The 71,552-nt window shown below is 36.3% G+C and overlaps 3 protein-coding genes across 3 annotated transcripts; all 3 read left to right on the top strand.

Annotated features, from left to right (window-relative positions):
- The first annotated feature begins 21,702 nt into the window (after positions 1-21,702).
- On the top strand, positions 21,703-38,239 carry LOC126708333 (uncharacterized). Its single transcript, XM_050408128.1, has 8 exons — positions 21,703-21,828; positions 33,934-34,059; positions 35,885-36,036; positions 36,310-36,337; positions 36,460-36,561; positions 36,641-36,739; positions 36,846-36,988; positions 38,149-38,239. The coding sequence occupies exons 1-8, from the start codon at positions 21,703-21,705 to the stop codon at positions 38,237-38,239; spliced, it is 867 nt and encodes a 288-aa protein (XP_050264085.1).
- A 4,021-nt stretch (positions 38,240-42,260) lies between these two features.
- Positions 42,261-43,709, top strand: LOC126708332 (uncharacterized). The gene has a single exon (XM_050408127.1). It carries the CDS (start codon positions 42,261-42,263, stop codon positions 43,707-43,709), a length of 1,449 nt encoding a protein of 482 aa, XP_050264084.1.
- LOC126708331 (uncharacterized) lies at positions 43,706-47,812 on the top strand. The gene has a single exon (XM_050408126.1). The coding sequence runs from the start codon at positions 43,706-43,708 to the stop codon at positions 47,810-47,812; it is 4,107 nt and encodes a 1,368-aa protein (XP_050264083.1).
- The last annotated feature ends 23,740 nt before the right edge of the window (positions 47,813-71,552 follow it).

Below are 71,552 nucleotides of genomic sequence, written 5' to 3'. Positions count from 1 at the left end.
CTTTTCGTGCATGTGCTACACTTTCTCGAGCACAAAATCTTATGATATGCACTAAGGTGTTCATGATTGGCTAGTGAATAGTGGTGAGATGGTTATTTATGCCTTTCTCAAAAGGTTCAAGTTCGACAGTCAAAGACATGTGACTTCAAGATCAAGACAAAGTGATCAAAAACTATAAACATTTCCCACACAACATGCACTACAAAGTTTCAACTAGTAAAGTGCAATAAATAAGCTCATCAAAGCTAAATAAGGTACAAAAGACATGTTATGTGAAAATAAATTGACCAACCTTGTTCTCAAAAACCAAGAAGAATAGTACAAAACAAAATGTGCTTCCTTTTTCTTCCTTTTTTTTAAAATAAAAAAATAAAAAATAAAAAAAACACCTAGAATGAAATGCATGAATGTTATGCTATGCAAATCCTAGAAACAAAAAAAAAAAAAAAAAAAAAAAAAAAAAAAAAAAAAACAACAACAACAACAACAAAAAAACAAAACCAAAGAACAATGGTCACAAAGGGTAGAGCAATGAAGCACAAGGACCAAGAAGATCAAGACAGATTAGGGACATAGAATCACACCAATTACTTGATGAAGAGTCTCAAACTTACTTCTATCAAGAGATTTGGTGAAAATGTCGGCATTCTGACGTTTAGTAGGAATATACTCAAGACACACAATCTTTCTTTCAACAAAATCCCTAATGAAGTGATACCTAATCTCTATGTGCTTAGTCTTAGAATGTTGAACAGAGTTCTTAAATATGTCAATAGCACTAGAGTTATCACAGTAAACCACCATGGTATCTTGGGATATCCCATAATCAGTTAAAACCTTTTTCATCCAAAGAAGTTGTGAGCAACAACTTCCAGCAGCAATATATTCTGCCTCGATAGTACACAAGGATACAGAATTTTGCTTTTTACTCATCCAAGTATCAAGATTAGCATCAACATAAAAACATCCACCAGTGGTGCTTTTTCTATCATCAGCATTACCAGCCCAATCAGAATCAGAAAAACCAGCAAGAGACAGATTAGACTCTTTACTATAAAATAATCCATAATCACAAGTTCCAGCAACATATTTAATTATTCTTTTGACAGCATTTAAGTGTGAAATTTTAGGATTAGATTGAAATCTAAAACAAACACCAACACTAAATGCAATATCAGGCCGACTAGCAGTCAAATATAACAAACATCCAATCATACTTCTGTATAATGTAACATCAACAGACTCACCTGATAAATCATTTGTTAATTTTGCATTGGTGGCCACTGGTGTTCTAGCATGGGCAGCATTGTCCAGTCCAAATCTCTTGACTAGATTCTTTGCATATTTTGCTTGGTTGATGTAGATCCCTGAATCCGTTTGCTTCACCTGTAATCCCAAGAAATAAGTTAGTTCACCAACCATACTCATTTCAAATATCGCCTTCATTTCATCTGCAAAAGAATGAGCAAGAGAGTCATTAGTAGCACCAAAAACAATATCATCTACATAAATTTGAGTTACAACAAAACTGTTCTTATTCTTTCTTATGAAGAGAGTAGTGTCTGCAAATCCCCTTTTGAAGCCATGCTCAGTAAGATATGCAGTCAATCTATCATACCAAGCCCATGGAGCTTGTTTCAAACCATACAGAGCTCTCTTCAACTTATACACATCATCCAGTCTGTGAGGGTTAACAAATCATTTAGGTTGTTCAACATATACTTCTTCTTACAGCATTCCATTCAAGAAAGCATTTTTGACATCTATTTGATATAGCTTGAAGTTCAGATGATTAGCTATAGCCAACAATATCCTAATGGATTCCAATCTTGCTACCGGAGCAAAGGTTTCATCAAAGTCAATCCCTTCCACGTGTGTGTAGCCTTGAGCAACAAGTTTTGATTTATTTATGATAACAGTGCCATGTTCATCTGACTTGTACTTAAAGATCCATTTTGTTCTAATTACATTTACACCCTTTGGTCTAGGAACTAATTCCCACACATCATTCCAAACAAATTGATGAAGTTCTTCATGCATAGAGTTTACCCAATCAGCATCTTGAAGTGCCTCATCTACCTTCTTCGGTTCAAATTGGGACAGGTAGCATGAGTGTGTAATTACACTTAAGGCTTTTGACCTTAATCTCATGTTGTCATTCAGACTTCCCAATATATTTGAGGAGGGATGATTAAGCCTTACTCTAGAGGAATGACCTTTAACTAGAGATGTGGATGTACCTCTCTGTTCTGATGAAGGACTAAACTCATGTTGAACCTGTTGAGTCTCATGAACTGGAGTGGATGGTTCAGGACTTGATGGCACAGGAATTGCATTATTCAACACCATTAGCTCCTCATCACTATGTTTCCTAACATAATCAACAGGAAGAGAGTCATTAACCTCCATAGGCTTATCTTGAACCTGAGTAGTACTTTCTGAATGTGCTTCTGGACATACTTCATCATTGATCACAACATTTGAAAATTCCATGACAGTTTTGGTTCTCATATTATACATTCTATATGCTCTACTAGTAGAGGAGTACCCTAAAAAATATCCCTTGTCACTCTTTGCATCAAATTTCTCTAGGTGCTCTCTATCACGTAGAATGTAACAATCACTGCCAAATATCCTGAAATACTTAACGACCGGCTTCTTTCCTCTCCAGAGTTCATAAGGAGTCTTCTTGGAATCAGATCTGAAATACACCCGGTTGAGTGTATGGCAAGCAGTGTTAACTGCTTCTCCCCAGAAAGATTTTGACAATTTTTTATTTTGCAACATTACATGTGCCATCTCTTGAACGACCCTATTTTTCCGTTCAACTATTCCATTTTGTTGCAGTGTCTTGGGTGATGAAAACTCTTGATGTATGCCCTGTTCATTGCAGAAAGTAGCTAGCTTGGTATTCTCAAATTCTCTTCCATGGTCACTCCTGATTCTGGCTACCATAGTATCTTTTTTAACCTACAATTTCTTACACAGATGTATCATCTTCTCAGGAGCCTCAGCTTTATCTTTCAAAAGCACAACCCAAGTATATCTAGTAAAGTCATCCACAACCACTAGAATATACTTCTTTCCTCCTAAACTCTGAACTCGAGCAGGACCCATAAGATCAATGTGCATTAACTCCAGAGGTCTTGAAGTTTGAACACTAGCCACAGACGGATGTTTAGATTTTATCTGTTTACCTATCTGACATGGTCCACATATGCACTTATCTATCTTTTCAAACTTAGGTAAACCAACAACAGCATCACATTTGGAAATCTTTTCTAACTGCTTATGACTTGCATGCCCCAGCCGTTAATGCCGCAAATCAACTTGATCAATCTTTTCACTAAAACACTTGTTACTTATGCTTGGTGTCAATCCATAACAGTTGTCTGTTGTCCTTACACCAACACACATACAGTCACCTCCTCCATCAAGTATCTCACATTCATACTTAGTGAAGAGAACATTTAGTCCATTGTCGCAAATCTGACTGATGCAGAGTAAATTTGCCTTCAATCCATCAACATACCAAACATCTTCAAAGACCGATAATCCTGGGATGTCCACAGTTCCAATGCCTCTGATGACAGATTTGCTTCCATCTCCAAAAGTGACTGTCTCAATCTTTCCTTCAAAGAGGGTCTTGAATAATCCTTTGTTTCCTGTCATATGCCTAGAACAACCACTGTCCAAATACCAAAGACAAGAATCACGTGCCTTTAAGGCGGTTAAGGCAGTATAACACAAATAATTATTATCACATATGACAAGACCAAGACATTCAAGGAAAGATTTAACAAACTCAACAAGAGACAAATACACAAAGTAAGAAAGTTGATGAATAAGCAGAAAGAATTTCCAAGAGTCCATAACAAAGGGGTCAAGGATCAGCTCAGTGATCAAAAGATCAACAACAAAAAGAGCTACCCGCTCTGATACCACTTGATAGTTTTTAGACCCCTTAAACAATTGATTAAACCTAGGTAATTAGCCAAGTTGTTACTTAGTCCAATTAAACAAGTCTAGGTTATCACAATAATAAAGATCAAATCATACAAAGCAGCGGAAAATAAATAACACAAGATATGATCACCCAAGAAACCAAGCCGGTAAAAACCTGGGGAGGATTTGACCTAGCTATCCTCAAGGTAAACTTGAATCCACTATCTTGAAAGAATCAAAGTTCATACAATAAGACTTACAAGCCCCCATGCTCGACTTCTTATTGCTACCAACCAGTAGAACTTACTGACACGACCACGTGCAAGCTCCGAATCCACGGACTCTTTCTTTCTTTGATTCACTACCAGATACAAGCACACCTGCTTGTGTTTTCTTTAAGCTTCAATGGCAACAACTGAATTGATCATCAAGGCGTAGATAAATCTTCTCCTTGAAAACCCTAAGTTTGTGTAAAGGAAAACTCATCTAGATCTCACAAGAGATTTACACAAACCGCAATTATGAGCAACACTAAAACGTGGCTAGGGTTTGCCTTTTATACTTAGGACAAATAAGAAACCCTAAAAACGTTTTAAAACACTTAGGGCTGAGTTGGACGGATCTGCAGAAAAAAATTCTGCCCGAGCTTCGATCGATCGAGCCTGTCTTTTGATCGATCGAGCCAGGCCGAAAGACACAGTGCTTCCTGCTTTAACTCAATTCCAACTTTACATAAAATCACAACTTTGAGCTAGACTAAAAACACTTCTAAAACATTGTTTTGATCATGGTTTGCCAACAATACAAATTAGAGTTCTAAATACATAAAATCCTAAGACTTTAGAACCTAACAGATTGCTTAAATAAAAGCACAGCATTTAAAAAGAAAACCGAAATTCCAAAGAACTTATCAGTAAAAATCATTACTCTTAACCAAAATTATAACTCACAGTTCTAGTTGGGAGTTGCAATACAAATTCTCAACAATAGTACCTGTTGTAATTCAAAGATAACCCAAAAAAATCGAATTATAGCAACTAATAACCTGAAATACTAAACTTAAAAGCATAATAACATATAAAGAGAGCAATAAAAAATTCCATACTTTTTGAACCAATCCAAACATATCAAACTCATAGTTCAAACAATCTAAACATAACAACGGTGAACATTCTAAACATTAACAAAGCAAAACTCACATTTTACCAACATATCTAGAAAAACCCTTCATAATTGATTGTGCTTCCATTTACTTTTGCTTCTCGATTTTTTTCCTCAACACCCAAACAGATGCTCAATTAGAATTTTGAGAATATAATCCAACATGTCAAATCCAGAAAAGTTCATGAATTGGTGGGTAAACAATCTTTTCTCAGTAATAAGTTGCAACTCCATTTAGCCTTTACAACGGAACTTTAAACAAAGGAATAATGCAACATGTAGCGTTTTGAAAGGCCACACATTTATTAACAGCTATTACTTATCAATACAAAGGCAGGGAAAGAAACAATTTTATGGTATAAAAACACAAGTCCTCAAGCAAAGCCTAAAGCCTCTTGGCTGGTAATTTCTAACAAAATGGAACAACCTCAACATGCATAAAAAAAAAAAAAAAAAAAAAAAAAAAAAAAAAAAAAAAAAAAAAAAATTCAACACCTAAAATAATAGAGCAAACATTAGTCAACTCAACAAATCAACTAAGCCTTAATTGTAATTGCAAGTTGACTTCATAGATGTAAAGATTGCAAACAAAAAAATAAAACAATTTATGCTAGTACAATTTATGCAATATTAATGTATAATGAATTATGAAAAGACAACAAACAACAAAATGAAAACTTCCAATGTTCAAAACCTTACATGACATAGAAGCATTAACTCAATTTCTTTTCACTTTGCTACAAAATATGAATCATCTAATACCAAACCACATAACTATTTATACCAAAAGAATTACAAACTTGGTCATCCATAAAAATTAAAAATAAATCTGGGTATCCCAAATTCATCAACAACATGAAATTTAAACTTTAATTAACCACCAATCTATCCAAACCTACTGTATCTGAAATTTCAGCTGGTACATACAATCCAAAAGAAACCAATACCGAAAAAACCCATTCTTTGCTTCACTCTATGTAGGGTTGTAGGTATCTTCAATTGTGCAATTCTTTTCATTTTTCCTTATCATTCAACCTTAATCAAAACCAATAACCCAAATACCTAAATCAAAGACAATCAACCCAAACTAAAAACACTTAAATACTCTTGGTGATAGACTAAAATAAAATTCCATGTGTTAGTTTCAATTGGTGATGTAGAAACCCAAGGGTGAGAGAGAGCTCTTTGGGTTGTGGAATTAGTTTTCTTGAATATCCTGCATATTGCCCATTGTTAGGGGCGAAAAAGTTTCTCCTATAGCAAACACGTCAACATGATTAAAAAAGCATATTGTAAGAAAAATCCCAGCAGTAAAATGTTTCTATAGAAAATAGCCTAGCGCTAAAATGTTTCTGCAGAAAAATAGCCGGCGGTAAAATGTGCCAGCAGTAAAGTAAGCAGAATAGAATAAACCTCCAACTGTTAGCTATTTCACAGATTAAGGAAAGTATCCACATTTTCAAACTCATCATCCATTGGCTCTAGAGAAGAGTCTTCTAACATAACAATATGAGGAAAAAAATTCTATAGTGACAGTTACATCATAACCTTCAATAGTAAATGAGTAAATGAATATTATGGGCTCCATTATAACAAATAATGAGGAAAACTTAGTGTGAAATGAAGGGAGAGAGAGATCCCAGCTAGCGCAGCAAGATCATTATGGTGCTAAGACATGCTCGTGGATAAGTAGTGAGTAATGAGGGACACTTCAGGTAGTATGAGTAGTATGAGAGAGTGTTTAGTGAAGCTGTTGGAGCTTTCTACTGGGGACAGATAAGTGTTTATAAGTAGAGGTATGAGGAGTGTTTGTGAGCTAGGAGCTGAAGAACTTAGTTTCTAAGCTTGAAACTAAGAACTTAGAACTTTGCCAGAGCTTAGAGAAGGCTAGACAGAGAAGTTAAGGAAGAACTCTTTTCTATTAGTGTATCTCTTAGTGTGTATTGGGTCCCCCTAAAGGATTAGTGGAGAATTCCATTTATAGTTGAGTTTGAGGGGGTAATTAGCAAATAATCTCTGCTAAATCTTCCTCAATCTTTAGAAAATCCTTAGAGAATAGTTCCTAGGATTTTGGCCAAGAGTGATAAGCTCAGCTTTTTGAATGTTCTTGCTGTTTTGTGTAATAACAGTTGGGATTCTAGCCTAGCATTAAATGTTGATTGGCCTTAGTTGATGGGATTAAAGCATGTATTAGGCTAACGATCTTGGTTTTGCTGCTGCTAGAATCAGAGCTCCCTAGGTTAAATTGTATCACCCCAAGCTAGGTGTTAATCTTGGAGCCCTATGCTAGGATCCTTTTGGTGCCCTCCAAACCACATTTCCCTAAATTTCCCCATTTGGGTTCATGTGCTTGGTCCATGAACCAAAAAGTATACATTTTTGGCATGATAATGAACTGATTTTAAGTTGTTCCAGAAGCTTTCATGGACTGGTAATGGCTGTCCTTGTTCCTTGACCGAATGGGTTGGAGAAGGAAGGAGATACAACTGGTTGAAGCTTCCCAGTTTTTTGTCATGTCACCTCAGCTTTATATCATATGAGAAATAATGGCATTCAGCTTGGCAAGGAAGGGTTTAACCCTTACTAGACACATGTCCCTCTTCTAATCTGATTGGACAAGCTGGAACTGATGGTGATGGGCTCCAGCTGTCAGGTTGTGCTGAGACTTGACTGGTTAGCTCACGTGAGCTTTAGCTACTGGGATTTATATATGAGCTAGTTTGGCTTAGCTGGGCTTTGTAGTTGAGCTTCTTTGGGCTTGGTCATCCCTACAAAAATGAATGGTTTTGCCATGGGTAATATACATGGGTTTTTGTAGTTAGTTGATTATGGAAAAATAAGCATAGTTCCCATAAATTTTGTAAAAGAAATATTTTTGAGAGATGAGTAATTTATATTTCCCATGAGTTAGGGACTTTAGTATATATTTTGCCAAGAAATAGTTTTGGGCTTTAAGCATAATGTAATTGTTTTTGCCAAAATAGTATTTTGGGCTTTTATAAATAGTTGCCAAAATAGATTTGGGCTTTGTAAAGTAGTTCCAAAATAGTACTTGGGTTTTATAAAATAGGTGTCAAATTAGTATTTAGGCTTTGTAAAGTAGGCGCCAAATTAGTATTTGGGCTTTGTAAAATAGTGCCAAAATAGCATTTGGGCTTTGTAAAATAATGCCAAAATAATATTTGGGCTTTGTAAAATAGGTGCCAAATTATATTTGGGCTTTGTAAAATAGATGTCAAAATAGTATTTGGGCTTTGTAAAATAGGTGCCAAAATAGCTTTTGGGCTTTGTAAGATTTTGTAAAAACATTGCCATGTAGCAACGGGCTTTTAAGAGATGCCGTGTAGCAACAGGATTTTAGAGGTGCCGTGTAGTAACAAGCTTTGTAAGAGAGCCTTGTTGGGCTTTTTGGGTTTTGCCCACAAGTTAAATGATTTTGGGCTTTTTTTTGGAGATAGCATAATTTTGTGGCCCAATTTTGGTAGTAATATGATGAGTATTTTTGTGGAAGGCCCAAGTTGGATAATATGTAGGATATAATGGGTAGTATTTGTGAGAGGGCCCAAGGTAATTTATGGGGTTTATATAGGGATTATTTTGTGGGAGCCCAATATAGTGGAGAATATTTGAGTAATATGTGGGAAATGTTTATGTGGGCTCAAAATAGTTTATGGGCTTATGTGGGTATTTTTGTGAGTAGGCTAATGAAATTAGGGCCCAAAAATTTGCACCTCAACACCCATGTGTCCTGCAAGTTCTAAGCACAACTCATTTTGGCATAAAAGTAAACCACAATCAAGTGAACTAATCAAAAGTTCTCAAAGCTTTAAATCAAGGCAGTTAAAAACTAAAAACAGAATTCATAAAATTTCATGCCCCAAATCATTTCAATAAGCAAAACATTGAAACCAACCACACAAACATAAAATCCTAGTCACAAAATACAAAACTGACAAAACAATATGAAAAACATTGCATTAATTTCAGTGAGGCCTAAATACGTACATAGAATGTACACATATACACACAAACAGAACACAAATATACATACAGATCAAACAGACTTAAAAGCAAAATCAACTTAACAGATCAAATGAGTAGTGAAGACCAAACGGTTCATCGAAAAAGTTCAACAACAAAAAAAATGATCAAATCATAATCAAGCAGATCAGTAACCGAAAAGAATTTACAAAACCCTAGTTAAATTTCTAGTCCACTGAAAATCCACAGAGATTTTACTCAAATCAAAAAATAGTTTTACAGATCCAAACACACACACAAAAGTCAAAGTACTCAACATTGTTTTTGTTTAGAGAAAAATATCAGAGGAGAAAAGAGAAAGACTGTGAGAGAAGAGAAAATCTAATTATTTTAATCAATTTCTAATCAATCTAATCAAACCCTAGGTTTGATAATGAAAAAAAAAAGATCAACTTTATGCAATTTTGATTGAAAATCTCAAAAAATAAGAAATAGAAGAAGAAGAAGAAGAAAACAAACCCTAATTTTCTGAAACAAAGTTCTAATTCAACAATCTAATGCAATCTGTGTATTTTTTATTGAAAAAAAGCAAAAACTGAATTCAAATCAATCAAAAATTTCAGATCCGATGTGAAATCATATAGATTACCTGAAAATATGCCGAATTTTCTGTTGGTTTGTGGGTATGATGGGTTTTCATTGAGGAATCTGTGGGTCTTTAGATGTGATGCTTTGCTATTGGTTTACCATGGGTCTGATCGAGAAAGAGCTGGTAGAGGAAGGCAGGGAAGAGAAGGCATAGCATCGTGAAAGGGAAAGGAAGAGTCGGGTTTAAAAAAAGTTTTATAACCTTTTTTTTTTTTAATATTGTGTTCATGTGGAAAACTATGGGAGTTTCAGATATTTCGGTTATATATATATATATTGAAAGTTCAAAAACGTGTACAAAAACACTTTTGAACGTTTAGACCCCCAAAAACCAACTTAACCAACACAAGCAATATGTCAAACAACTAGTGTGCGGAAACTTAACATATGCTATAATCTGGAATAGGTTAAACAACTATCTAAGCCATAACAAAATAAACCACAGCAGATAATGTAAAGGCAGAGATAGAGAGGAAGGAAGATGCAAACACAGAGATAACACCAGATATGTTATCGAAGAGGAAACCGAAGACGTCGGCGAAAAACCTCTCCGCCGCCCTCCAAGCGGTAATCAATCCACTAGAAAATACAGTTGGGATACAAGGACAGCAATAGACCCTCCAAGCCTAATCTACCCAATGCACCTAAGCCCTCCAAGCTTCTTGCTCCAACGAGGTTGCGCCGAACCTTTTTCTTTTCTAGCTTTCCGGATTCCGCTACTACACCGTAGCATCAACCAATGAAGATTGGCTCCTTCCTAACTGCTTCCCAGAACTCCAAACGTCTGTCTCACAGAGATGATAATGGTGAGAACCAGGTTTGGTATAATGCCTCTCAAGGATTTGACAATGGAGAGGAAGAGAGTGAGGGATTTTGATGAGACTCTAAGGTAGAGATTATGGGTGAAACAATCTGGTTTTTCTTTAGGGTTTCTCTCTCAAAATTCTCTCTGGAAGCTCTCTTTCAATCGTGGGTTAAAAGGGTATTTATACTGGAGTGAAGAGGAATGTGAAACGTCAGGTTTTTCCAAAACAGGGGTGGCTCGCGGCTTGACCTCGCGGCTTGACCAAGTCGCGAGTTCCAGTCGCGAGTTAACCGTATGGCCAGTTGTCCTGTTTTGTCCTGTAGTGCTCCAGCTAGCATGACTGTTCATCTTCCAGCATGCTTGGCACGTGTGCAGTTTCTGGCGGGTTGAAGCCGCGAGTCCCAGCCGCGACACTCTGTTTTCTTGCACACTCTTGAGCAATCTTCACTCTATCTCACTCACTACCCTTACAACAATCCCACCTAAATACAGGGTTACTAAATGCTGAATTACAAGCAAATTTGGCACGGAATAAAGCCAATTAGATGGTTGAATAAATTCAACCTTACAATCTCCCCCTTTGGCTATTCCGTGACAAAACCCTAAAACAGACTCTAGACTTAACATGTGAGTTGAGAACAGTTGAACAAAACTCACTCACACCTAACTCTAGAAGCTGTGAAGCACTTGAATCATATGAACATAAACTCCTGAAACACAACAATACACCATGATCATTGTAAGCAGAAAATTATAAATGCATATGAAACAGGCAATATGAGATCAAGCAAAGATGGAGTTAATAATCAAACCATGGCTTGATCAACCAAGTGAACACCACAAGGTAGTGATCACAGTGCTCATTCACACTTGGAATGAACACAAGGACATACAAGTTAACAAGCACAAGGCAAGACACTTGTATGCTCAACACTCAACCAATGCATAGCACACAAGGCATATGCATCTAGGAACAATCCTACAAGGGCACAAGAGTGACAGTACATAAACCAAAATGCAGAACATTTAGATTAAAGTACTGATTTCAACATAGCATAAAGGCTGCACTTAAGCAAGGTACATACCATAAAGCCTACAAACTATGCATAAAACAATAACCCTAAAAGCTTACAAAAGCAAATGGGTACAAACACAGAATATCCTGAATAACAGTTTTACAAAACATAATATATCAACTTAAAGAGAAGAAAGAAACACAAAAAAAATTAAAGACACTCCCCCTTAGATAAAGACGCTCCCCCTTAGGGTAATATCCTCCCCCTTGATTATGCCTATCACTCCCCCTTTTTGTCATGTAATAGGCTAGTCATCCTCTTCGAGCTTTCTCTGAATTTGATCCAACTGAGTCTGAAGAGAAGTAAACTTCATATCCCATCGGTTGCTTTGATAGTGTAGAGAAGCAGTGAGTCCAGACATCTTTGTATTCAACTCGTGGACAGAGGAAACAATGCAATCAAGTTTCTCATCGAGGGAGAGATTGCTGAACTGAGAGTCACTGTGAGATGCAGAAGTTTCTGATTTGGCTCTCTTTCGACTATGTCCAACACTTGCATTGTATGTACGCATGTTGATCGGACTCGGTTTGGGGATAGGAGACTCATCAGCCGTTGGATAAATTCCCTTGAGCTTCAAGATCCATGAAATGAGACTGCAGAAAGGAATGCAGATCCGAGACTCACTTCGAAGAACCGTTTTGCGCAGAACATGAAAGATATGAGCACAAATGTCGATTTCTTCATCAGAGATTAGATCATGAAGAAACAAAGCACGTCTGAGATTCATATACCCAGTACTTGATAAAGGGTACAAATTGTGAAACATCACAATTGTAAGCACTCGCAGTTTCGGAGAAAGGGAGGAAACACTGATGGATTTGCCATTGGGTGAGAACTCCAAGTCTTGACCAAGACTTTGTTTGAGAAGCTCCTCGTCAGGACATAGATCATCATAGACCGGTGAATGACGAAAAATGGGTCTGTTGATGTGAAGAATTTCTACCAGGTATGCAGGAGAGACAGAAAAGCTCTTTTGCCGAACCCAGCACTTAAGTTCATCTCCTTCCACAATTGTGTTAGCATAAAATTCTTTAACCAACCCTTCATACACGATATCCGGATCAGAGAGAAGGTAATTCCAATCCTTGTGAGCAAAACATATCGGAATGTCAGTGTTGTGAAGTGAGGGCAGATCCACAGCTCTCTCTAGTAATGGTGTGGCATGAAGAAAAAAATTTTCATATGACTGATAGGCTGAATAGGATCTGAACTTATTGGGATCGAATCGCTGTGATGAAGAGCGAGTCACTTTCGGGAGAGGTGTGTCTTCATCAACATCAATTACGGGTTCCTTCCCTTTGGAAGAACCTCCTTTCACAGCAGCCTTTTTGAATGGAGACATGTCCAGTCTGTATTATAAACAAGGGAAATGACAGAACACAATCCAACAGACTATATCAGCAGTGGGTTAGTGAAAATTTAGGAACAATGAAGAAACCCTAACAGCTGGATGAGTATGGTCAGAAAGTAACAAAGAGGGACACCAAAGGCCCAAATTAGAACTACACAGTATAGAGAGATCAAATATAACCACATAATCAGCTGAGAAAGGACCAAAATCAACACCACATCAACAAAATACCACACAAGATCAAAGTGAAACATGATAGCAACAGCAGATCAGACAAAAATTAGCTCAAAACCAGAAGCACAGGTTACCATAAGCTAAGAAAGAACAACGATGACATCACAAAACCCATCACAAAACCACAATCAAAAGTGAATAAACCAGAGGGAAAACCAAGACATTAGGAAAATTATAGTGCAAGACAGAGAACCATACCTGTTAGTCGATGATTTTTAGCTGAGAAGAAGCAAACAATGGAGATCGACAATGGAGGCACGGTGAGAAAGGGAAAGTGCAGAAGTAAAAGACAATGAACAGTCACAAAAAGATCGAGGGAAAATAGAAAATTTTAAAAACTGCCCCTGTATGTCCAAAACACGCGATTTTCGCGACTGGAGTAAGTCGCCACATAGTCGCCAGCCCAAGCCGCCAAATCACTCAAGAACAAAATTTTGAAAAATTTTCTAAGTGTTTTTCGCGACTGGAAGGTCTACCCGCGAGTGAGTCGCGAGCTGAGCCGCGAAAATCTCTGAGTGATCCTCGCGACTGGACCTTCCACTCGCGAACAAGTCGCCAAACATGACCAGCGAAGATGCGACTGAGGCTCGCGACTTAGCATACCCGCGACTGAGCCGTCAAAACAGGGCAAAACTGTATTTTTGAAATTTTCAGATTTTTTCAACAAAACACTTTCCAAAAACACCTAAAACACTCAAAAATCTTTTTGTGCTTGAATTAACAAAGATTGAGCATGTGAAAACATATTTTATCAAGTATAATCACACAAATGAATATGGCATTTATTGAACATAAACTTGTGTGTTGTGTGTGGATGTCAACAATGAGATAGTCCTTTGTCTAAAGTGAAGCTTCAATGATCAATTCAACCAAGGCATACACAATTAGCACAAGATCATGTGACCAATCTCAATTATAGAAATATGAATATATGACCTCCCACACAACTTGATAACATAACTTGGAGCTTTTCATTTGACTCCATTTTCAGCCATAACATTTGATCTTTTGAGGCAATCATCTCTCATTGTGAGAGGGATATATAACATTTCTCTTTGAAGAACAGGCCTTTGGCCCTTTTTGAATGAAATTTCACTTTTAATAGAAGGTCGCTTACCCTTTTTCCTAGTCAAATACTAGAATGTGCGACAGGCTTTTGCAGCTCAATATCTCTTTTCATTTGGAGATTTACATTTGGTGAGCTCTTTTTAGCAAAAACAAAAATAAAAAGTGGGAAGATATATAGACACAAGTCTATGCATGTTTCAAGATCAACAAAACCATTCACTAATCATTCATGACAAGGTTGAAGATCTATTTACAACAATCACATAGATTTCAAGATTTTTCCCATAGTGATATGAGTGCATGAAAACAAGCAATGCTCGAAAATGCACAAAGCCATTAGCACAAAGGTACAAGGCAAAATAAGTTTTGAGACAAAACTCAACAAAATCAATCAAGCTTTTTGATTTTCTAATTTTTATGTGATTTTTGGATTTTTGACACAAGAAACAAAAATGATTGAACAAACACAAAAATAACCAGCAGTATACACAAAAGAACAAACAAACAAGAAACATGTTGCAAAAAAAATGTGTGCCCCAACACAGACAGATTTAACATATTATACCAATGTGAAGCACACACCACACAAGAGAGTCAAGGAATTGTACCGACACCAATGGTCTTACGGAGTGATTCAAACCGTGGACCATCGAGAGGCTTGGTGAAGATATCCGCCTTTTGATTGTCGGTGTGTATGAACTCAAGACACACAACTCTTTCCTCTACCAAATCCCGAATGAAATGGTAACGTATCTCTATGTGTTTGGTTTTTGAATGCTGAACAGGATTTTTGGAAAGATTGATGGCACTGGTGTTGTCACAGAAGACACACATTGTTTCTTGAGGAATTCCATAATCATGAAGTAATTTCTTCATCCAAAGAAGCTGAGTGCAGCAACTTCCAGCAGCGATGTATTCTGCTTCTGCAGTAGATAGAGACACTGAATTCTGCTTCTTGCTCATCCACGAAACAAGATTGTTACCAAGATAAAAACAGCCACCTGATACCAATTGAAAGTTCAAAAACGTGTACAAAAACACTTTTGAACGTTTAGACCCCCAAAAACCAACTTAACCAACACAAGCAATATGTCAAACAACTAGTGTGCGGAAACTTAACATATGCTATAATCTGGAATAGGTTAAACAACTATCTAAGCCATAACAAAATAAACCACAGCAGATAATGTAAAGGCAGAGATAGAGAGGAAGGAAGATGCAAACACAGAGATAACACCCGATGTGTTATCGAAGAGGAAACCGAAGACCTCGGCGAAAAACCTCTCCGCCGCCCTCCAAGCGGTAATCAATCCACTAGAAAATACAGTTGGGATACAAGGACAGCAATAGACCCTCCAAGCCTAATCTACCCAATGCACCTAAGCCCTCCAAGCTTCTTGCTCCAACGAGGTTGCGCCGAACCTTTTTCTTTTCTAGCTTTCCGGATTCCGCTACTACACCGTAGCATCAACCAATGAAGATTGGCTCCTTCCTAACTGCTTCCCAGAACTCCAAACGTCTGTCTCACAGAGATGATAATGGTGAGAACCAGGTTTGGTATAATGCCTCTCAAGGATTTGACAATGGAGAGGAAGAGAGTGAGGGATTTTGATGAGACTCTAAGGTAGAGATTGTGGGTGAAACAATCTGGTTTTTCTTTAGGGTTTCTCTCTCAAAATTCTCTCTGGAAGCTCTCTTTCAATCGTGGGTTAAAAGGGTATTTATACTGGAGTGAAGAGGAATGTGAAACGTCAGGTTTTTCCAAAACAGGGGTGGCTCGCGGCTTGACCTCGCGGCTTGACCAAGTCGCGAGTTCCAGTCGCGAGTTAACCGTATGGCCAGTTGTCCTGTTTTGTCCTGTAGTGCTCCAGCTAGCATGACTGTTCATCTTCCAGCATGCTTGGCACGTGTGCAGTTTCTGGCGGGTTGAAGCCGCGAGTCCACCCGCGAGTCCCAGCCGCGACACTCTGTTTTCTTGCACACTCTTGAGCAATCTTCACTCTATCTCACTCATTACCCTTACAACAATCCCACCTAAATACAGGGTTACTAAATGCTGAATTACAAGCAAATTTGGCACGGAATAAAGCCAATTAGATGGTTGAATAAATTCAACCTTACATATATATATATATATATATATGTATAGATAGATTACACACGGGTTACTATCTAGTTAAAAAGTCATCATCAAACTACTCCTTTTTGCTTATATCCTTAAAAACTTATTCTCATGAATTATATTTAAGACAACTCAAATTTTTTTTTTCTTTAGATTTCTGGTATATTATGCGTTGTATACAATTGATGGGATAAAAAAAAAAAAAAAAAAAAAAAAATCTATTATTAAGTTGATTTTAAGTGAATTCCTTGTTACTTGTGAAGGCTTAATTTCCTTCTCTCTCTCTCTATTATTATTTTTTTTAGGAATGAAGGTTTAAATTATTTGATGATCTATTGTTAAAATTTTTTGCTTGCAGTAATTATATATAATATATCTCCTTAAATCTAAAAATGTATCAAAACCTACCTTATTAGTTATTACCTTCTTTTCATTTTCTCTCTCTTTCCTCTCCATTCATTTCTCCAAGCATACTTTAGTTTGTTGCTTTGTTTTCTTTGTTTGCTTTTTTTAACTCCACAAAGTGAAGCTATTTTTTTCATAGAGTAGCATTATTTATAATTACAATATAGTAGTGTTTATGATTTTTTATTAAAGAGATGTTACATTTATAATATTTTTACAACACCTTTACAACAAATCATAGGTGATGAGTTGTTATTGATTATAATATGAATCCACAACTTAAATTATATTTTTGCTAATTCATAACAATCAATAGCATAATATCATTTAATATTTGTTGTAAAAATATCATTGACACAGTATTTCTCTTCTTATTAAGGATGTCCTATGCATAACATTACAAAATAGTTAAACATAAAGCTAGGAGTAAACTGCTGGTTTATTAAGAAACTAAAATTTGATATATGAAATGGAGTAAACAGCTAGTTTTTAGTGTTTGTTAGTTTTTAGGAAAAAATTTATCAAACATATGCGAAATATATTTAAATAGAGAGGTTGATAATTTTTAGGAAAAAAGTTTATTTGTTAGTTTTTTTTTTTTTTTGAATTTTGTTGAATTACAATTTTAACCCCATTTTTTTTTAAGAATAAAGATTACCTAATTAGATTAGGGGTATTTTGACATTTTTTGAAGCCATAACTAACTTTTTGAATTCTCTTAATATATAAAAATATAGAGATGATCAAACATCAGATCCAAAAAAAAAAATTAGCTTACATTAATCAAAGAAATTATGTAATCGGCAAATGCAAACTGCTAAAACGATAAAATCCAAAGAAATTTGAGCAAATAAAACTAGAGGATCGGAACTCATGCAAGGCTCTTTTTCAAAGTTAATAAAATCGGACAAGGGTTGAACATTTATGACTATTTACATTAATAGTCTGTTTGAGATCCGCTTATTTTATTGAAACTGAAAACTTTTTGCTGATAGTACAATAGATAAAGGTAAAAATTAGCTAAAATAATATAGTGGTACCCATGAATAGTACCAAAAAGTGTAGTAGGATCTATAAATAATAACAAAAATAAGTTGAATAATAAAATAAGCTAAATAATAAAAACTATAGAAACTTTCTTTCTTTTTCTTTTTCTTTTTTTTTTTCTAAGAAGAAGAAAAAAAATAGTGTTTTAAAAAATAAAATAAAAGTGATAGTGGAAGGGGGTATAATCATTTTTCAGAAAAAAGGAAAGGCATATGATAATTTATCATCCACGTATATATAAAAAATAAAAATAAAAAGGGTAAAAATGAAATGGTAGCTGCCAACTGGCAAATCAAATCTGAAATTGAAGATGAAGAGATGGGGGAGTGGGAGTATTAAGTCCGTACCACTACCAAGACCCACACCAACACGTGGGTGATCAATGATTGATGTGGTGTTTGGGTGATCGGTGTTGGGCTGTGGCGTTTGGGTGATTGGTGTTTGATGGTCTAGGTTTTTTTTTTTTTTTTTTTTTTTTTTTTTGTGGGTTTGTGTTGATGGTAGATTATGGATTGCTGGTGGTGGTGGTGGTGTCAGGTGTGTGTAGTGTAGTTGTGGTGGGCAGTGGCGATAGTGTTTTTTGTAAAATTTGTGGTTATTGAACAGAAAGAATGACAAAGAAAGAATAAATGATGGTGATTGGGGAATATATTATTTTATTGTGTAGATATATTATTTTAATGAGTAGAAAAGGAAAATAAAAGTTTGGGATGTTGGAAGTATTGTAAAATGGTATGGTATAATGATAAAGTGGCTTTTTGGAATAGTAAAATAGAGTAGAATTGGAATTGTGGGATTCTGATGCTCTAAGGCTTCGTTTGGGAGTTCATAAGGGAAGGGAATGGAATGGAATAATAATAAGGGAATGGAAAGGAATAGAATGGAATGAAATGTATTTAAGTAAGGAAAAGGAATGGAAAAGAATGGAATGGAATAGAATTAAGTAACCTTGATTGGATGTTTTAAAATAAAGGAATGGAAAGGAATGTAAGTAATCTTGTTTGGGAGCAACATGGAGGGAATGGAATGAAGTCATTTTATGATAATATTACTATTAGACCCCTATTTTAAAATAAAGAGTAGAATATACAAGAGTATTTTGAGAGTTTTAGTAAAAAAATATTAAATCAAATTCCATTCCCTCCGATTCCTCCCAATTTCGGGGGAATGAAAATTTGAGGTTTTAAGGTTCCGCTTGGGAGTTTATAAAGGAATGGAATTGAATTGAATGGAATGGAATAGATTTAAACAAGGTAAAGGAATAGAAAAGAATAGAATGGAATTAAGTAACCTTGACTGGATGTTTTAAAAAAAAGGAATGGAAATGAATGAAAATGAATGGAATGTAAGTAATCTTGTTTGGGAGCAAATGGAGGGAATGGAATGGAATCATTTTATAACAATATTACTATTAGACCCCTATTTTAAAATAAATAGTTGAATATATAGGGGTATTTTGGAAATTTTAATAAAATTTTCATTAAACTTAAATCCATTCCCTCCTATTCCTCCCAATTTCGAGGGAATAAAAATTTGAGATTTTGAGGGCTTAGGAGGGAATAAGTATTCCCTCTTAACTATTCCATTCCCTTCCACCTAAACTCGCAAATAAGGGAATAAACTTTCCATTCCCTCCATTAAAACTCCCAAACAAGAGGGAGGGAAGAATATTCTAAAAATATTTTTTTCATTCCATTCCATTCCCTCCTCCCAAGCAGAGCCTAACGGAATAGAGAGGAATAAGTGTTCCCTTCTACACATTCCATTCCCTCCTACTTAAACTCCCGAACAAGGGAATGAGTTTCCATTCCCTCAATTAAAACTCTCAAACAAGGGAAGGGAAGAATATTCTAAAATGATTCTTTTCATTCTTTTCCATTCCATTCTATTCCCTCCTCCCAAGCAGAACCTTAGACTTCGTTTGGGAGGAGTAAATGAAATGGAATGGAAAAGAATGAAAAGAATCATTTTAGAATATTCTTCTCTTCCCTTATTTGAGAATTTTAATGAAGGGAATTAAAAGTTCATTCCCTTATTTGGAAGTTTAAGTAGGAGGGAATGGAATGGGTAGGAGGGAACACTCATTCCTCTCTATTCTCTTAGACTCTGCTTGGGAGGAGGGAATGGAATGGAATGAAAAAAATATTTTTAGAATATTCTTCCCTCTCTCTTGTTTGGGAGTTTTAATGGAGGGAATGGAAAACGCATTCCCTTATTTGGGAGTTTAAGTAGGAGGGAATGGAATGGGTAGGAGTGAACACTTATTCCTCTCTATTCCCTTAGGCTCTGCTTGGGAGGAGATAATGAAATGGAATGAAAAAAATATTTTTAGAATATTCTTCCCTTCCTTTTGTTTGGGAGTTTTAATGGAGGGAATGGAAAGTTCATTTCCTTATTTGCGAGTTTAGGTGGAAGGAAATGGAATAGTTAAGAGGAAATACTCATTCCCTCCTAAGCCCTCAAAATCTCAAATTTTTGTTCCCCCGAAATTGGGAGGAATAGGAGGGAATGGATTTAGGTTTAATGAAATTTTTTTTAAAATTCCCTAAATACCCCTATATATTCAACTATTTATTTTAAAATAGAGGTCTAATAGTAATATTGTTATAAAATGATTTCATTTTATTCCCTCCATATTGCTCTCAAAGAAGATTACTTACATTCCATTCATTTTCATTCATTTTCATTCATTTATTTTAAAACATCCAATCAAGGTTTCTTAATTCCATTCCATCATTTTCCATTCATTTCCCATGCTTAAATCTATTCCATTCCATTCAATTTCATTCAATTTTTTTAATGATCATTCAATTCCATTTCATTCTTTTATAAACTCCCAAGTGGAGCCTAAGGGAATAGAAATGAATAAGTGTTCCCTTCTACCTATTCTATTCTCTCCTACTTAAATTCCTAAACAAGGGAATGAGTTTTCCATACCCTCCATTAAAACTCTCAAACAAAGGAAGAGAAGAATATTCTAAAATGATTATTTTCATTCTTTTTCATTCCATTCCATTTTCTCCTTCCAAACGAAGCCTAACGCACCTTTCAGTTTCTGTACTCCTACTTTACTCCGTACTGTACTTTTAAGTATTTCTTCTTCTTTGCCTTACCTTGGATTGCACCTCTCTCTTCTCCTCCTCCAATGGCGTTCCATGGTCTCTCTCTCACTTTTTATTATTCATTTATTTATTTATTTTATCTGTGTAATCCCTAATCTATGTATTTTACTGTTTTTATGTCACATGTTTAGTTTTGTATACATTTACTCACCGTTTGATTTCCTCTCTCTCTCTCTCTCTCTTAATTAATTAATGGATATATATTTATTTTTGACTGTATCTTTTATATAAATCTGGATTCTGCAGTTTATTCACCTTTTTTTTTTTTTTAGAAAGTTTCTTTTCATTTTATCTATTATTATTATTTATGGGTACTTTTTTTTTTGCTGAATAATTATTTATGGGTACTTGTGCTATGAAACAATGTAGTAGTTATCTTATATATGTTGGTGTGTTTATTATGCAGGTCCAGGCCATCCTGAACTTGATCCTGTGATTAACGCTGTTGTTTATGCCGCTAACTGGAAATCTCGGACCCTTCAAGAGAATAATAATAATCTCTCTCTCTCTCTCTCTCTCTCTCTCTGCAGTATTACTTTCCATGTTTCTTTTCTTTCAAATCTCACTCTAAACACACTTATTACTTCCTTTTTACAGTTTAACAATCTTTGTGTTGCTTTCCAAGCTTCATTTCTTAAAGACTTGTTATTTTACAGTTCCATTTAGTATTATGTTCTTGCAATCTTGCTTCATTTCCTTGGCATGTTCTAGTAGGATTGGATAAAGGGTTGCTGAAAATGGCAGCGTGTGTTCCGGATTTAGAGGGTCGAACCCTTTTCCATTATGCAGCTGCTACAGGAAAGACCCATGTGTCCAAGTATTTTATGGAGCAAGTGAAAGTTGATGATGTCAATATGAAAGATGTCACTGCCCTTATTCTGCAAATTTATTTGAATGCAATACAAACAAAGAGATCATTGAAGTTTTTAAAGCTATTAAAGTTTTTTCATGATGAAGAACACACGCACATATATAATGGGATCTTAATTACTTTGATATGAGGTGATTTAAGATGAAAAAAGAATACAAGTATGTGAACAAAAGGTTTCGTGTAGTCCTTACTTTAATTCAATTGGTATTTGGTGCAAGCCACTTAGTCTGCCTAGGGGTACATAAAGTTGGGGGAGTTCCTAAATGAGTGATCTATATGTATTTAGGGTTCCGCTACCTTTTGGTTTGGTTTAAGGTCATATTATCTACCCCAACATTCTGCTCTTGTACTGTGATTTTGTTCTTACTATATGCTTTCATTAATGGTCGAATCGTAGTATCTTGATACGTACGAGTCTGTTTATTACTTGCATACAGATGGTTTTTGTGAGTAAAACAAAAAAAGTTCCATATAAATAGTTTGATTTGTGTGATACATAGACTATAGGATTATGTCATAAGTTGTGAAATTTTGCAACATTTCATAAGGACCTCATTTTAGTTGCAGAACTAAACACATTTCTACATAGTGACTCAAATGTGTTAAGGTAGGTTTTGTCAAGGTGTGTAATTTCATCTTAGACAATGTACTTGCTTTAGGTGTATTATATTTACAATGTGATTCTTATTAACTCATTTGGTGGCAGAATGTATTAGATGGTGCATGTTAAGCTATATTCAGGAAATAGTAGGAATTTGTTTGAATGTGGTTTATAGTTTCTGAAGTTTCATAAATTTTAATATTAAAACTTTGTTTATTTTTGTTTTTCATATGAAAATGGGGTGTTTTGTTGCCCCCAAGGCCTGTAATTGATTAAGGTGATTTTGCTTTGTCAGTTTTAGTTTAAATGATATGTCATTAGCTGTTCGTTGTTTTATGTATAGGCATTTTAAAGCTTTTAAATGGTGTGTGTGGGAAACACAGCTGGATTGCTCAAATACACCTTAAATTATTAACAATGTTCACTTTTCTTGTGACGCGTCTGATTGCTGTGTTCATTGTTGGTTGCAATTATTGATAAAATTCCTGAGACCTCTCATTTAGCTCTGTTGATAAGTAATGTGGAGCTTGGCATTTTTTTTCACCTAAATATGCTGTGGATGTTACAGTGAAAGATGCATTATGGCAATGGGCTCTTTACAGGTCAAACTCCTTTACACCATGCAATTCTATGACACTATTATCACACTGCTGCTTATCTTCTTATGAACGGTGCGGCTCCTAATGTAGAAAATGAAAATGGGGAGACTTCTCTGCATTATGCTGCATGTACAGGTTAGCTATATCTCTTTGCAAAAGGGAAAAGTGGTCTCCTTCACCCCCTTCACCCTCAAAAAATTTTCCCTTATTTAGTTTTGGATCCAGGTGTCATTTGGTTAATGAGTATTAGAATTTATACATTTCTGTTTTGCATGGCTATAATTGAAAAATTAATTTGGATGCTTGTTGAATGTTGATCGGATGTAATGAGGTTTAGCTCAAATGACATTTAACCCGTAAGAATGGGTGGAGGTTGCAATCATGGATTCACAATCCACTAGGTGTGTATGTAATTTACCAATAAAAAAAAAAAAAAAAAATTATATCCACAACTCTTTAGTATATTTACTTGTTAATTTGCATGAGTATAAGAAAAATAACATGGCTGGAAGGATTATAGGTTTGGGACAAAAGTTTAACTAGAAACTGGATATGCTTTATTATCTTTCTATCTAATGCATTTGCATTTGCTTTGGTTATTGATTTCCCTAGGGACCTAGAAGTTCCATGTCAATATATATAAGCGATTGTAGTTATTGTGGCTCTGCCATTATAGTCGCCAAGTGCAATTTTTTTGCTCCATTAAATTGTCAATATAAGTGTTTTGATTTGTTAATTTGATTGGATCTCTAATGTAGAAATTGCTTATTGTTATTTAAATTTCTTTCTAATGGCCAAGAACCTAGTAGCTCAATTGGCACCTCGTGTTTCTAACAAAGACATCAGGGGTTCAAATTCCCCCTCTCCATTGTAAATATTGAATTATCAAAAAAAAAAAAAAAAATCTAATGCTACATGAATAATTAACATGTTAAGGGAATTTACAAAATTTCAACTGCCTAAAATAATTACAAGGTGCTGCCTAAAATTATGAAAAAAGAATAATACCTTTAACAAATCAAGTACTATGTTGCATAACAAGTATCTACAAATTTAATGAAATGGTTTCCTCAGGTGATGGAAACCAGACTGCAATATTAATGGTAGTGAGGACAAAAATTCAAAGTAATAAATAAATAATGGGAAGATAAACAGATTGAATATATTGATTAATAAAGATGCAGGATGGCCAGTAGAGAGTATTAAAAGTATGTGAGGGAGGAGGAAATTTATTTTTCAGATTAAGCTATAATCAGAGAGATGGTGCATAGGGTAATTCTTGTCACTATTTATCATTCGGCCTAATATGAAATCTCATTGATTGTATTCTGACTATTCTCCTTGTTTCTATATATAGCTTTTGGTTTATTTATGCTTTATTATTGATAGGCCACAAACTGAATGACCCCTTGTGATAGAAATTAATTAATTAATTAGTCAAGTTATTAATTAATCAATGTATAATGCAAACGCGTGATAGCACAAACAAATCACCAATAAACTAATTATGCAGCGGAAAATAAATAATATGGTGATTTGTTTACGAATAGGGAAAACCTAATGGCAAAAACCCCACCGGGTGATTTTCAGGTCACCACTCTCGAAACTCCACTATTATCACAACAAGCGGTTACAAGTAAAGGAATCCCAAGTACCTTACCAACCTACAGTTGAACCCTTACCCCAATACCCAATTGGACTTGTTCTGTAGTGACAGTTCCCATTTTTGATGCACGACTCCCAAGTACGTAACTAACCAATTGTGCGGATCCCAGTATGCGACTTCAATCACCAACTAAGAAGATTGTTGGTTGCAAAGTTTTTCAGTTCATCCACACGATGAAGATCAAGAAGATGCTCGGTCACAAAACCCTACGGTGCACATACACAGCAACTTCTTCAAGAGAAAGAGATGAACTAGGGCAAGAACTTCGTCTCCGGTCACAATTTGCTTGAACAGAGTTTGCTCAATACTTGTGCAACTTGTGAACTGTTTGACGGCCCTTAAAACAATCATTTTATATGTCTAGGGTTAGGAGAAAAGAAAACCCAAAGACATAATCACGGATCCCAAGAAAATCATATTAGAATTCTGAAATTTTTAAACCTCGACAGATAGGAGGTGTCGAGAAGCTGTCGAGCACATGGGGCTTTGAACAGCTTTCTTAAGCTCGATAGATGCAGCTGTCGAGCTTTAATGAATTTGCACTATCAGCTTGTTTTCTTGGACAGACTTGAAGGTTTCAACACTTAATCTTGAAACATGGTTTCTTGAAGTATTTAAACACATCCTAAATCTACCCAAATACAAGTAAAGTGCATTTTGTCAAAGGATAAGCCAATTACATAAAGTAGTGACATATATTCCTAACAAGTTAAACACATATGTCCTAACAATCTCCCCTTTTGGCAATCTGTGACAAAACCACAACAAACAAATGAACATATAAGAGAAGTCATAAATCACTCAACTCATTCACTCGTTGAATACAATAAAATTTATCCTAACACAAACTCTTGAAAAACTTTGCAAGAAGAAAGTTTATGGCAAGTAGACTTTGACAACCTGTATTTCTGAAACACTTTAAACAAAACTCATCAAAGCATTTTTGTGTGAAACAAAAATAATAGATTGCATACAAGTAATAAGAAGCATGTGTATAAAGGGAGAAAAGAAACAACACATGAAGGGGTAGGTGAAAGACAAACATACATCAATATAAAGAAGATAAGTACAATGTATGTCAATAAATGGTCACAAGACCTCATGTACAAGAATAATGTATCTAAAAAGAAAGAAAAGAAAAGATACATACTATCCTCACTACATCCCTCAAAACATATCAACACTCCCCCTAACAAAAATGGTCCTATACTAACTCTCTCCCTAAGAATGACTATTCTCATATCCAAAACTACTTCCCCTTTTTGTCACGAGTGACAAAGGGTAAAAGTGTCAAGTAGACATCTCATCAGTAAAGCTAGCATCTCCATCAGCATCATCCGAAGCATCATCGTCATCACCATCATCATCATCATCCTCATCCTCAAAATCAAAAGCCACGGGAGGAGGTGGTGGAGGAGAAGCCTCAGAAGCAAAACCACCCATGGACGCCTGTCGCTATGCAATACAACCGACACGAACTTTCACCTAATACAACTCCGTAGAGAGTGTATCTAGGCAAGCATCCATACGCTACAGCAACACCATGATGTCTCCTAACGTCACATTGCCCGAAGAAGAGGGAGGAGCGGATGTGGATGGAGCAGAACTAGATGGAGCTAAACAGGAGAGAGGACTTGCTGAATCCGACTGCCTCGATCGAAACTGGGCCTCGCTACGTTTAACGGTAGCATAATCTATGGCACACATGACGGTGAAATGATCAGAAGAGGGAAAAGGAACAGAAAAGTGGCGTGAGATCCTCATGATAGCTGAAGGAAAGATGAGCTTATCATGGAATGCCGAATCTAGATGAACATCTATAATAAAAAGAATGAAATGAGAATGGAAATCTATAGTAAGATGCTCAAGAAGAGATAACAAAAATCGAGCACGAAGCTTTGTAATGGAGTTATAGTGAGAGAGTGGATGCAAAACAAAGGTCATCACCATGTTCATGAATCTAGGACCTTTAGCAAAAGGTCTACATGGTGTAAACTGACGCTCACCCCAAACAGAAGGGCACTTACAGAAAGCAAACATGAGCTCATCCCTGGACACAATCTTCAAACGCTCATAACTAGGATAGTCAGGAAACTCTATCCTAGGGACCCAAAGCACATCCGCAACAAGTTGCGGTGTGATTGGAATGCACGTACCTCGAACGTGAGTGAAGAAAAGAGGTACTGAACGATCAATCCCATACATGTTGGAGTAAAACTCCTGGATAAGTACAAGAGGACAAGTGACCAGGACGTCACACAGTGACTCCCATCCCCTACTGTGAATGATAGTGGGAAGGTCGGTGTCGGCAAAGTCCGACAGAATGACTTGGTGTTTCGAATGAATGCCTCGTCTAGAAAAGTTCTCCGAGAATGCCTTGAAGGCATCATCATCACGGAACCGAATATGGGACAAAGTAGGATCAGAGGATGAAGAAGCTCCGGAACGAAGAGGGTTTCGAGCTAGAGTAGATTTATGCCTAGGTGCCATAGACACGACTAACGTAAACAGAAGGAGAGGGAGAAAAAGAAAGACAATCAGAAAAGTCCCAAGCAATTTCAATTATAACAATTATATTGAAAAGAGAGTACGTATGCATGGGAAATGCATGAACATGTGACATGCAAAAGAAATTTCATCATGGGATCAGCCCATTCCAAACCTATCAGCACACAAACAGATAGCACACATCTAAATGCATGAAAATACTATTATAATGCTAATGTGATGCAATGTATGAGGTTGTAAACTCATTTAAGTGAAAACCCATCCCAAAATTTCAATAACAACTCATCAATTTTGAAAAACCCCAAAATTTTTCAAAAACCCCAAAACCTAGGTTTCAAAACATAAAATGCATGAATGTGAAAGGATTAGAAGCTTAACAAGTAAAGAAAATCTTGAAAACGCTTGAAGAAACCTTGAGGAACAAATATTGGGGTGAGATGAGAGAGTTTGGGAGAGAAATCAGAGAAGTATCGAGAGAGGGATCGAGAGAAATGAGGGTCGGATTGCACGAGGAAGCTTATATAGACCAGCAGTAAATCTCAACAGATGAAGGTGTCGAGAGGTGTCGAAACATCTATCGAGGAAGGTGACGAGAAAAATGGTCGTCGACAGCAGAAGGTATCGATGAGGTGTCAAGGAATAGATCATCAGATACCATATCAGAATCTTGATCGATCCAACAGGTGTCGAGAAGCTATCGAGGAAGCAGAAGCATTCTCGATCGATCCACCAGGTGTCGAGATTCTATCGAGGATGCAGAAACATTCTCGATCAATCCACCAGGTGTCGAGGAGTTGTCGGGATTGCGATAAGAAAAAGCTGAAGAAGCTCGACAGACAGCAAGGTATCGAGGAGGTATCGAGGAGGTGTCGAGCTAGCTCTTAAAAGCAATTTTTTCGAGATGTGAAAAACATATACATGAATGCAATCCAACATGCAACTCAACCAATGATCCAATCAACATATTAAGCTCTCAAAATCATCTCTCAATAAAAATTTTAAGCACATGGATCTTCAAAAACACAAACACAAACATACTAAACAAGTCTAACCAATTTTATATTTCAAAAACAAGTCAAGACAGTTTAGTGAGCATACATTAACACATGTAAAATCTTGTGATGGCCAAATCACATTGTACTAGTACATGTATCAAGAATAGCAAAAAATATTGCGTGTTGTGTGTGAAAAACATCGTAAGATTGCACAAGTGTATACATGTTATGACAATTTGAGATATGAGAAAATCACTTTAACTCACACATAATCATAGTTGCTTGATGGGGACTATCACCTTCGAGGTACATCCTATAACCCCCACATCTCCTAGAATACACGCTTGCAATCATTTTTAAAGCATTTTTTTATCTTTTTGCTTTTTGATTTTTTTTTTTCATTTGCATATTTTTCTTTTAAGCATATCATGCATGGACATATTAGAGAAAAAAGAAATACCCAATGATATTTGATATTCCAATTTTGCTTTACCTAAGCACACAATATCATTGACACTACACTTTTGCTATGTCGAAGCATACAGGTGTCATATTATGATTGGCAGACAACAATGGTGAGATAGTTATTAATGCATTTCTCTTAGGATTTTTTACTCCTTCCCGTCAAAAAGAGTGATACGAGTGTTAAATACAAGAGATAACTTAATCTTACTCATCACTAACAAGAGCCACAAAGCTCACTTGCTTAAAGATGCTCATCTAAGCTACAAATGATACAAAGTTTAGAAGACTTTGTTTTAATGGTCATTCAAGGTACACAAGTACCAATATACACAAAACACACACCGTTTTTGTATTTTTCTTAATTTTCAATTTTTTTTTATATGAAAAACAAAACAAAGCAAAACAGAAAAATAACCAAACAAAAACATGTTAAACAACCAAAGCATAAAAACTAGACTGACTCAAAACTTGAAAGTAAAACATATAAGTAATGCACACACAAAAACAAGAAGAGAGAGAGAAAAGTGACAGAATCACTTGGAGCCCTTTTCCTTCCACACCCTGGAAGAACCTTTCCTTTGATTAAACCCTGGAACTGGTGGTGAGGGGGAAAAACCGTTCAAGTTCGAAAGGAACATGAAGGCTTTGAGAAGATCTCCAAAGGGAGCAAGAGAGGATTAAAGCTGATTCTGGTTCCTAGATGCTATCATGCCGTTGCTCTATTGAGTGGCAAGCCACTTGTAGCAATTTGGTTGAGTATGACCGGCAGCTCCACAATGATGCAGAGATGCTGCTTCTTTTATTTAGGCTTTTGAGAGTTAGCCTTCTTAGCGCTAGGGTTTTTATTTCTTCTCAAGCTTAGGGGGTGCACCTAAGATAGATTTACGCTTGTCTATGTTCTCACTAGCTAATTTAGTTTTAATCTCATTGTTCTCAATTTTAACATTATTAGCAGGAGGAACAAAAATAGTAGTACTAGAAGAAGCAATATTAAAGGAAGAGAGACCATACCCTAAGCCTGTTCGATCTGAAGAAGATTTCTGAATGCTGAGCATCTCATCAAGCTTTACGCTTGAAGTCATTTCCAGTTGAGCTCTGACTTGAAACAGCTCTACTTCAAGCTTCTTGGTCTTCTTAGCCAAGAAATTGTTCTCAAGCCTCAATGCTCCAATAGTCTGATTAGCCTCATCAAACTTTGTGGAAAGCTCCTCGCGGTCAAGTTCCACATCACTGAGTTTCTTGGTGGTTAGCCTATACAGTTTCTCATTCTTTTCAGAAAGCTTGTACAGTTTTTCATAGGCTGTATGAATGTCATCTTGATTATCCATCTTCTCAAACTTAGATTCCACCAATTCCTCTTCTTCAACCACATCTTCAACAATCCTATCAGTAGGATTAACAGTGGCCGTGAAGGCATCTAAGATTCCGTCATCCTCATTGTCGGAATCATCCTTAGGCTCGGTGTCACTCAAGGTAACAGTAAGTGTCTTGCTCTTCCCAATGCTCTTGAGATATGTAGGACACTCATGCTTCATGTGACCGAAGCCTTGACAACCAAAACACTTAGGTCATGCGGGAACAGTGTACTGACCACCTTTCTTAGCATCCTTCTTCCTTTTGTCTTGGCCTTTAAACTGAGAAGAACTGGATTGCCTGTGGTCCTTGTCGAAAAACCCTTTCCATTTGCGTTCTTCATAAACTTCTTGAACTACTTGGTGATGTAGGACTTCATATTGGAATCTTCATCATCTGAAGACTCATCTGTCTCACTGTTCTTGGCCTTCAGTGCCATGCTCTTGCCTTTACCCGTCTTGCCAATCCTTGTCAACCCTAGCTCGTAGGTCTACAAGTTTCCAACCAACTCAGTCAAAGGAATCTTATCAATATCCTTTGATTCCTCTACTGCCGTGATCTTGGCATGAAATCTCTCAGGTAGAGATCTGAGCACTTTCCTTACAATCTTGGGTTCAGGAATGGTTTCCCCAAGATTGAAGGCTGAGTTCACTATGTCCTTTAGCTTGGCATAGAACTCATCGAATGACTCATCCTCCTCCATTTTTATCTCTTCAAAGCTTGTAGTGAGCCTCTGAAGTTTTGAATATTTTACAACCTTTGTACCCTCATAAGTTGTTTGGAGGATGGTCCAAGCCTCCTTGGCAGTTTCAGTTGAGGATATCTTCTTGAACTCTTTGGCATCATCCCAGTCGGCTGGTGCTTCTGTAGGCTTAGTCCAGCCAATCTCCACAGCTTGCCATACTTTCTCATCTAAATACTGTAAGAAAACTCTCATGCGTATATTCCAGTATGCATAGTTAGTGCCATCAAATAAAGGAGGTATGATTAATGATTGTCCTCTATCCATGACAAAACAGGGGTCAATGGATCAACACAGCAAAGATTAAACCCTAATCAGAGTGTGCCTTCTCTGATACCACTTGATAGGCCACAAACTGAATGACCTCTTATTATAGAAATTAATTAGTCAAGTTATTAATTAATCAATTTATCATGCAAACGCGTGGTAGTACAAACAAATCACCAATAAACTAACTATGCAGTGGAAAATAAATAACACGGTAATTTGTTTACGAATAGGGAAAATCTAACGGCAAAAACCCCATCAGGTGATTTTCAGGTCACCACTCCCGAAACTTCACTATTATCACAACAAGCGGTTACAAGTAAAGGAATCCCAAGTACCTTACCAATCTACAGTTGAACATTTACCCCAATACCTAATTATACTTGTTCTGTAGTGACAGTTCCCATTTCTGATGCACGACTCCCAAGTACGTGACTAACCAATTGTGCGGATCCTAGTACGCGACTTCAATCACCAACTAAGAAGATTTTTAGTTGCAAAGTTCTTCAATTCATCCACACAATGAAGATCAAGAAGATGCTTGGTCACAAAACCTTACAGTGCACATACACAGCAACTTCTTCAAGAGAAAGAGATGAACTAGGGCAAGAACTTCGTCTCCGGTCACAATTTGCTTGAATAGAGTTTGCTCAATACTTGTGCAACTTGTGAACTGTTTAACGGCCCTTAAAACAATCCTTTTATATGTCTAGGGTTAGGAGAAAAGAAAGCCCAAAGACATATTCACGGATCCCAAGAAAATCAGGTGTCGAGAAGCTATCGAGCAGGTGTTGAGCATACGGGGCTTTGAACAGCTTTCTTAAGCTCGATAGATGCAGCTGTCGAGCCAGTTGTCGAGCTTTAATGAATTTGCACTATCAGCTTGTTTTCTTGGACAGACTTAAACGTTTCAACACTTGATCTTGAAACATGGTTTCTTGAAGTATTTAAACATATCCTAAATCTACCTAAATACAAGTAAAGTGCGTTTTGTCAAAGAATAAGCCAATTACATAAAGTAGTGACATATGTTCCTAACAAATTAAACACATATGTCCTAACAATTATCACTTATATAGTTACACGGTTGTAGGGATTAAGAGAATTTTATGCCTTTTGATTTCAAAAGGTGCCAAAGTGGACGTAATTTCTAATCATGGCATGCCATTACATAATGCAGCAGCTCACAGCGACAAAGATTCTGTCAGAATTTTGTTAGAAAACCATGCCAACGTGAGCAAGTTTGTTTCTTAATTTGAAAGAACTATTAATTATAACCTGCGCATTGTTGGTGGGACTCCAAAAAAGGATGGATTGGAAATATATTATGTAAAACCTAGCATATAACTCTTGTCCTAACCTTGACAATCTTTCAGAATATTTGTTAGCTTCCAAATGTCGGAAGTTATAGTAAAGATATCATGAGAAAGCTGATTTCAGTATTAAATTAGGATTGGATAACCACTATTAGAAATAATATTTCCTATGTTAAATAAGTAGCATATGCTATCAATCCATAGGTAGTTTTAGATATTTTGTAACTCTGTAAATTCAGCCAAACTTGTTTGAGATGTTCATGTTAAATTTGGTTGGACTATAACTTAAAAGGTACTAACTTTTACCTTGATTTATGCTTTTTCAAAGTTTTGATATAAGCTTCTATGCACTAGTTCTGTCATTTTTCTTTCTTTTGTTTTAAGTACTATGGCTTTGACAATTGGCTTGTTGTAATCATAGTGTACTTTTCCTTGATTTATATTTTTTGAGTTTTCAACATAAACTTTTATGTATTAGTTGACATTTTTCTTTTTCTTTTTTCTTTTTCTTTTTTTTTTAATTTAATTACTATGGCTTTGACAATTGGCTTGTTGTAATCACAGTTAGTCAGTTACTATATGTATAGCCTTTTGATAAAATAAAAATTATGTCAGGTGGAAGATTTCATATTAGGAGAGAAAAGCCTACTAAATTCACATATTGGTCTGATGACTGTTTGGAATTAATTGTTTTTTTATTACTCTTTTGCAGCCAAATGTAATTTTCCATGATCATGTACCTCCTTTGGTGATGGCTAACCATGCGAATTCAATCGTGTGTGTTGAACTTTTGCTTCAAGTACCTTTTTTTTTTTTTTTTTTTAAAAAAACACAAACTTGTTATACCATAGCATGTATATTTTGTTGCTAGTTTTGCTCATTGTCACAGAAGTTAACATGAATCTGTGATGCATGTCACTATAATCTTAGAGTTTCTCTAGCAATGAACATGCAAAGGAAATTTGTTAGCTCACTGTCATAAAGTTTTTTGAGTCTTCTAGTTTTCATTCAAAATTATGTGATTCATGACACCTTTTTCCATGTAATAGCTCTTACTTGTTGAAGTAAATCTTCTCTGGAAAAAATGTGATTAATTAAACAGAAAAATAATCGATAACAATGTCTTCTCCAAAATTGGAATTATTATATGTTATCAATATTTCAGAAAGATGAGAAGGCTCATATTGACTTCTCAACATAATTATTTTGTGTGTCAAATGCTTAGCTTTCATGCTTCCACACAAGAATGCTGGGTCTCACCAGCCAATGAGTGTGATTGTTCGTTAACTTTAAAGCTCCTTATGCTTTGTTAAAGCTCTTGGTTATATTATTCTATAACGTTTTTCAAAATAAACTCCAGTTATGTTATTTTTGTTTTCAAAAAGGGATCTATGGTGGCTGTTTCCCTTTTCATAATTTAGTCTCAGAGATACCATCATTACAAGTCTCATTATTTGATAGATTTATTTGTTGTTGAATTATATTGCAACAAGCTGTTTGTATATGGTAGCACTTATATTCTCATAGTTATGAGTAATTGATCATAGAAATTTCAAGTTTTAGAGCATTTGTGCAATTTCATTAGGCAGGAGCTGATCCAAACATAAGAAAGCATGGAGTGACACCTCTAGAAAGTGCTGCTTCTGAAGGGTTTACAGAATTTTTCAAATGCTTGTTGAATGCTGGAGCTGATCCCAATGTTACCAGTTTTGTGAGTACTTCATTTTTAACTTTATTTTTGTGTTTAAAATCTGTAATAGATGCATTTTTAAGTGAAATACATGGACAGAACAAGGGATGCACATGTAGTTTTTATCACTTTATTTATTTTTGATAAGCAAGTTTTTGGACCTGAAGGGAGGGGGAAGGGGTGATTCATATTGGTAGCTTTTGTCACATATATTTAGAATTCCTTGAGGTAGTACCATATGATGTAGGATTTTGGTTATAAATATTTTAAAACCTTAGATTTATTGATGGGGGAAGTGCAAAGAGATATCTATTTTGAGATGGTAAGAAATATATATATATATATATATATTAATGTTGTTGACCTTTATTTTTTTGATGATGTGGAGCCAAGCCAAGGCAAGACCCTTTGAACCCCTAGGGAATAAACCATGGATATATACACGAGACCCCTTTCCCATGAACCCCTAAGCACTTTGTGCATGAGGAGTTACCTTCTCGCCTTCAAGGGCTGGGTGACTTTTTTTGTATTTTAATAATTGGGATTCTCAAAGTCATTTAGAATTAGGTTTCCTAAGTAAGTCGGAATTAGGGTTTTTCTGTGTAAGTTGGAATTAGGGTTTATTAGTCTCACAAGCACAATAATGTTGTTGTTAAAGGTGAAAGTGTTTAGGGTTTTATAAGTCAACCCTAACACTTAAAATATTATTTATATATGAAAGAGTACAGTGATATTACTATTTTTCCCCTAGTTTAAACTCATAACAAACGTATTCCTATGGAGATGTATTATTTTGCTAATGAAAAAATTTTCTCTTGAAATTGTCCTAATGGTATGCTGACTCCTAGAGGTTTTCTTTTCCTTGATGTTGACTCTAAGCGTGCTAGGTGTTGACTCCTAGGCTATTTATCCTTTATTTTCTATTCTTTAATTTTCGTGTATTTCTACCCATTCGAAAGCCATTACAGCCAAGCTTTCAACTCAAATTCAAACCACCACCATCAAACCACTTAGCCAACACAAACTCTAGCTGCTGCTGTCACTTGAACAATCAATAACCTGATTCTCATAAACCTAGCTCCCGAAGGTGATTCCTAAACTGAATTAAGTGTTACATGTTTAAAATTTTGATCTTTCAACACTTTCAAACTCAAGGTCAAGTTTCTTCCAACTAAGGAAGAAAGATGTCGAAATAGCAAAAAAAAAATAATTAATTTTGGAAGTCAATTGTATTTTTATTGTATGTCTTAGTAGGATTATTAGTATTGTTATTTAATTTTCTAAAGTCAAGGGTACTTTTGTAAATACAAAATTGGGATTTCCCGAGTCATTTAGAATTAAGTTTCTTAAGTCAATTAGAATTAAGGTTTTCCTATGTTAGTTAGAGTTAGGTTTAGTAGTCTATATTAGTGCAATAATGTACTCTTACAGTTATGGATAAGGATTATTCTGATTATGAATAAAATTTCTCTTGAAATTCTGTCATTGGTTTGGTGCTAAAAAGCATAAGCACGGACACGGGTACAGGTACGACATGGTGATATGGGCAATTTTTGAAAAATTATAATATAAAATAGTCGATACAACACTGTTGTGACATGGGTACAATATGGGTAGGCACCCTAAATGAAGTGTCTTGTGCTTCCTCACAAGCTCTAGTCAACTCTAAGTGAGGACCATTAGAGGTTCTCTTTTGCTTGGTGCTGATTCAAAGCAAGTTTAGGTGCTGGCCTTTATTTTCTGTAATTCAATTTTGTTGTTGCATTGTTTTGTTTTTGTTCTGTGTCATTTATGATGTACACGTCTTATTTTTGGAGTATACTGAAGATTCTTTCTTTTGTTACAGTATGGATTGACACCAATAGAAATTGCAGCATTGCAATGTAATTATCAGGGTGTCATGATTCTCTTTCCAGTTATCTCTCGTATTCTAGCTATTCCAGACTGGAGAACAGGTGGAATAATGAAGTATATTCACTCTGAAGAGCTACACAGCAGGTAATTAAATGTAATCCACCATTAAGATCATCAGATTTTGAGGGAAATTTTGTAGGATTAGATCAAAACATACTGAAGGCAACCAAGAGTTATTAAACCTATGGTTGCTCTCCATTATTTTGTTAGTACAGCTATAGGATGTACAAAATCTTGTATGATTAGATAAAGAACACGCTTTGTAGAATTCTTATGTGGATGCCTTCCCAGTAGTTATTTATGTCGTCTTATGTTTTTTTGGGGTGTAATGTGATTATTACAATGATCCATATGAAGATATTTGATTGAATTGGCTATTATGAGGGTAAAGTCTAATTGGCCATAGGCAATCAAAATCAGTTAAAATTATCATGTGCATTGTTCGACTCCTATACTAAACTTTTATTTTCAACTTTTTTTTCTTGACTTTCGCTTGATTTCTTGCAGATGAACCGAAAGTTAAAGGAGAAATTTTTGACCTTAAAATCCAAGGGAGAAGATGCTTTTAAGAGAGAGGGTTATCTTGGTGCAATATGTTGGTATACAGAGGTGAGCAGAGACCTATACTTAATTTAAAGGGAAACAATAAAATAAAAAGATTTCCAATTGATCTCTTGGAAAATTGTAGGCAATAAACGCAGAGCCCTCTGATGCTACTGTGTTATCGAACCGAAGTTTGTGTTGGGATCTCTTGAATGAAGGAAGTCGTGCTTTACCTGATGCTGAGGCTTGTATTGCACTACGGCCGGACTAGCCAAAGGCATACTACAAGGAAGGTGTAGCATACATGTTATTAAAAGTATGTGAATACTTTCTTTTTTGTTAATTCCAAGTTTATCCTACTCAAAATTGATATTTCATTATCTGATGATGAGTGTCATTTTACAATGTTGCTGGATTTTGTGAAATCTGCATATTCGTTTAATAAGGCATTAGAGCTGGATCCCAAGAATGAGGAGCTTCAAAAGGCTTTCTGGTATTGGCTTCTATCCACAATCCGGGTTCATCTTATGGCTTATAAGAAGTATTTGAATATTTGGGTGTTTGTTTATGACCAAATTAAAGAATATATATATATATATATATATATGTATGTATGTATGTATGTATGTATGTAAATTTTGAGGGCACCATGGTGCGCCCTCCAACCACATATTGAGCTCTGCCTCTGTTATACAAAATATAGTTCTATTAAGTTTGCACTGGCTTGAAAACTGAAATTTAGATCTTCCCTTGAAGAAAAGATTTGTTAATTGTAAATGAATTTGCAATTGAGGTTTACTCAAAGTTTTTCCTCCTTTGATGGATGACTATACTGTTTGTTATGCAGGGCCGGCTCAAGGCCTAGGCAAGTTAGGCCTAGGCCTAAGGCCCCACCAAAAAATAAAAATTTTCTTAGGAAAAAAGGCCCAATTTTCCATTGTTAAAGACCAAAATTTTTATAAAACTATATATATATTTTCTAAGGGTTGTACATTTTTTTTATTAGTGATGTTAAGGATACTACAAATTTTACTATTAGCTTACAAATTGTCATGTTATTAATCACAAAAAAAATGATATAAACATTCATTAGTTAAATTGATGAAGTTCATCAATGAGAGACAATGTCACATTTTATAGTACTTTTAATTAGCGCATTTTTCTTTTTCATTTCTATTAAGACTCTCAAATTACGAGACCAATAGAACCTTAACTCAATTGAAACCCTAAAATATTTCAAAAAGATGTTGCAAATGTGTTAAATCATCAATTATAGATTAATCTCCCCTGATAGTTTGAGACTTTGATTTTTGTAAACTAATATCCTACAAAGCCACAAATCAAATAATATCTATCTCTCTCTCTTAAAATCAAAATATAAAATTAAAAATTAGATTACAACTTTATTTAACTATGCATTGTCTTATATCCAAAATAAAGTATTTTTTTCAATTGCAATATATTTTTATTTCTTTTTATTAATATTTATAATTCAATTATGATATTCAATTCTCTATATGAAATTAACATTAGTCTAGTTGGTATTATTTATGTATTTAATGTATCAAATTAACCTTAATTTGATTAGTATTAAATAATTTTGTTTAATTAATATTTACATATTAAAGGCCCTGCATAAATTTTTTGCCTTAGGTCCCAAATTATGTTGGGCCGCTCCTGTTGTTATGCTCCCAAAGCTAGCAATGATGTTGTAGCAATTGTAAATGAGTATGATGTGATGTGATGTGAATTTCATGGTGAATAGTGTCAGTCATTAGGTTATTATTATATGGTATATGACCTTCTTTGGTTCAAAACATTCTTCTGGGTGTGTTACTGTGTTTGAGATCTGAGCTTTGTTTATTCTAAAAGCTACTTGGACGCTGACTGTTTTTTCATTCTGTTCTTGAAACAGGGAAAGCTGTTGGGTTTGTGATTAGGTTAAGTACGTGTACATTGTGGAGGGAGGAAATTACACAGTTCGAGTTTGGGTATTGTAATACCCCAAAAAAAAAGGATTTAAAAGGAGGGGTATTTAAGTAATTTTCTTGTGGGACCAATTTTATAATTTATACTTACAAGGGAGTTTTTAGAAAATAAGGTTGAAACCCTAACTATATATAAGCTTATTAAGTTTTGAGAGAGGTGACTACCCAAATTACTCAAGCAGAGAATGTTTAACTGCACAATTGAGGTAAGAGCCTAAGAGGAGAATCTCGCCTTTTGCCCCTATTTGGAAAAATATTTGGCAATATGCCTCTGTTTGCAAACTATATAGGGGCATGCCCCTGTTTCGATACTCGATGACATTAAAATCGAGTTACTTAAAGTACTCGGTTATGCTAACGCTGAGTTATAGGCAGGTTCCTGCCACACTAGCAATCCAGCTTGGCTTTTGGGTAATAAAATATTTCCGCGTTACTATTTATAACTCGGAAATGGGGAAACCGAGTTATGTGCAGAGTAAATTGCAATTTTGAATGTAACGTCTCCAAAACAATTTGTCTCCTTCCCTCAGTCTGATCAGTAGCCACCCTTAATCCGTTCTATCTCCCACCCTCAATCCCCACCCTCAATCCGTTGTCTCCCACCCTCAATCCGTTCAGAGTAGAGAAAGCGAAGTTCACATCTTGAAGTTCTCTTATTTCTACCCATTTCTACCTGTAGGCCGAAGCGCAACGCAAACCCACACTCAAAACTCTCACCATAACCCTCACCATAGCAGAAGGTCAACCCAATCCATCTTTAGAGTTAAAGGATTAGAAACGTATTAAGGTAATTTCATCATTGCTAAGTTCAATTTTTTTCCCCTTGCATTTAATTTGAGTTAAGTGTGGCTTGTGTATGTACTCTGATTTGAGTGTGGCTTCTTCAGTTTTTCTCTATTAGATTTTTCTCTATTCATTATTATTGTTGTTGTTTGAGCTTTGTTGGGTTTGGTTTTGAACTGGGTTTTGATGTGTAACTAGGGCACAAATTCATGTAAAATATAGTTGGCATGTATTAGGGAAAATTGCTTTTTAATTCATATAGTTTATTTCAACAGAAAGTTAAAAAAACAAAAAAAATCTAATCTTTACCCTGGAACTATATTGTATTTGGGCTTTAATATGGATTGTGGGTCTAATTTGTTCTCTTAAAGTAGGAGCTTTAAAATATAATTTTTCCACATACTTATAATAAACTGACTAGAGACTCAATAATTTTTCCACATACTTATTGGTTTTAGTTTAGTCCTGGTGTTGAAATGTGGGAATTCAACCTGAATTGTTGTTATCTTTTACCTGAATCTTAAGTGTGTCTATCTTCTTCATATATGTAATGGTCTTGACAATTTAAAAACATAATTTCTATAGTAAGTTTCCCCTCCAAATTTCATGGTGATTGGTTCTGATGGAAATTATGTTCTGCCAGATTTGAACCTCATGCATGTTTTTTGTCTAAAGTTTCATGTTAGTTGTTATGATACTTTCATAGTTAATATGCAAGTTCTATTGTTTTTTGCAAGTCCTGGGTGTATTGGAAATTATGAATGTTTATAATCGCAAGTCTTGGTTGTATTGTTAATGTTTGCCTGCGATCAATGTTTTATTAACTAGATTGCATGCATGTCAAATATGTAGTAACTACCAAATATGGATCCTTGACCCATGGATGGTACACAGTTGACGCAGTAGCTAGCTCATCGATCCACGGCGCTATGGGAGACGCCTGCCGCCAGTCAGGTACGTAGTTGTACTGAACTTCGGACGTGTCGAAGTCATTAATTTTTCTTTCTGTAGGGTTCTTTGATTATTTGAAAAAAGAAGTTGAAAATGGTATCATTACTGTTTTGGTTTAGGCAGAATTTTATTTAATCCAAAGAGAAAATGATCGCGAAACTACTAATGCTAAAAAAAATATTAAACATCAGTAATGGCTAATGAAAAGGTATATTCAGTATTAGTAAATCTCATTTAAAAGTTATAGTAATCAATTAAAATGAACCTACTGTTATTATTTTCTGAAACATAATGCTAATTTTAAACAATGTCATTGATCTTGAGTTGATCCTATCTGCTACTAAGCTGAGTGAATAACCAGTTAACATCGTAACTAACATATTGTAAAATGTTCGTAACTAGAGATGAACCTACTGTTTCTTGTATATTATTATTATGTAGCATTCTTATAGTTATTTTTTGTGCACTATCCTAAGACAACGCCCTTTGGTGTGCAGGTAGTGCCAGGCGTGCTAAAGTGCAGACGTTGATCTTGTGAGTTACCCCGGCATGGGCTAGACCCACGAATTGCCCATTACGTAGCTGAGGCGGGTTTGGAAGGGTTATTTAAGGTTCCAAACATGGAACTTGATCACGCATTGATCACAGCACTCGTTGAGCGTTGGCGTCTGGAGACGCACACGTTCCACTTACCACACGGAGAGATGGCTATCCCCTTACAAGACATTGAGGTGATGCTAGGGGTTCCTGTTGATGGGTTGCCAGTGACTGGGGATGTGAAGCTGGATTGGCCTACGTTGTGTCGTGAGTTACTGGGTCATCGTCCTCCAGACCCCGTACCGCATCCTGATGAGAACATGTCTATCCTTGTTGGGGCGAGGATAAGAGTCAGCTGGCTAAAGGAACAGTTTAGAGATCCCCTACCTGCGGATGCTACTGACGAGGTAGTGCAGTAACATGCACTCTCTCACATACTGGTATGGTTGGGGTCAATTCTGTTTATGGACAAGTCGGCAAACCGGGTGTCGGTGATGCCTCTACAGTTCCTGAACCCAATTAGCGATGCGAAGAAGTATAGTTGGGGCAGTGGAGCATTAGCCTAGCTGTACAGGCACCTATGCAAGGCATCAAAGACGAAGGCGAAGCAGTTTGGAGGAGCACTAAAGTTGGTGCAGCTATGGGCGTATTCAAGGTTCCCACTTATATGCCCTGTTATGAGGTCACCACAACCGTCAGTGGAGGCAGGTCCCCTCGCCAGGAGGTATGTTATTTGATTACTTTGATACAATTATCATGCCATTTGTCATTCACCATGCATGTGTCTATAGTTGACTTTAATAATAAATCCATGTTGGCACTAATCTCGTTTAGCACACGATAGGTTTTGATTGACATATGATTTTCTTTATTTTGTGAAAAATATATTATAATTTTTAATATAATATAATTCTAGAAAAATACTGCTTACATTAGTAAATCTGTTATTTTCGATCAATTTGTCAAGATATCCTAGCTTGTAGCCCAGTAATATAATTAGCGCATCATGGGGCAATATTTACCTGAACCTTGATTCAAACAAAAGGGACACTCAAGAGAATTGTGTATCAAAACACACATATAAAATTCAAGCTATGTTCCTAATTTTTTTATTTTTGACGTTTTCTTTGGGCTTTTGCCCAAAAATAACAGCCATTTATTTATTTATTTATTTTCTTCTTTTCTTTTCCCATTATACTAATAAAAAAATATTTTTGTCTTTTCTTCTTTCGGTGCTGTAACAAAAATGAATGAGGAATAGGTATGAGAATGGACTCTTGTCTAGTAATTGATACAAGTGCATCTTTATGTACTATCTATGTGTGTGTGTATTTATATATATATCAACATTTACATCTATGTTAGGTCTCTCTCTAATTTCTTTCCACAGTAGAATTGGTAAGTCCCTTCTTTGAAGGTGCATTGTATCCTAGGAGTAACACTGTTATTCCTAGGCTTGTTGGGTTCTTTTTGGGGGTGGGGAAACAGCTTTGAGCGAGTGAGAGAATGGATGATTTGGCTCAGTCTTGGAATAAGCTCACTCTATCGGATAGAGAGGGACCGGGCTGCTGCCTACTTGATGATGACAGAAGTCAGAAATTTGCTATTGCTGCCAAGTTTTTGACTAGGCGAGCAATCAATATGGAGGTCATAGCAAAGACGTTTAACCCGCTATGGAGAGTCAAGAATGGGTTCAAGATTCAGGGCTTTGGAGACCATAAAGTTCTATTTTTCTTTGACAACATGGAAGAGGTGGATAGAATTTTAGAAGGTGAGCCATGGACGTTTGATAAACATCTAGTGGTCATGAATCGATACGAGAATGAATCCTCTCTTCAAGATATAAAATTTGAGAAGACGAAACTGTGGGTTCAACTCCATGGGCTTCCGATTAAGTATATGACAATAGAGGCGGCGAAGAAAATTGGCAGCGTCTTGGGGGAGGTTGACGTGCCAATGAACCCAAAATTTTTTGATGGAGGTCTTTTTGTTCGTATTCAGGCGTCCATTGATTTGTCACTACCTCTGTGCCGTGGAAGATTAGTATCTATAGGTGAAGGAGGGAAGCAAGTATGGATAGAGTTCAAGTACGAAAGACTGCCTAACATATGCTATTGGTGTGGGAGACTTACTCATGATGATCGAGATTGTGATCTGTGGATTGATAGTGAGGGTACACTCAAACCTGAACAACGTGAGTTTGGGCCATACTTGCGAGCACTGCCCTTTGTCCCTGCTAGACGTAATGCTATCACGGTCCCTGGGTTCTATGCAGCGAAGAAGAAGGTCAGATCAGGTACACCGGAGGCAAGTAATTCAGGCCAGAACTCCGATTCAGGCAGCAGAGGTGTAACGGATCAGATACCAGAGGTAACGGGCAGCAATAATGGGGGCATTAATGAGGGAATTGAAGATGAGGACGTGGTGGTTTTAAGGCGTAATGAAGGAGACACAGTTATGAGGAGAGATACGGTGGACCACAACAAGTTAAAGGATGAGATTATTGGAGTATTTACTCCCCCTAAGGAAACTGAAACTGAGGAAGTGGCGTGTAATGAGGAGTTATGTCTGGCAGCAGAGTTTGGGGCGGCTAAGTTAGTGGATTCAAGCAGGAAAGCTCACAACAAAAACCCTATTTCGAATGGACTCTCTAACCCTAGTGCACGTGATAATTCAAGTGGCACTCCCTCACTTAAACTGTCACGTGATGCTACTGATATTGATGTTCACAATCTTCAATCTCCAAGGGCAGCACGTACTTGGACACGTAGAGAAAGACCTAAGCATAAGAGTAACACGGCAGCACAAGTCAAGGTGCAAGGAAAAAAAAGAATGGCGGCATCTGAGGTATCCCTTATGACAGGTTCATCAAAAAGTCTCCAAGTAGTTGTCAATGATGATGAAAAATTCTTTGTAGTGGCGGGAGCTGATGGTCAGCCCCGCCAAGGGCAATGAGTTGCTTAGCATGGAACTGTCGTGGGCTTGGGAACCTACGTACAGTGAGGGAGCTTGGTGATGTTATCCGGGCAAAAGATCCCTCTGTGGTGTTTTTAGCCGAAACACTTACAAATGATGCAAGGCTAGAATTCGTTCAGAGAAGTATTGGTTTTGAGCATAGATGGGTCGTACCAAGGGTGGGAAGAAGTGGTGGACTAGTTCTATATTGGAAAGCATCAATTAATTTGATGGTGGAAGCTTCAGATAGACACTATATTGATGCGGTGATCAATAAAAATACGGATAATGAGTGGAGATTAACTGGGTTTTATGGGGAACCTGATACAGCAAGAAGACATGAAGCTTGGGCCAAATTAAGAGCTCTAAACTCACAACCTGAGAAGCCTTGGCTTTGTCTTGGAGATTTTAATGAGATTCTAAAACAAGAGGAGAAACTAGGGGGAGCTAGAAGACCTTATTATCTGATGCAGCAGTTTAGGGAGGTGATTGATGAATGTGGCTTCATGGATTTGGGTTTTGAGGGACCTAAATTTACATGGAGCAAACACTTTGAAAGTGGGGTTTCAATTTGGGAGAGACTTGATAGGTGTTTGGTTAATAATAGTTGGTTCATGATGTTTGGAGGGTCAAGGGTGTATCATTTGTCTTGCTCTTCATCGGATCATATCCCATTATTTATCTCCCCATCGGGTTTGATTCCTCCAAGCCGGAAAAAAAATTTTAGGTTCGAACAAATGTGGCTTTCAAATTCGGGGTGTGAAGAAGTGGTGGTTTCGGCTTGGGGTAGTGGAAGTGATGGAAGTGTCGAGAGTAATATTTTGAAAAAAATTGAGCAGTGTGGAAAAGAGTTGGGGTTATGGGAGAAAAATGTTTTTGGTAATGTTAGGGTGGAGTTGAACCGACTAAAAAAATCCCTAGCCAAAGAAGAAAGGATAGCCATGGTGAGTGGAAATAATTTTAGGGTCAGACAGATTAAAAAAGAGATTGAGGTGATGCAAGATAGGGAGGCCATGATGTGGGCTCAAAGGTCTAGAATCCTATGGGCTAATGAAGGGGACAAAAACTCTAAATATTTCCATTGTTGTGCTTCTAGGAGATTCAGGAAAAATTCTTTGCAGGGTATTAGAGATGAGGCCGGAGTATGGAGAACCAGACATGAAGAAATTGGTGAAGTGATGGTCAACTATTTTAAGTCTCTGTTTACTGCTTCAGAGGGGATTATATCCACTGGGGTGTTGGATTGTGTTCAACCACTGATTGATGAAGAGATGAATGGTGATTTGTGTCGTGAGTTTGAAGCAAGTGAAGTTGCCATTGCCCTAAAACAAATGGCGCCCCTTAAAGCTCCTGGCCCGGATGGAATGCCCCCGCTCTTCTACCAACATTTTTGGAGCACAGTGAACCAGGATGTTACCTCTTCCATTCTGTCTTGGTTAAATTCAGGTACAATACCAACCAATTTGAACCATACTTTTATTACTCTTGTGCCGAAATTACACTCCCCTGAATTTCCCCACCAGTTCCGCCCCATTAGTCTTTGTAATGTCCTTTACAAAATTTACTCTAAAGTTCTTGCAAACCGCCTTAAAAAAATACTTCCATCCATTAACACTGAACACCAATCAGCTTTCACTAAAGGGCGTTTGATTTCTGACAATATTCTAGTGGCCTTTGAAACACTACACAGCTTACAAAACTTTAGGGGAGGTAATTATGGGTATATGGCATTAAAATTGGATATGAGTAAAGCATATGATAGGGTGGAGTGGTCGTATTTGGAGGGGATTATGAGAAAGATGGGTTTTAGGGAGAGGTGGATAAATCTTGTCATGGGTTGTGTGAAAACTGTATCATACTCGGTGTTGGTGAATGGTGATCCATGTGGGACAATTTTTCCTACAAGGGGCATTAGGCAAGGAGACCCACTATCTCCTTTCCTATTTCTTCTTTGTACGGAAGGATTGAATAGCTTAATTAAAAAGGCTGATTTACAAGGTGAAATCCATGGATACTCCCTTTGTAGGAGGGGTCCAAAACTAACGCATCTGCTCTTTGCAGATGATAGTTTGATTTTTTGCAGGGCAACAATGGAGGAATGTGGGAAAGTTTTGAAGATCCTTAAGGAGTATGAGGAAGCTTCGGGACAAAAAATGAATAGAAGTAAAACCTCACTGTTCTTTAGTAAATCTGTACCAGAGGAGGAGAAGCATGGAATCAAAGAGGCCATTGGAGTCCCTGAAATCTTGCACTATGAAAAATACCTTGGGCTGCCCTCTTTGGTTGGCAAAGGTAAAAAGGCAAGTTTTAATTACATAAAAGAGAAGGTATGGCGGAAGCTTCAAGGGTGGGAATCTAAATTGCTTTCACAAGCAGGGAGAGAAGTACTCCTTAAGGCAGTCATACAAGCCATCCCTACCTACACGATGGGGTGTTTCAAATTGCCAGTGGGTTTGTGTAATGAGATTGAGTCTTTAATCAAGAAATTTTGGTGGGGCCAAAGAGGTGATCGAAGAAAAATCCATTGGATTAAATGGGAGGAAATGACAAAATCGAAAACTATTGGAGGAATAGGCTTCCGAGACCTTGCTATGTTTAACGACTCACTCTTGGCAAAGCAAGCTTGGAGGCTATTGAATGATACATCATCACTTTTTTACAAAGTATTCAAGGCTCGTTTCTTCCCAAATTCAACGATTATGGAGGCTACCGACTCTAGGATGGGGTCATATGCTTGGAAAAGTATCCTTAGGGGTAGAGACATCATTCAAAGAGGGGCTTTATGGAGAATAGGTAATGGTGAAAAAATAAACATTTGGCAGCAACGTTGGCTGCCAAGAAAACACCCAACGCAGCTGCCAATCTGTCCCTTGGAGAGCTTTGAGGAGCATACAGTAGCTACTCTCTTTGATCCAATCACAAGAAGGTGGAATGAAGAATTGGTAGATGGGCTGTTTGTGACTGAAGATGCAGCCTTGATTAAGAAAATCCCACTCAACCGTAATGCAGCAGAGGATTCTCTTTATTGGCCATATTCTCCAACGGGAAATTATACTTGTAAGTCTGGGTATAGATTTCTAAAACAAGAGGAGGAGATGGAATCAAATCTGTCAACACCACCAGCAGATGAGAAGCGGCTGTGGAAAAAAATTTGGGAGATGCGAGCCCCTCCAAAGGTGAAAAATTTTCTATGGAGAGCTTGCCGCTTTGCTTTGCCAACCAAACAATCTTTGATGAGAAGGAAAATCCTTGAAGACCCAACGTGTGAGAGGTGTAAGAATGCTGTGGAGGACCCGCTTCACGCACTATGGTTATGTCCGGAACTGGATGTAGTGTGGGCAGATCAAAGCATGTGGAGATTCCGGTATGAGGTTGGCTTTCTCACTGTCAAGGAGCTGCTGCTATGGATGATTGATGAAGGGAAATCACTGGAACTTCTAGCTTTCACGGCATGGGGAGTATGGAATCAGAGGAACAAGACTCGCTTAATGTTGCAGTCCAGCCCGCTCCATCAGGTTGCTGCACATGCACGGACAAGTTTGGTGCAATACCGAACTCACCTGCAGTTTTCACAGGTTCAAGTGGAGTGCAGCGGCAGGGGAGAAAATAGATGGACGGCACCGCCAAACGGTTTTGTTAAGATGAACTTTGATGGAGCAAATGCTAAATCCTCAAGGATGTCTGGTGTGGGAGTGGTGATTCGAGACTCGGAGGGGGCTGTTTTGGCGTCATGTGCAGAGAAAATAAACCAACAGTTCAAGGCAGAGGACTTGGAAGCTTTGGCTGCGTTGAAGGCACTATCCTTTGCTCATGAGCTGGGTTTCCAGAATATTATCCTTGAAGGTGATGCGTTGAACTTAATTCAAGCATTGAAGGCACAAGAACTAAACTTACTGCCGTGGGGTCTGCTGGTTGAAGATGTGAAAGAGTATGGAAAAAAATTTAGAAGAGTATTGTATTTCCATGTTAAGAGAAATGGCAATAGTGTAGCTCATAATCTGGCCAAATATGCTTTACGCATACCAGATTTTCAAGTTTGGATGGAGGATGTTCCATCCCATATTGTTCAGTTTTTACAGTTGGATGTAGCTCATTTACGTTAATGAAATTCATAAGTTCTTTCTCAAAAAAAAAATAAAAAATAAAAAAATATATACATAGTAAAAAATGATGATAACAAATTTGCACTACATAATTCTTAAAGAGCATCATAAAAGTAGCTCATCGAACAGGACTCCTTCAACTCCAACACAACTGCTCCAAAAACAACAAACCATTTTTTAAAATAAAACAAACATAAATCTCAATATTCATAAAGTGAAATAAAAAAAATAAAATAAATAAATAAATAAAGTGAAATAAGTTCCAAAACTTGAAAGGGTGTAAAAGGCTTACTGTTTAAAAATGACTCTCCCAGCCATGCACCACCTGCATTTCATTAACTACTTATCCTCCTTACCATTCAGATTAAACAATCTCCATGTCATTAACATCAGTGCTGCCAGTTGTGGTTTGTTTTCTCAGTCCTTTTTAGGGTTTTTTCATCCATGGGGCAATTACGTTATCTTGTGTTGCTCATCAGAATGTAATTTTTGTAACACTTGATCATTTGACGTTGCCACTCTTGATGGCAGTCTGCATCCAGTGTAAAGGCCCCTTTTTGGGTGCATTTAACTTCAATTTCTCGTCTTCCTCCTTCTGCACTCTCTTTTTTTCAAGCTCAATCTGCTTGCAGTTTTCCTCATGTGCTTGTACAAACATCTTCACAAAGTTGAACAAAGTAGATACAACTACAAGACATACCAAATAAAATTAAAGACAGAAAATGATATCCTTTAGAAAGGAAAAGGCAAATATGTTTACTGCAAAAGTAAAGACACAAGGTTATTACTGCTTGGCATAACTGGGAGCTAAGAAATGTAATATATATATATATATAAACCTAATAAGTATCAATTAGAGAAATTCTAAAAGCTAATATATATATATATATATATGCAATTGATTGTTCATCAGCTCAAAGAAAAAATAAAAAGAATAAGCATGAAGGTCAAGTGTTACCCAATAGGACAAGAAGTGAGGGATCAAGATCCTCTCAATTTGATTTGAAATGGAGAGGATCCATTTCATGGTATAGATTTAATTATTCATGCATCTAAAGGTGTACATGATGCCACATCATTCAAAATCAATTCCACCAAAAACAGAATGATAATTGGTTTTAAATGATATGGCACAATATTCACCAATAGATTCGCAAAAAAGAAGTCTTCACCTTAAAATGGACTCTATCCATTTCAGAATCAAAATGGGAGGATCCTTTTCTAGTAGTGAGCATGTTAGACATAGCTCAGAGACAAGAATGCAGAAAGGTAAACGAGGGAATTAAGAAAATAATGCATGATACCTATCAGAAATAAAGAACAGGTAAACTTAGTTTCCTTTAACATCTAACAGGAATACAAATTAATGAAAACTATAAGACCGAAAATACCTTGCTCAAATGGACATCAGGCTGGATCTTCCCCAAAATACTAAGCCAAAGCATCAGCATTTCTACCCTGAAAACATTGAAATTCAAATATATGTCTAGTAATGCTTAAATGTCATCTTGCAAGCATACACTAGCATCTGAAACAAATTCCATCCAAACAAACTCAATACATACCACATTAGTATAAAGCGAAGCCAAAGGCCTCACTTCAGCTTCAGCATGACTGAGGAATTCATTTAATATCTGGAAATTTCCCAATGAAAGATCAAATTGTAATAACTAAATTAATTGCAATAAGAAAAATAAATCTAAAATAAAGTAACTTAGATTTGAAAGCAGTTGTAGACAAATGGCGATGTTTAAATAGGAAAAAAAGCCATGCCTTCTTGAGATGGTGGTAGATCAAGCAGAACACTCTACCATGTTAGTGCACAAGGTGACAAATATTGCAATTATTTTGTGGCTTTTATATCAACTCTTAAGTCTTGTCAGAAACCTTTTAACTATAGTTAAAACAACTAGTAAGAAACATTCAAAGTCAAGTTTACAACTAAACTTGCCCCCGCAAAACCCTAAATAAATAAATAAAAAGCTTCAATTGTTTTGACTGAATCTTTGTAGTTCTATTATTATAGCAAGTGAGTAAGTTCTACCTCAACAGGGTAGATGGTAAAGTTGTGGATTTAAGGCCCGCATGTGCAACTTACCAATAACAGGAAAAACAAACACTATTATTACAGCAAGACTTTATAAGTTTTATCTTACATGTCATGTAATGTAACTTTCGCTGTTTCAGCTTTCAGTACATGTTATTTCACTTATATATATGTTATTTATTTTCTTTTTTTGATAAGTAAATATTTAATCAAAAAACTACAAAGACCACCACCCCAGAAGTAGGACACGTGCGTAAGGGGCACCACAAATCAATGAAGTCAATTGTTGAATGGCCACTTAACACAAAGATCCAAACTCATATTTTCTGGAGTAATTAAATCAGAAATAAATCCAGGGACACATTTTGGTTAACCATTGAATACTCACATTTTATAGAACATCCAGAAGTACAAAGGTCAATAATAAATGTGAAACATATTTAGGCAAGCTGATTACTCTCATATCATATAATAAATGGCCTCATTCTTAAAAAACTAAACAGCTCTTTAGCAACTAGAGACACCAAAGACATTCACTATTGTAGTAGCCCTAGTTAATTGTATATAAAATGGAAAAGAAAAATTACAAACCACAAAGATGGATGAAGTGACTATTTTTTTACCTCTTCTTCTTTTTCTTTGTTTTGCTTAATTACTTACCTATTGGAAATGGGATTTGGACCACTTGGATCTTCATGTTCACTTGCATTGAAGATCTTGTCTTGCCATGTCAATGGTGGTTTACTAGCTTGGTACCTTCCTTTCCTTCTACGTGGTGAAGGAACATGGATAGCATTGGTTGTAGTTGATTCTAGGGTTTTGCCCCTATTGAGCAAAATAACATATATATAAGTGAAATGTCTTTTGCTAAGCATTTTACTCTTATGGCAGCATTGTTGTTTGATATTAGCTCGATACCATTGTCTGAAACTGTATGTTTACTAGATAGAAGGGGCCGAAGAGCATGATAGAGCATGCCACACATGTGCTAACTACGTATTGTGCATCACTGTCGAGTATACGGGCACACCAGGTCATCTACCTCTTCATGTCATGAGGATATAGTTCTCTTTAGTTTTGTTTTTCACTTGGTAAATTGTTAACTACTGCATGTGTATAGTTAATAGCATATTTAATTTGTTTGTTTGTTAACTGTTTATCCAGGTTGTTTGGGAGCCGTATAGGGATGTCCTAGACTTGTTGCCCCCATATTGCGCTGCCGGCCGACATATATGGAGGGCCATTGTGCCATTGATCTATTTTTGGATAGTAGAGGATCATCATCCTAAACGTGTCTTTCATCAGTTTGGGATGAAGCAAGCGCCGCCGGATTTTGTGTATACGTCGGTTGATCTCCAAAAAATCTCCCTCCAGGATAAACTAGAGAGGGATTAGGTGCAAGACCATGCTGTCTACATTGACCGATGGGCCCATAGAGGGGAACATCTTTCCGGTGCACCGACATTGGATGGGGACACGACGTACCTTGTTGCTTACATGGAGTCATATCGAAGGATGACCAGACAGTACATTACGCGAGAGTCGACGTATTGGGACATCCTGGTAAGGCAACAATTCGATGCTTCTTTTCTGGATTGACAATATATGTGTGTTGCTGCATGCATTATGAAATTAAGTCTTGCGGAGCCATTGAATCAATATTTTGACATTTATTCTAGAGAACATTTCATTTCTTGCCACTAGATATGCATTTTTCACAACCAATATGTGTTGGTGTGCCATTTCAATAGCATTGGTGTATATGAATAAGCTCATCATATATAATCTGTTTCCAAATCGGTCATGAATTACCAATCATGACCAATTTGCACTTCAATCTTTAGGCATAGTTTTGCACAACACTAAAGTAACCAGAAAAGTTTTAACGTGACTCCTTTATTTCACAGGTTGAGTCCAATGTTACGGCACTATTGCAATGCGAACCAGGTTCCCAAATGTACAACCACCTGCTACATACGTTGGATGTTGTCGGAGAGTTGAGCCGAGTGGCATTGGAGAACGCGCATGTACAGAGTGAAGTGAGCACATAGGTAGCAGGCCATGGTGGCCGAGGTGGTGGGTCGACAGGGCGTGGAGGTGCTGAAGGTCTTAGAGGTGGTCGTGGGCCTGCGCCTGCACCCGTACGCTGTTGTGAGGATGAGGATGAGTTGGGTAACTTCCACCTCTAATACCTCCAACTCTTATTGACTTCCAATTCTAGTACTTTTAGTTGTAATTTATTTAGATAAATATTGAAGTAGCGAAGTATATTTTCATCACAACCACACATGATATCCCATTCTATTGATTTCACAAATTTCAATGGCTGAAAAGAGGATAGGCAAGGTTTACATGTTGAATGTTTCTTAGCATTTGACATCGTTTTTATTTTTTTCAATATGGAGTAAGTGTAAGTCAGAGAACGTTGGGTTATAGGAAATCAAGTAGGAATGAAAGAATCTGCCATGAGAAAATTCAAAAATTGAATCAAGTTTATGGAAATTGAATCAATTTTGAAGGTGCATTTCACACGTGACTTAGTTTTCGTCCTGTTGGAGAGGTTTACAGAAAGTATTCTATTGAATGTAATGCTTTAGTCACAATTGTTTTCCATATGCTTATCAATTTAACAGAATATAAACTTTCACAATTGTTTTTCTACAGATGATGAGGCGTTCGAGGGTGATTGGGGCATGTACATGGATGGCGTTGGGTCATCACAATGCACGCCTGACGCTGCTCAAAGGCCATCCGTTGCTCAAGCCAGCCCTCGGTCCCCACCACCCACTCAGCTGTCTCCCCCATTGTTCACCGACTCTACCCACAACAATGGCTGTATATTTGTACCCACACCTGGCCGACCGACCCCCCCTGTAGTTCAGGTTAAGCCCACGCAGGACCCTTCGCTCCCTAACCCCAACGAATCGACTGCACAGATTGAACAGATACGGAGTGAAAATATTGTGCCGGTATATGGGTTGCGAAGATCACTCCGCACTAACATAGACCCCCCTGGTTGTGGGACCAATGACGGGAAACACCATAATTTATGGAAATATTTATGAAATCCACAGACAAAGCATAATTGTAAAAGATTTTTGTTATGATTTATTCCTATGTCTACCTCCACAAATTTTTGTCCTAGTCTTCTATCTTTAGAATGATAATGTAATTATTTGCACAACTAGGAAGGCATCTTTCTTAACTGCTATCTGTTAATTAGAATGTTCAGATTAACAATCAAAATGAAGAGTTTGCATTAGATTTTCTTATTTAGCCAGTACACCTCCATGCTATGTAAACCTTTTATCATTAACCTTAATAGAATGTCACAGGACTTGCATATAATGTTGTTCGCTTTAACAAAAGATCATACTCAAATCAAACATTTTTTGATAATGACATTATTGCTATTTGTGGGTTCATCAACTATTACTCACTTCACTTGGTAGATATTTCAAAGGCTTCATCATCAAACGCATAATCCAAGAGTCTTAAGTATATCCACTATAGTAGTGTATTATTGTTGCCATTGTTGCAGTGCAGTTAATCATGTATTCACCAGCATTATTTGTGGTTGTAGAATTTGAAGTAGTCATGTGACATTGGATGGCAACCCAGTTCATCACCCAGCTTATTAGTGGTGTCAAGGGTGATCAATCATTGCTATAGAAGTTTTCTCATTAGTTTTTCTTTTTTCATTCCACAAAATCCTTACAGAATCTGCACAATGATGTAGCCTATTGAGTGTTGACCCCTAAACACATATTTTGCTTTGGTCTATTTAGTGGATGAGTAAGAGAGAAGCTATATAGCTCCTTTCCACATCATTGTGGCCTTAGGGAACGTGCGATCCCTCTCTTTAAACTCTACTTTGGCTGTTAGAGAATGCGTGCATTCAAGTAATGTGCTCTGCTTTGAATTTCAGGTAAGATAAGACTGGCCAAGGCAACTGTGAGGAAGCGAAAAGATCGTTGAGTTGTTGATGATGTGGAGCATATGGGGGTAAAACCTTGCCCAATATCTGGACTTTTAATCTATTTTAGTTTTTGAGGTTCATTTTTCGATAATTACAAATCACAAGCAAAAAGCAAAAAAAAAAAATATATATATATATATATATATATAATTTGACAGTCAGGATTTTAGAACATATAAAAGGAACTTGTTACCCTTAAGCAACTGAATTTCTCTCTCCTCTCTCTATATATACGTAAGTCCACTGAATGCAGTTCATTTGATATGACCAGTCTTGTATATTCACTGTTCTCTCTCACATGATGCCCAGAGTTTGAATGTTTTGCTAACTCAACAGAAGAGCTTGTCATCTTTATCAAGAACTCAGAAGGCTAAGAAATTAAAAATAAATAAATAAATAAATAGGGGGAAGCATAAGTGTCATAATAAACAAATGAAAGTACTTGCAAATTAGTCATGTAAAAAGCACAAAAGTTTCACAAGGGGTTAAGAATCCTGAATGATTCATGTCAAGGAATGTGGAAAGTGGAACACTCAAACATCATCTTGTTGAAAACTATATGTATGTAACACCATTTCACATCACATGCAATGTTAGATCATTTTTAAATAAACAATTCTTTGTTTCCAACTTTAAACTATACTTTTCATATCACTGTTTATGTGAAAGGTGGTGGCAAAGTGTGAATACATAAAATATGTGAAGGATCTGGTAGGAAAGTAATCGATTTCCCAATCGGTCACAATCTAATTACCAGTAAAGTAAATAAAAAAACATAGAGACAAGAGTAAGCTTATTATCTCAATTCACCATGTATATGTAGTACTGATTAAAAGGCCAAAGGTAAGATAGTAGTAATTGAAGGTTTAATTAAATCCATAGAGAAGATAAGATCAAGTAGCACTGTATGACTAAAAATAAAGCAGTCTGACTAAAAATTTATGAATATACGATGGATTTTCATTGGAAAAGAAGAGAGAATTGAAAGGGAAAAGAGGGTTGTGGGTGGGTCATTTAGGGTAATTTGTAAGCATTTTGATAATTTAAGGGGGAAAAGAGAGAGGGAAAAAAAGTAATGCAAGATCTAAAATTATTGCAGTATGCAAGAGGAAATGTCCTTGTAAAGTAATATTCTCTTTACATTATAAAAGTGCCCTATATATTCAAGAGGAAATGTCCTGTAGTTATGCTTGCCCTTTAACTCTATTATTTTATACTATGCATCAAGGTTAAAGGACGTGGCTGGCAACATTTAGGAGCCTTATATATTATCACACTTGCAGTCTAGTATGTGCCTTTTTGGCCTTCATTGTACTCTTGAGAGGGAAAGAAAGGCATTGCATCAGATTATTGACAGGGGAGACAACTTACTCTTGGAACAAATTTTACTAATAGGCAAAAACTAATTATTAATACCAAAAATAAAATAATAAAACCTTCCTTTCTGTAAAGTTGTTCCCCTAAACCGCCATTTCCCTCTTATTGTGCACTTTTTGTTGTTTTCTTTCATTTACTGATTCATATTTGGTGGCATATTTTGCAGGCTTCAGTAGATCCTACTATAGATCTACTTTGAAAACCACCATATTTGGTTATTTTCCTAGTTTTTTGCACGGTAGTTGGACAATGGAGAGGAACAGTTATAAAAGAGCTAGTGGACAAAACAGTGACAAGATTTTTTGGACATAGAAGACTTTGACATATTTTTGGAGAGCATATATGACAATTTGGACAGATTTTTCTGGACAGCTGATTGGAGCTTATACAATCTTTTTAAACATATTTTGTAAGTGCAAACAAGCTACTTAAACATCTTAGGTCCTATGTGTGCATGTTTGAGTAAGCTTCGAGTTAGGTACCAAAATCCATTGCAAAGGGTGTATATTTTCATATGCAATGGAAAAGTTCATTTCTATATTTTTGTTGAAGGGCAAAGGTACCAATTATAATTGCAAAGGGTGAATATTTTCATGTGCAATGGAAAAGTTCATTTCTACATTTTTGTATCTATGTATCTACATATTTGAACAAAGGCAGCTTTAGACAAATGCAATATTATGACGATGGATGGAAATTTGAATTCAAGAAGTTTAATTTTAGCAAACTTTATTAGAAAATGCAGATGATTCTCTTCTCCATGTGATGAAAATGAGAGTCTACATGAAATCTTAAAGATAATAAGTAGACCTGAGTCTTACTCATGTTAATTTATATTTTATAAGTTTTTTTTAACAAGTTGTAGTAATTTTAACATTTTTCATTAACATAGCTAGCCCTTATTTTCTTGAAGTTTGTTGATTATATTAGTAAAATTTCATCTTACTTTCATTATCAGTGTACAATATGCAGACATGCGGAAGAGTCCTATGTGTATATGATGCTCTTCTGTAATTTGATACAGAAACTAATCCAAAACAAACTTGAAAGATATTCTTTGGATAAGTTTCACTTTCCATAAAATGAAAAAGAAAAAAAAATGGAGTCCAAATTCTACAAGTTTTTTAACTAAATTGGAACACATTTTAATGTATTGTCCCACACACTTGTCAAGTATTTGTGACTATTAACAATTTACACTTCAATGAATCAACCAACACGATGACAATTGATGCCCAACCCTATTTTCAACGTAGTACTCGGGTGGAATCAATGTAGCAAATACTAATTATGAAAATTGACACTAGTGTAGTCAAGTATTGATGACGAATTTTACTTGACCGGTTGAACTGAGATTTGACCTATCGAAAAAAATGCATGAGTCCACCCGAACTTCACTGTAAAAAATGATTGGTATTCAATTGATATTGGATCGGTCAGTTTTTATAAAACTCGGCTTCTGAGATAGCGAGTATTATGTGTACTCAATTTCCTAACCATCGAGCAAACAATAACTATAAAAATCAACACCGGTATAGTCGAATATTAGAGATAATTAATGCCCAACCCTGTTTTCAACATAGTTCTTGGGTGGAACCAATTTTAAATATACTAATTATGAAACTCGGTACTAGTGTAATTGAGTATTGATGACGAATTTTATTTGACAGGTCGAACTCAGATTCGACCCATCGAAAAAATGCTTGAGTCCACCCGAACTTCACTGTAAAAAACGATTGGTATGCGATTGATATTGGATCGGTCAGTTTTTACTAAACTCGGCTTTGGAGATAGCGAGTATTATTGAGAATGATTTCCTGACCATCGAGTACTGTGTCAGACTACACAGCGACCAATAGCTATGAAACTCGACACCACTGTAGTCGAGTATTAGAGGTAATTAATGTAAAATGTTGAACACAGCAGATACAGATATTTGGTCTTCCCTTCAGAACTGAACCTGACCTCTATCTGTGACTCTCAAATCTCAATCTCAAGAGTGTCTCTTAGATTTTGTTGTCAACCTTTACTCTGTCTGTGACTCTTCTTCTTCTTCTTCTCAAAACTCCAACCGCCCCTCTTTCATCTACACTACACTACAATCATTGATCCTACACTATAAAATCAAAACCCTACCCTGGACATGTCTCTCAACCTTCTACTCGCTCTTCCCCTCAAATCCCTAGCCGACCCGTCTAATTTATCTTCTCCTCAAAACCGTGGCTGCCCTCTGTTCTTTTTCTTGACCTTACAACCACTGAATCCACTAGCAAGGTATATATGTTGTATATATTTTTGTTTTGTTTACTTAGTAATTATATTTTCAATAAGATTTTAGATTTTGTTTACCGTGTTAATCATTATCATGTCGATTGTTTAGTACTAATAGAAGGCTTGTTTGTTTATTTTTTATGTTGATTTTAAAATAATTGGGTCTTGCTCTATGATTTCTTTTCAAGTTTGTTTCTATCTGTCATCTTAGAACAAAATAATTGTAGATCCGTTCTGAACGTGGTTAATCGCTATGATGTTGATTTTTTTTTTTTTTTTAGATAAAAGATGGAAGTATTATTAGATGGAATTTTTGTCACTGTTACTATTTAATTAAATTATCATAAACGAAACACTGTTACTAAAATAACAAATGACCTATTAATTAGAGTTCTCATTTTCAAGTGAGATTGGGCTTACACTTATAAGACTTTTAACTACTCATATCCTTCACTTTAATTATCTAGCCAGAAGAAAGGACTTATTAGTTGGTAAGATAGTTTACTTGAGGCAGAACTTTATTACCTCAGTTTCAAAAATAATTTTATAATTTCACATCAACTAAAATTCTATTACAAATAATTTGAAGAAACTAATAATTTTATAATTTTATTTTAAATTATTTTGATAATCTATCATATGTTGCATTTAATATAATAAAAGTTAATCTTATATATAATGTTGTGTCATTGTCAAGTAATTAACATACGCGTTGTACGTTGCAAATTAATATACTTTTGCCATGTGACTTATTAATTATTAAGATGATTAATTTGTTATATATGTGAAATTCTATTAAAGTTTTAATTTTCAAGTGGCACGCTACTGATCAAGATAATATAACTTTGATTATATTAGTAATATAATTTGTTCATTCACATATAAGTTCTGCCAAATTGTGTACTGTATGATCATGAAATCAGTTCATATATAAAAATAGAAATAGAATTCATCAATATCATCATAATTGAATAAATAAAGTATTAACAAACTAAGTACAGATAGATGATTAAAATAAATATTGAAACTTCATATAATTAGTTCTTTAGTAGCATTACGTTAATTAACGTAGTAATATAAATAAAGCTAGTTAGAACTTTGGTAATGGAGTCTGATTTGTAGTAGAATTAAAAAATTTCATGTACTTAGTGAGGTGAGGTGAGAGATTCTTTTGGGGTAAGAAGTCTTTTTAGTTGTATAAAAATACTTCTAGGGTAAAGATTGTCCGCATGGTTATTTGATTGATTAACTTCAGAGAATGCTTTGTTTTGTGAAAGTTCAAAAACGTGTATAAACACCCTTGAACGTTTAGACCCCCAAATACAAAATAACCAATTCAAGCTTTATGACAAACAACTAGTGTGCGGAAAATGAACATAAGCTATAAACAGAATTGGAAATCAATCTAAGCCAATTATAAATCACATCCACAGCAGAAAATAAAAGGTAAAGATAAAGGGAAGAGAGATGCAAACACAAGGACAACACACGATGTGTTATCGAAGAGGAAACTGAAGCCCTCGGCGTAAAACCTCTCCGCCGCCCTCCAAGCGGTCAATAATCCACTAGAAAATGTAGTTGGGATACATGAACAGCAATAGACCCTCCAAGCCTAATCTACCCGATGTACCTAAGCCCTCCAAGTTTCTTGCTCCAACGAGGTTGCGCCGAACCTTTTTCTTTTCTAGCTTACCGGATTCCGCTACTAGACCGTAGCATCTGCCATCCTTGGCATCTTCCAATACTTCCCAAAGCTCCAAAAACACTCAACACTCTGAATGGGTGTGGGTAGTGTTTGGATAGAAATCTCCTCTCAATAGGTATGACAATGAGAGAGGGAATGAGAAGAGACTACAAAGATTTCTCTCTAAGAATGAGTAGCTCTCTCTAATTGGGTGGGTGTTTTGAAGAAACCTCTCTTAGGGTTTTTCTTTCTGAATGACCACCCATATCTTGTGGGAATAAGGGGTATTTATACTGGTGTGAGAATGGAATACGAAGAGTCAGTTTTTCCAAAAACAGGGCTAGCTGGCGACTTGACCTCGCGACTTGACTGAGTCGCGAGTTTAAGTCGCGAGCTAACTTAATGGCCAGTTTGGATTTTTGTCGTGTAGTGCTCCAGGTGGCGTGACTGTTCAGCTCCCCTGCATGCTCTACACGTGAGCAACTTTTGGCGGCTTGCAAGCCGCGAGCCACCCGCGAGTCCTAGCCGCGAGTCTCTGCTTCACTGCATTGTCTTGAGCATTTCTTCACACTCTCTCACACACTACCCTTACATGATTCCCACCTAAATACAAGGTTTCTAAGTGCTATATTACAAGCAAATTTGTCATGGAATAAAGCCAACACATGGTTGATTAAATTCAACCTTACAATCTCCCCCTTTGGCTATTCCATGACAAAACACCCTAAAACAGACTCTAGACTTAAACGTGAGTTTGGGAACAATGGCAAAACTCACTCACACCTAAATCTAGAAGCTGTGCAGCTCTTGAATCATATGAACATGAATCTCCTAAAACACAACAATACACCATGATCATTGTAAGCAGAAAATCATAAAATGCATATGAAACAGGCAATATGTGATCAAGCAAAGATGGAGTTAAGAAACAAATCATGGCTTGATCAACCAAGTGAACACCACAAGGTAGTGATCACAGTGCTCATTCACACTTGGAATGAACACAAGGACATACAAGTTAACAAGCACAAGGCAAGACACTTGTATGCTCAACACTCAACCAATGCATAACACACAAGGTATATGCATCTAGGAACAATCCTACAAGGGCACAAGAGTGACAGTACATAAACCAAAATGCAGAACATTTAGATTAAAGTACTGATTTCAACATAGCATAAAGGCTGCATTAAGCAAGGTACATACCATAAAGCCTACAAACTATGCATAAAACATTAACCCTAAAAGCTTACAAAAGCACATGGGTACAAACACATTATATCGAATAAAAACTTAAACAATATAAACTAAAAGTGCTTAAAATTTATCCCCTTCAAAGTGATGAGAAGCTGTGATGCACTTGGAACATATATATACTTGTACCCTGAAACACTTGCACAAAACACATTAGACCCTCAAGGTAAAGCAAGTAATAAATGACAAGTATAGAAATGACTACAATGATCACATAGCAAAGCAAATGATCATCTGAACATGCATTCAATGAAGCATAATAACATAGGGATATATGCATGTCCAAAGCACAAACATGATGCAATGAGAACACCAAAGCATAACACAAAGCACCATAAAGCCAACAAGAAAACAAACAGAACAAGGTTTTCTAGTTAACACAATGTCTTCTCCCCCTTGGTATATGCATCTCCCTTATGGAATTTCTCTCCCCCTACAAATGTGCATGAGAAATAGAATTTCTCCCCCTAAGGATGTGCACAAGAGTCATATAGAAATGACAAAATACTCCGAAACATTCTCTAGAGTATACTCTCCCCCTTTTTGTCAGGAATAGACAAAGGGTCAAGAAGAAACGAAGACAAGAGATGAAGGTATGAACAATGCTAATGATGCATGAGGGGTGCAAGATGAATGAGAAAATGAAGCTCAAACCTAAGACAAAGTAACATGCTACAAAGCATAAGGTAAGCATGACATGCTAGGATGAAGAAATAAGGTAAAGACCAATGCATGACAAGGGTAACAAAAGTGTGTGCAAGATGTGGCTAAGTGCAATGCATGACCAATGCATGAAAAATGCACATGTGGGGCAAAGTGTGCAAAATACACAACTAATGAACCAAACATGTTCCTAATGAGGAAACATGAGAAACCCCAAAGTTTGGTACTCATCGGAGTCCAAACAAGCGAGAAAATGTCTAAGAGGCATTTTATCAAACACCTAGCATGCACACTATGAACAATAATGTGAAACAATGCATGAACATCATGAAATCCACCCTTAATACATGTTCTTTCTGCCACAAGGGGCCAACATCCAATGCATATCAACAAAAGAAACCAATCCCATAAAGAAATTTGACAAAAATTAAGTTTTCCCAACCCCAATGATAAAAATCCCAACCAAGAGCACAAAGCTCTCCAAAACATAATCCAAGGATCAAAAAACAATTAAAAGAATTTATAATTACCTTAGAAATGTTAATGGAATGAAAAACCATTCAAATTGGTTGGATTTTGATGTAAAAATATTGAAAGAGGGGTTTTAGAGAGGATGGGAGAGGTTTAAAACAAGTTTCCCACAAAAAGCCCATTAAAAAGCTGTTTCTGGGCGATTCGCGACTGGGCGAGTCGCGAGGTTCAGTCGCGAGCCGCGAGTTTCAGCCGCGAGCCGCGAGTTTCAGCCGCGAAAATTTTCGCGAGCCGCGAGTGAGTCGCCAAAAGCTTCTGGATGAGCTCGCGACAGGGGTTTCGCGACTGGCGAGTCGCCATCTGAGCCGTGAAAAAACTCAGACACCTGTTTTTCGAAACAAAACATGTTTAAACAATGAAAAACAAAGTAAATACTAAACATGAACTCAAAGAGTGATAAAAATCACTTCCAAAAACATATAAAATGATCAAAAATCTTTTTGGATTGAACCATATATGATTGAGCACACACACATCACATTTAGACAAGTATAATCTAACAAATGAATAAGACATTCATTGAACATTAGGCATGTGTGTTGTGTGTCTGTATCAAATGTGGAATAGTCCTTAGTCTAGAGTGAAGTTTCAATGATCAATTCAATCAAGTCATACACAACTAGTGCTAAGTCAAGTGGTCTATCTCAATTATAGAAATGAACATATATGACCTCCCACAAGAAAATGATTACATATGATGAAGCTTTTCATTTAGCTTCTTTACAATTCATAACATTTGATCATTTTGAATCAAAACATCTCATTTTGAGATCGATGCCTGAAATTTGTGATATTTCAATTTGACGAACAAGCCTTTGACTTTTTGGGCATCATACAATTTCATTTAAGTCGCTTTCCCTTTTTCCTAGTCGAATACCAGTATTTGCGACGGCTTTTGCAGCTCATTATCTCTTTTCATTTTGAGATTTACATTTATTGAGCTCTTTAAGCAATAAAAATAAAAGAATGGGAAGAGATATAAGCACAAGTCTACGCAAGTATCAAAACCAACATGACTATTGACTAATCATTCATGACAAGCTTGAAGATCAATTTACAACAATCACACAAAGATGTCAAGATTTTTCCCACAAAGATATAAGTGCAAAAATAACAAGCTAAGCTCGAAAATGCACAAAGCCATTTGTACAAAGGTACAAGGCCAAACTCACATGTGATATGTGCTCAAACAAATACGATCAAACTTTTTGAATTTTTCACTTTTTATGTGGTTTTGGATTTTTACTCACACAAAATAGAAACATAAAAATAAGATCAAAAACGAAACAATGCATACAAATAAATGCAAGATGCACAAAATGCATGAAGATATGACATTTAATGCATGAAGGGTCCTACAAAGATCGAAAGAATTAGATCAAGGACCAAAAGAGCAAAAGCTCAACCATAGGAACCCTTCCTCATCCAAACGGAACGATTGTTTGGAATGAGTGTCTCAAGAGAAGCGAGACGAGGGTTGGAAGAATGAGAACCGGAGATGCACATAGTCAAGGAGTTAAGAGCATTAAACATTTTCTTTAACAACATGCTATTTTCACTCAAATCCAGTTTACTCTTTTTAGCACAACTTCCAAAAAGCTCAAGTTTCTCTTTTCTTTTGATTCTCTTAAGAGCTTGAAACTTGAGCAATGAGGTCTTAGATGACCAAAGGCACCACAATGGTGACAAACAATGTGTTTAGGTCCACTAGGCTTTTTGGGAATGGATCTAGCAACATGGTTTTGTTCCCTCTTCAACTTATGACATTGAGGTCTTATATGACCAATCACACCACAATGGTGGCAAGTTGGAACAAACTTAGATCCATCCAAAGCCTTAGGTTGAGACCTAAACGAAGGTTTTGACTTAACAGCCTTTCTCTCCACCTTTTGATTTCTTTTATGTGGAGGAATGTACACCGATTTTTCCTTTAAGGTAGAACACACACTAGACACAAAATCGGGTACCACAACATGATTGCAACAAATATTATCATCCATTTTATCAATGGGTTCAGCAATCAAACACTTGGCATGCATCTTAAGAGATTCATTTTCACATTAAGATCATCAACAAGTTTGTTAGACAAAACAAGTTTAGCATCCAAGTCCATATTCAAACATTCAAACTCTTTCAGATTTTCAAGAGAAATTTCAGCAAGTTTTTTATATTTCTCAACCAATTTGTTGGATTCATTGAGCTTAGCAATCAAATCATCCTTTTCACAAAATAACTTGCTCAAATTCTTTTGAAACTTCTTAGCATTTTTCTTCAAGAGTTTGTCAACAACACCCATGGATTCAACTAACATGTCATCACACTTATGAGGATTAACACTCATAGAGGCATTTTCACAAACATGTGGCATGTTACATTCATCACCAACCAAATCATGCAAAGAGGCATACAAAGCACAATCCATGGCAAATAAACACAAGGGGTCAAGGATCACACTTAGGTATTTAAACCACAACAAGTGTACCCGCTCTGATACCAATTGAAAGTTCAAAAACGTGTATAAACATCCTTGAACGTTTAGACCCCCAAATACAAAATAACCAATTCAAGCTTTATGATAAACAACTAGTGTGCAGAAAATGAACATAAGCTATAAACAGAATTGGAAATCAATCTAAGCCAATTATAAATCACATCCACAGCAGAAAATAAAAGGCAAAGATAAAGGGAAGAGAGATGCAAACACAAGGACAACACACGATGTGTTATCGAAGAAGAAACCGAAGCCCTCGGCGTAAAACCTCTCCGCTGCCCTCCAAGCGGTCAATAATCCACTAGAAAATGTAGTTGGGATACATGAACAGCAATAGACCCTCCAAGCCTAATCTACCCGATGTACCTAAGCCCTCCAAGCTTCTTGCTCCAACGAGGTTGCGCCGAACCTTTTTCTTTTCTAGCTTACCGGATTCCGCTACTAGACCGTAGCATCCGCCATCCTTGGCATCTTCCAATACTTCCCAAAGCTCCAAAAACACTCAACACTCTGAATGGGTGTGGGTAGTGTTTGGATAGAAATCTCCTCCCAATAGGTATGACAATGAGAGAGGGATGAGAAGAGACTACAAAGATTTCTCTCTAAGAATGAGTAGCTCTCTCTAATTGGGTGGGTGTTTTGAAGAAACCTCTCTTAGGGTTTTTCTTTCTGAATGGCCACCCATATCTTGTGGGAATAAGGGGTATTTATACTGGTGTGAGAATGGAATACGAAGAGTCAGTTTTTCCAAAAACAGGGCTGGCTGACGACTTGACCTCGCGTCTTGACTGAGTCGCGAGTTTAAGTCGCGAGCTAACTTAATGGCCAGTCTGGATTTTTGTCGTGTAGTGCTCCAGGTGGCATGACTGTTCAGCTCCCCTGCATGCTCTGCACGTGAGCAACTTTTGGCGGCTTGCAAGCCGCGAGCCACTCGCGAGTCCTAGCCGCGAGTCTTTGCTTCACTGCACTGTCTTGAGCATTTCTTCACACTCTTTCACACACTACCCTGACATGATTCCCACCTAAATACAAGGTTTCTAAGTGCTATATTACAAGCAAATTTGTCATGGAATAAAGCCAACACATGGTTGATTAAATTCAACCTTACATTTTGTGTGCAGAAAAACAGACATTGTGCAGAAAGAAAGAATTTGTTTTGTGTTTATCACTATACTGGTGATTTTTAGTACTAATACGAGATCTTGATATAAAAAATAATATTATATTTGTTTATTTGTTGCTGATTTTAAAATAATCTGTCTTGCTCTATGATTTCTTCACAGGTTTTTACTGTTTCTGACATCTTAAAATAAAATAATTGAAGATCCATACAGACTATGTAATGTTGACTGTTTAGTACTAATAGTAGATTTGTTTGTTTGTAGACATTGATTTTAATTTCATTTGTCATTCTTTAATTTTTCTTAGAATAACTAAATTTCTTATCAATAATTTTTCTTTAAATTGATCTAGATGGATCGTGATGAGATGATTCCCAAAGGAAAAGACATTGACTTAGATGCCCAACTTGATGAAGTGGCTGAACTTCCTCCACCAAAGAAGGCTAAGACTGAGCTCAACGTCTACAAAAGGAGGACTTCAACTGTTTGGTGTCACTTTCAAATGCTTCCGACAAAAGATGAAGAACAGCCTACATGCAAATGCAAGAAGTGTGGAAAGGAATATATTGCTACCGGCACATATGTTGGGTTTAATTTGAAGCGCCATTTGGGGGTATGTCCAAGGAAATTTCAAGTGCCATCGAGCATTCCTGGTTCTACAATGGCAGATACAGGTAATGTTTTTTTTTTATATATATGTTGGTTGAATGAGTTCTAATATGATGATTTTTTAAAAAGAAAATAATATATATGTCAAAAAGGTTCTAGATTTCCCACAAAATGTCAATATTTATTTTAAATATTAATCATGAAAAGGTGTAGAGAAAACTTTAAATGGTAGAAAAGTTGCTCTATGGACAGAGGATTTGAGTTATCAAAATAGAACATATAGAATATGCACAATATTTTTGAGAATTTAAATGGAATAAATTGAGTTGAATGATGCATGATGGTATGGTTGATGACTATAATACAAATTACATTCATGCATATTCAAAATACGATAGTTTATAGATTGTGTTGGCAGACTTGGTAGACAGTAGACAATACAATTTTATTACCAGTAATTTTTGTTCTTACTACTATGCAAATGACTTATTTATTTAATTGATTCATTGCTTCAATTGCTTGATTACCCAGAATTTTTTAATTTCTTATTCATAATGCATAGATAAGTTTTTAATGTTTCATTAAATTTATTTGATGTAGAAGGTGCACAATCACAATTGGAAGAGCTCACTGAAGATAAAACGAGCATGAAGAACAATAACGATGAGCACAAGGAAGACACCTCTTCAATGGAAACCCTCAATCCAGGCGGCGTTAATTAGTGATTGGAAGATGTAGCAATCTCAAATTATAATGGATGCAAATTATTAATCTTTACCAAAAAAAATAGAAAGAGCCTCTGAGCACGCACGTGAACGCGTGTGCTCAGAGGCTAGTTATGAATTTACTTATATGGGAGTTGATAATAGGTTATTCGAGTTAAGTACACTGAAATTAATTAAACAGGTTGTTCGGGTCATAACCAAACAGGTTGTTAATAGGTTATTTTTAGTCACATTTGCAACTTATATTTCTTTCAATGTCATGACCACAATATATAAGGATCTCATAAAGTAAACAATGTCTGAATAATAATAATGTTTTCTAAAAATTTCTGCCATAAACCACATATATATATTATATTGTATGACAATGAGCATTCCTGTTTCTGCATCTTTTATTAAGCCTTCCAAATGTTTTACAACAACATTTGCAACATTTGCAGTTTACCACATTGAAAGACTTTTCTATTTTTTGTTAATTATTTATTTATTTTTTGCTAATAAATTTTCTAAGGTTATATGTAATGAATAAATAAGAAAAGAGAAAAACCTTTTACAATCATTGATTCAACTAAAACCTCTCTCCTACAATATGTGTGGGTTTCCTACACTGTCGTTACATATCTCCCACAAACCCACCTAAAATGTTTTTCCTCTTGATATGTTCGTAGTCATTTTTTCTGGAATTTTTTATTTTTAAAGCTTCATAAGATTTATTTGTTACTAAACTTTTGATCCACCTTATATTTTTCTTTTTCACGATCTCCCTACTAAAATGTTTGGATAATCAAATTACGTTGGTTACTAAAATATACTTAGAATTATCTATATTGCACTATCAAATGAAAAAAAATAAAAAATAAAAAAGGGAATAATATAAAAACATAACAAATCAACAATATAATGCAACATAAAAAATGAAAAGAATTCTAAAATGAAAGAAAGAAAATAATCAAGTACAATCACCAAAACAACCTAGTCAATGTTAACAACAATATAAGCAATTACAGGCCAAGACAGATTCTAAATTAAAGTCCAAAAGGGAAATAAAAAAGCTATTCCACAACATTTTAGCCTATCTGTAGTGCAAACTTGAGGCACAGGGGGCATAAAAACACATGTCATTCGTATTACTAGATTCATAAATGCCATAAGCAGGAGCCATAGTTTCGCCTTCATTTTGCGCTTCCTTGTCGTGTTGAATCATGAACTTCATCATCCCCCATAACATGGGCTACCACTTCACTGAGCATGTTAGTACTCAAGGTTGCAATCCTCCTTGCGTGGTCACGCTCCTCAATGGCAACGTCTAACTTATACCTCAATAATCTGTTCCTAACGTCTCCATCGTAATAGCTGGTTCCTTTGCTTTAAGACGCCCCCCCCCCCCCCCCCCCCGGGGCTTGATGTCAACATGGTAGGTGATGTCCACGATGAGGAAGCACCATACTGCATGTTCCTACCATTACGTTGCATGAACTCCATGTATGAAAGTTTTGCTTCCTGTTGATCTTTATATGACTTGTGTTCGACGTTCGCGAATTTATGAACTTGTCTACTTGCTTCTGCCCAATTTTCGTATATGCCAGGAGCACGACCAATGAAAACAACATAGTATCTACCACCCTAAAAGAGGAACATACAACAACATTGTATGTTAAAACTACATGAGTTGTGCTAGGGTTAGAACTTACCAAGTTTTGAATCTGACGTATTAGATAAACATTTACCATATCGCTTTACCAACAGGTGCTAGTGGACTACAGCAACGTTGACGTTGCTTGTTCTAAGATCTGAGAAATAGTTGCATAATCTATAACTGTGCAACAGTAAATTATTTAACGACAACTATAAAACAGGTGGGCATGTCACCTTTAGTAGCAAAGGAGGCTTCTCTTCTCCATGGCTGAATGTTTTCTTCTTCTACCCATGCTCCCTAACTAGAATGAAAGGAAGCTGTCTTTTAATATGAAGGATTTAATACTCGATTTCCTTAAAATCGAGTACAGTACTGACACAACTCGCTTGTCCCAATGCCAAGTATACATAACTGCTGCCCGACTGAGTAGGTGAAGTAAATAATACTCGATTTCCCCAGGGCCGAGTTACATTAAATCCATTTCAGTGTAACTGTGTTCGTACCACATTTTAATGTTACTCGGTGTTTCAATAACCAAGTTATATATAACTCGATTTAGTTAATCTCGAGTACTATGCAAGTATGTCATCCCCCCCCCCCATAACCTTCTGGGACCACTGACCATTTCAGTATAACACTGTGGATTTCTCCTGAACATGGACTGGTCTTTGAGTTCTACCATTGTGTCATGCATTCTACTGCCAGTTTCAACTTGAATTGACCAGCTTCACCATGCACTAATTGTCCCAAGTCCACATCTTCTCCATTCTGTCACCACGCTATTAATAGGTAATAACTGATAACAATTTAGAACAATACAAATTTTTTGAATGTTGTGGGTCTTCAATGGGGGTATCTTAACATAATAATGTGGTAAAATTTATGAGAACTCAAATTCTTTGAATGGAAATTTATAACTCTGGAATTTTAAATACAGTGTTTTTGTTCTTCACTGCATTATATATATATATATATATATACACATATATATACATAAGCAAGGCACAGAATGCAATTTGGATAGTAGGAATGTTGTGGGTCTTCAATGGGGGTATCTGAACATAATAATGTGGTAAAATTTATGAGACCTCAAATTCTTTGAATGGAAATTTAAATTCAAGGATTTCAAATAATTGGGTATTTGTTCTTCACTGCATTATATATATATATATATATATATACATATATATACATAAGCTAGGCACAGAATGCAATTTGGATAGTAGGAATGTTGTGGGTCTTCAATGGGGATATCTGAACATAATAACGTGGTAAAATTTATGAGAACACAAATTCTTTGAATGGAAATTTAAATTCTAGGATTTCAAATATAGTGTATTTGTTCTTCACTGCATTATATATATATACATATATATATATATATACATAAGCAATGGTCTGTCTACAATTTGGATAGTAGGAATGTTGTGGGTCTTCAATGGGGGTATTTGAACAAAATAATGTGGTAAAATTTATGAGAACACAAATTATTTGAATGTTGTGGGTCTTCAATGGGGGGTATCTAAAACATTATAATGGGGTACATGTTGCATGCTAGGAAATATCTCCCTTATTTGCAATGCTTCTGAATTCTCATTTGTTTAACAATATAGTGTATTTGTTCTACACATTGTGCGAACAATTTTGTTTTCGAAATGAAGTCCGATCGACTAGATGATACAATTATTGAATAGTATTTTTTAGCATCTTTAGCACAATTTGCTTAGGTTTGTTTAGCTGCATGAACACCCAAACATAGGGCATGTATAGTCAGCCTATGGTTTCACAATATTACACAGCATGACACAATTATTACTATTTATGGTTCAAGTCCGTTATGAGTCCACATTACTTCTACGTTTACTTCAATGGGGAGGCATATATTAATGATTTGCACGGGCTATCATACGGAGGTCCGAACCAAAAGCAGACGCCTATTGCAGTGAAACATGGGATACACATGAGAAAACTTAAACGGAAGATAATGTCAATGCGAGAGTTAGACAAGGATTCCCATGACATCTCCATTATATTTCGAGCTCTGCAACAACTGATGGGTACCCAAGTTTTCTACAATTCAATTCCATTAAAATGCGACGATGATGTGGACATGATGTGGGGAGTGATAAAGTGGGCAGGGCAATTCATAGGTTCTGACTTATATGTAATTGTTGACACTGTTGGGTTTAACATCGACGGGGGTTCACAGTATGCCAGTAGAGTTGGAGAGCAAGAAGCAGTTCCTGTAACCATTGTGTACCCTTCAGTTACAGCCAAGACGTCTTTGCCTTACACCGTTCAACCATGCAATGTGGGTCTATCCAAACCCGTGAGGGTCGAGGGTATACTCACGGAAATGAAGATATCCAAACCTACTTGAACGAGGAAATCGAAATGGATGACACTCGAGATGTGTACGAGGAGTTCATTGATAATGATGGGCTAGTAGACAATCAGGAATTTTTAGATGAACTAGAAGTTGAAAACAATGTGGATGCTTGCCCTAATCCAAACCCTAACCCCGAATGGTTCACATCAAACACATAGGATGACATTCATGACCCATCAACTTCCCTGCAAACGGATCTAATGAGTTGGCGATCGAGGGATGAACTGAGCAAGGGGATGATATTCAAGAATAAAGTCATGGTTCAGCACGCGTTAACCATGTTCTCTATGGGGCTCAATAAGAAATTTAAGTACATGAAGTCAAACCCCTCGAGACTGGTTGTAACGTGTGTACACGATGCATGTCCGTGGTCAGTTTGAGCTATTTCCAACAAAAGGCACAAGATGTGGATGACCACAACATGTAAGGGTCCCCACACTTACTCGTCACTCCAGGTGGATCATGATGGAAGGATGATGGATTCAAAGTTCATTGCCATCACACTTGAGTTATACGTACGAGAAGACATTTCAAGAACAATAGCAACCCTGCGTAGTCTTCTACATGTGAAGCACGACCATTGGGCATCTCACCATAAGGTTTAGGATGCAAAACATAAGGCAGTTGCGGCCATCTATGGGGATTTCGATGAGTCATACGCAAAATTGCCTCGGTTTCTGGCGACTTTAAAAGATGCTGATCCAACCACAATGACACAGTTGAAGTGCGACCACCGTGGTCTGCCAAGAACTTGCACATTTAATTGTGCCTTTTGGGCTTTTGGTCCGTGTATTGAAGGGGTTCAAGCATTGCAGGCCGGTAATAAGCATCAATGCAATGCACCTCTATGGCAAGTACAAGGGGAAGTTGTTGATAGCGATGGCAACAGATGCTAGCAACGAGGTTTATCGACTCGCATTTGCCGTTGTTGAGAGTGAGAGCAAGGAGACATGGGGATGGTTA

Source organism: Quercus robur, chromosome 12, assembly GCF_932294415.1.
Source record: "Quercus robur chromosome 12, dhQueRobu3.1, whole genome shotgun sequence".
Lineage (NCBI taxonomy): Eukaryota > Viridiplantae > Streptophyta > Magnoliopsida > Fagales > Fagaceae > Quercus > Quercus robur.
The sequence above is the reverse complement of the archived record's forward strand: the minus strand, read 5'-3'. Positions and strand labels throughout refer to the sequence as shown.

Excerpts from the sequence above, each read along its gene's own strand:
- LOC126708331 (XM_050408126.1), top strand. The coding sequence starts at position 43,706 with ATGAGTTGCTTAGCATGGAACTGTCGTGGGCTTGGGAACCTACGTACA.
- LOC126708333 (XM_050408128.1), top strand. The coding sequence starts at position 21,703 with ATGGCAGCGTGTGTTCCGGATTTAGAGGGTCGAACCCTTTTCCATTAT. Across the intron at positions 21,829-33,933 it reads ATGATGTCAATATGAAAGAT|GCAGGAGCTGATCCAAACAT; the intron begins GTCACTGCCCTT and ends CAATTTCATTAG. Across the intron at positions 36,562-36,640 it reads CAATATGTTGGTATACAGAG|GCAATAAACGCAGAGCCCTC; the intron begins GTGAGCAGAGAC and ends GGAAAATTGTAG.
- LOC126708332 (XM_050408127.1), top strand. The coding sequence starts at position 42,261 with ATGGATGATTTGGCTCAGTCTTGGAATAAGCTCACTCTATCGGATAGA.